At 33.4% G+C, this 69,628-nt stretch overlaps 9 protein-coding genes and 1 long non-coding RNA gene across 12 annotated transcripts; 7 read left to right on the plus strand and 3 right to left on the minus strand.

Annotated features, from left to right (window-relative positions):
- The first annotated feature begins 1,744 nt into the window (after positions 1–1,744).
- On the plus strand, positions 1,745–4,504 carry LOC144543576 (glutathione S-transferase T1-like). The gene is made up of 7 exons (XM_078291879.1): positions 1,745–1,848; positions 2,247–2,320; positions 2,878–2,938; positions 3,027–3,080; positions 3,406–3,485; positions 3,890–4,095; positions 4,289–4,504. The coding sequence occupies exons 1-7, from the start codon at positions 1,784–1,786 to the stop codon at positions 4,460–4,462; spliced, it is 714 nt and encodes a 237-aa protein (XP_078148005.1). The 5' UTR covers positions 1,745–1,783; the 3' UTR covers positions 4,463–4,504.
- A 2,019-nt stretch (positions 4,505–6,523) lies between these two features.
- On the plus strand, positions 6,524–9,493 carry LOC144543574 (glutathione S-transferase T1-like). The gene is made up of 7 exons (XM_078291878.1): positions 6,524–6,753; positions 7,129–7,202; positions 7,402–7,462; positions 7,707–7,760; positions 8,082–8,161; positions 8,598–8,803; positions 9,144–9,493. The coding sequence occupies exons 1-7, from the start codon at positions 6,689–6,691 to the stop codon at positions 9,315–9,317; spliced, it is 714 nt and encodes a 237-aa protein (XP_078148004.1). The 5' UTR covers positions 6,524–6,688; the 3' UTR covers positions 9,318–9,493.
- Positions 9,494–21,339: 11,846 nt separating this feature from the next.
- On the plus strand, positions 21,340–26,263 carry LOC144543944 (FT-interacting protein 3-like). Of its 2 annotated transcripts, none has more exons than XM_078292389.1 (4): positions 21,340–21,619; positions 22,187–22,529; positions 22,962–24,932; positions 25,259–26,263. In XM_078292389.1, exons 2-4 carry the CDS (start codon positions 22,260–22,262, stop codon positions 26,108–26,110), a joined length of 3,093 nt encoding a protein of 1,030 aa, XP_078148515.1. In that variant the 5' UTR covers positions 21,340–21,619; positions 22,187–22,259; the 3' UTR covers positions 26,111–26,263. The 2 variants fall into 2 exon arrangements, with proteins under 2 accessions (XP_078148515.1, XP_078148516.1); XM_078292390.1 differs by having other exon boundaries at positions 21,347–21,619; positions 22,717–24,932.
- LOC144543949 (uncharacterized) lies at positions 24,442–25,264 on the minus strand. The gene is made up of 2 exons (XR_013508109.1): positions 25,103–25,264; positions 24,442–25,032 (listed from the first exon to the last, which is right to left on the minus strand). It is a non-coding gene; the product is annotated as an uncharacterized LOC144543949 (long non-coding RNA).
- Positions 26,264–26,415: 152 nt separating the features above from the next.
- On the minus strand, positions 26,416–28,393 carry LOC144543947 (uncharacterized). Its single transcript, XM_078292394.1, has 5 exons — positions 28,079–28,393; positions 27,760–27,826; positions 27,158–27,206; positions 26,900–26,944; positions 26,416–26,586 (listed from the first exon to the last, which is right to left on the minus strand). The coding sequence occupies exons 1-5, from the start codon at positions 28,331–28,333 to the stop codon at positions 26,520–26,522; spliced, it is 483 nt and encodes a 160-aa protein (XP_078148520.1). The 5' UTR covers positions 28,334–28,393; the 3' UTR covers positions 26,416–26,519.
- Positions 28,394–29,192: 799 nt separating this feature from the next.
- Positions 29,193–32,361, plus strand: LOC144543946 (uncharacterized). The gene is made up of 6 exons (XM_078292393.1): positions 29,193–29,951; positions 30,210–30,713; positions 30,793–30,851; positions 31,160–31,288; positions 31,419–31,554; positions 31,866–32,361. The coding sequence occupies exons 1-6, from the start codon at positions 29,751–29,753 to the stop codon at positions 32,130–32,132; spliced, it is 1,296 nt and encodes a 431-aa protein (XP_078148519.1). The 5' UTR covers positions 29,193–29,750; the 3' UTR covers positions 32,133–32,361.
- A 766-nt stretch (positions 32,362–33,127) lies between these two features.
- On the plus strand, positions 33,128–37,567 carry LOC144543945 (rop guanine nucleotide exchange factor 3-like). Of its 2 annotated transcripts, none has more exons than XM_078292391.1 (8): positions 33,128–33,434; positions 33,745–33,861; positions 34,370–34,509; positions 34,842–34,916; positions 35,201–35,473; positions 36,162–36,497; positions 37,187–37,330; positions 37,473–37,567. In XM_078292391.1, exons 1-7 carry the CDS (start codon positions 33,152–33,154, stop codon positions 37,322–37,324), a joined length of 1,362 nt encoding a protein of 453 aa, XP_078148517.1. In that variant the 5' UTR covers positions 33,128–33,151; the 3' UTR covers positions 37,325–37,330; positions 37,473–37,567. The 2 variants fall into 2 exon arrangements, with proteins under 2 accessions (XP_078148517.1, XP_078148518.1); XM_078292392.1 differs by having other exon boundaries at positions 33,292–33,447.
- A 2,671-nt stretch (positions 37,568–40,238) lies between these two features.
- LOC144543924 (rop guanine nucleotide exchange factor 2-like) lies at positions 40,239–43,646 on the plus strand. Its single transcript, XM_078292374.1, has 7 exons — positions 40,239–40,509; positions 40,620–40,736; positions 41,226–41,380; positions 41,679–41,753; positions 41,884–42,153; positions 42,541–42,882; positions 43,527–43,646. Exons 1-7 carry the CDS (start codon positions 40,239–40,241, stop codon positions 43,644–43,646), a joined length of 1,350 nt encoding a protein of 449 aa, XP_078148500.1.
- Positions 43,647–46,634: 2,988 nt separating this feature from the next.
- LOC144576232 (putative cysteine protease RD19D) lies at positions 46,635–53,301 on the plus strand. Its single transcript, XM_078326538.1, has 5 exons — positions 46,635–46,859; positions 47,954–48,254; positions 52,405–52,524; positions 52,609–52,852; positions 52,941–53,301. Exons 1-5 carry the CDS (start codon positions 46,711–46,713, stop codon positions 53,207–53,209), a joined length of 1,083 nt encoding a protein of 360 aa, XP_078182664.1. The 5' UTR covers positions 46,635–46,710; the 3' UTR covers positions 53,210–53,301.
- An 899-nt stretch (positions 53,302–54,200) lies between these two features.
- LOC144576233 (putative xyloglucan endotransglucosylase/hydrolase protein 32) lies at positions 54,201–56,960 on the minus strand. The gene is made up of 4 exons (XM_078326539.1): positions 56,684–56,960; positions 56,264–56,364; positions 55,846–56,063; positions 54,201–54,897 (listed from the first exon to the last, which is right to left on the minus strand). Exons 1-4 carry the CDS (start codon positions 56,910–56,912, stop codon positions 54,540–54,542), a joined length of 906 nt encoding a protein of 301 aa, XP_078182665.1. The 5' UTR covers positions 56,913–56,960; the 3' UTR covers positions 54,201–54,539.
- Between the last annotated feature and the right edge of the window lie 12,668 nt (positions 56,961–69,628).

Genomic DNA, 69,628 nt, shown 5'->3' on the forward strand with positions numbered 1-69,628 from the left:
AAAGGAAAAATGAATGAGAGATGGCAAATACAAAAAAGGAACAATTACAACATAACATTTCAATATGCGATATCCTATAAAATTTGACATGTATCTTGTAATTCAGATATATATATATACTATAAAAAACGAAGAATACAAAATCAAACGAAATTATAATATACGAATAATATTCAAATAAAATTTCTATTAAAATGCTAGATCTGTTACTGTATACAATGAAAACAACAAATTTAGCAGAAAAACTTACTAGATTTGAATTTCGCTGTGCTTTTCAACAAAAACTTCTATCCGATCGACATTGGGGATGTCGACAAAAACTTACTAGATTTTAATTTAGCAGAAAAACTTTTATTGTTTAGAGTGTATGCCAAAAAATAAGACATTTGGTATATTTATGCAGTGATGTCGTAACTCTTTATAACTTTGATTTGATTTGTCAGTTGGATATTACAAGTCTAAAAATAACATTAATTAAGGAATTGACATTGATTCTTAATAATTTATTTTATTCAAATATACAAAAGAAAATATAGTTAGATTGCCTTAATGATGTCAACTTTTTTTTAGAGAATAATTGAATTATTTGATTATTGTCAACATATACCATTTGCTCGGAGATAGGCAAACAAACACTATAAATAGTAAATACATTTTAAAATAATTATATGAATCATTCTTGAATAATCCCTTAGGCTATTGACTAAACAAAATACCGATCGTTGTATGCCTACCGTTGAACGAAAACTTAAACTGAATTTCTAAGGCACTAAACAACATTTTTTTGAAATTCTGATGCTTCGGATTTAGGGTTTAGGGTTTAGGGTTTAGGGTTTAGGGGAAGTCAAATATAATATCATTGGGTTTAGGGTTTAGCTACAAGTCCGGAGAAAAATGTAATATCATTGGGGAAGTCCCCACAAATGAAAACAATCGATATGAAACACTCAACATGATATTCATATAAAAATGTGCTCATAAATCAAATTTTTATATTTTTTTAGATAGATTCAAAATCACTTTTTTTCATAAATTATGGACCATCCAAACACAATAATTTTGCACCTATCTAAATAAATAGGAAAAAAAGGAAAAAAAAAATAATAATTATGCGTATAGGAATTTAATTGAATTTTAATTTTTTTTTTAATTCTTTATATAATTTAGTCACTCTCAATAAATGACAAATGTTTAGTTTAGCATAGTTGTTAAATATATAATGTGTAAAAAAAAATATTAGTCATCTAATTGGTTAGTTTTCGAAGGAAAATGGTTCATTTTTTTTTTACTTATTATGTATCGGGGCATTTATGCATACGCTTGTATGCATGTCACAAATTTGAAAATGAACCATTTGCCCGTACAATATGTCAATTATAAGACTAAATCTTTCTCTTAAACATGATACATATTTGTTTATTTTTATAATAAATGGTCAAATGTGTACTTCATAAATTTAAAATTAGTTTTAATAGAAAAGATAATAAATTAGGTAAATTTTTGAATTTTTGAATTTTTGAATTTTTGAAATTTTGAAATTTAGAGAGAGAAATATGATATTATGAATTTAGAGGGAAATATTTGTAATTTCGATGTTTATGGGGGGCATATATGAATTACAGTGATGTTTGGACTACTTCGTAAATTTGTTACAGTGATCTCCATTGTTTAGTTTTGCAGCGAGCGAGCGAAAGAGAAACCTGGCAGCATTGGCAAGCATCTGCCAAGGTCTTTCTATAGAGAGAGAGAGAGAGAGAGAGGACGTGGGAGCTTAGAAAAAAAAATGGGTTTGAAGGTGTACGCGGATCGGAGATCTTCGCCTTCCAGGGCTATCATCATCTTCTGCAAGTAATTTTCCGATGGCCCCTTGAATCTCTTTTAATTTACAGTGTCTTTCTAATCAACCGATTATTATTCATTTTTAACTATTAATTTTAAAACAAAATAGTGAATGAATGTTTTTCATTCATTTAAAATTGAGAAGTTCCAATTAATTATTCACTTATTATAACACATTAGTTTGTTCTAAATCGGTAAATCCCTCTAATGCTTATGTCATTTTTATCATTTTACAAATTTGAAAATAATAATATTCCTTTTGATAATACGGCTGAAGATACAATCACTTGGCTGCATTTTCATTTCCCTTTTAGACTTTCCAAGTGAATGCTTGAAGCATCACTTTGTAAAAATGTACATGGAAATATGGAATCTTATTTAATGTGTGTGATTTATTGTATTTCTAGGATGAACCAGATTAATTTTGAGGAGGTGAGGATAGATATCTACAAGGGCCAACACAGAACTGCTGAATTTGCAAGTAAGCTTAGAGAGTTACTTTATTTCTCTCTGATCTCCATATGTTTCCTCTGCAATTAATTAGAAGAACTTCAGATAAATTTAATGCAATTTGCTTAAATGCTAACTAAAATGTGGAAAGTTAGCATTCTGATAAAGTTGGGTTAAAATGACCCAATCATGAAACGGGCCTTGTAGCCTTTTGTAATTTACAAACATATGGAGATCAGAGAGAAACATATGGAGAAATGTTCCTTTTGTAATTTACAAACAGTTTCTATATGAAACAGACCTTGTACCTTGTAGCCTTATTTCCAAAAAAAAAAAAATTGCCCCAATCATGCCTCACATCCTTAATTTTATGAACGTATTTTAGCCGTCTGGATTGACTTTGAAAATGGAGATAAGGATGTGAGGCATGATTGAGGCACGAAAACAATGGGGCATTTTAACCCTACTCGGTACTCATTCTGATAAATGTTTAAAACAACACTATGCATGTTATATTTTATTTACCCTCATAACAACATTTTCCTGGTACCCTACTATTATTAACACTACTTATCTTTGTGCATTCAGAAATAAATCCAATGAACAAAGTGCCAGCAATTGTTGATGGTACATTTAAGCTGTTTGAAAGGTACTTAAGCTTTGGTCCAAGTTTTACATTCCATTTTAGTGTTTTTTATGTTAATTTAATTATCTTACCTTCTTTACTGGTTTTACAGTCATGCCATCTTGCGGTATCTTGTTGGTTCTTTTCCTTCGGTATCTGATCACTGGTATGTTTTGTACACAGTATGTGTTTCCTTTTCCTTTAGTTTCCGTTTTTTATCGTTTGAATTAGTTATTTCTCTGATAACAGTGCAGAACTGTGGGGAACTTCCTTCTTGTCCCGATACAAAATCAAAATTTTTCTGCACATATTTCAGTGTATTAAGAATGAGAAGATTGCCCAAATTGCCTTCTTGCTTTGTTCATTTAATTAAGGGAAAAAGCCATGAAGAGGGCATGTTTAACGTGTTTTAAAATAAATTACAACTTTGCAAGTTATACGTATGTGTACTTCAATACTAAGTTAGTGACACCAGTTTTCCCCTGTGTTAGGTATCCTAATGATCCGAAGAGTAGAGCAAAAGTTGATTCCATATTGGATTGGCACCATGCCAACTTGCATCACAGCATCTGTATGCTGTTTTTACTTGTTAACTCTAAAAAACAGAGCATTTGCATATAACCATTCTGAAATTCCAAATTTCTTAAAATATCCCAGAAATGTACAGGTCCAGTTATAATACTGCCAGTATGGTAGGTTGTTTTAGTTTTGACTGAGTCTTGTATGAGAGAAATAGTCCTAAATTAGGACAGAAATATACACAATTGTTTAATTCTGATACCATTTTGTATCAATAGGGTGAATTAAATGGTACCAAGACAAACAGGCAGAACTGAAGTATTTGCTAAAGCACAAAATAGACAAACTCTGAAATATTATATGTTCACCTGATAACGATATTTGCTAATCATAAACTATATTATAAATTTTTGTGATAATTGAAGACCCTAATTATGAATTGTCATGCTTGTTCAGTGACCTATCTGTTTAACAGTGAGGTGGGCCCAGTATTTGGTGCACTGTCAAATGCACAAGCTGCAGAAAAAGGAAAGAAGCTCCTGATTTCATCTATATTGAAAATAGAATCACTGTGGCTAAAAGGGGATTCACGATTTTTATTAGGCAACTCTCAGCCATCCATTGCTGATCTCAGTCTTGTTTGTGATCTTATGCAGTTGGAGGTACCTATGAAAATATAACAACATTTTTTATAGTTTTGCGATTAACTAAAGACCCTTGCAGCCATCCATTTTTTGAAGTAATTGTTTTGCCCTTTTGGCAAGGAAGAACCTCAGCATTTTATTTGTAATTAATTACTCTATGATGAAATTTATGTATGAAATCTTAGTATCTTTTATTTTAACAATTTAACAGGTTGTGGATAATAAGGAGCTGGAGAGCATTTTTGAGCAGCACCAAAAAATCAGAGACTGGATGGAAAATGTTAAGAGAGCAACTCATCCCCATTTTGTAGAAGTACATAGGGTTTTATATAAACTGAAGGCTTTTTTGGAAAGCAGGAGAAACAAAGCTTTACCCAAACTTTAAATTTGAAGATAAATCCAACTGTTTTGAAGCTTAAAACTAATTATTCTGCTAATCCGAAATTTTTAAATATACCATTTTATAAAAAATGTTAAACCAAAACACCAGTTCTGGCTGTTTTTTACAAAAATCGCATGGCCGCTTGCCCTGGAAGCGGCCACATGGAGCTTGGCCGCTTTGGAGGGAAGCGGGCACCTATTATGGGCCGCTTTGGGGGCCAGCGGGCACTGTTCATTTTTTTTTTTTTTTTTTTTTTAACAGAATTTTTTTTTTTAACAGAATTTTTTTTTTTAACAGAATTTTTTTTTATTGTTTGTATTAAAATATTAGAAATGTTGAACATATTTCTTTGAAAATAGATGAAATACAATATAATTTGATTTATTAGAAAGACTGCAACAAATAACCGGATCAATATTTTTCAGGCCGGATTTTTCGCGGCTGTAAGAAAAATTAATATATTTCTTTATGTGTTATTGGAAAATAATAAAAATACTTAGATTTTGAGTTATTGATCCCGGTTCAAAAGTCACTTTTAGGTAATCCAGAAAATATTGTGATTTTCTAATACATTTAATTTATAAAAAGTTATATCTATTTTTAAAAATATTATGATCCTTCTAGTGCATTATGATCCTTAATAGAAAAACCAAAACTAGTTCATTTCGAACTAGAAGGATCATAATATTAATCGAACCAATTAATAGAAAAACCGAAATAGATTAAAAATTGAACCAAACTAGTTCATTTCAAAAAAAAAAAAAAAAAAAAAAAAAAAAAAAAAAAAAAAAACTGAAACAATTAGTTCAAAGTTTTCTAATTCGGTTAAAAGCTGAATAGACTAGAAACCAATTAAGCAACCACCAGTGAGTGCAAATTGGCACGCTCGTATAAAGTTGATGTAAACCTGTCTATTTCTGTTTTTGTCATCAAAGGTTCCGAACTTCCAAGTGTTACACATTAAGAGGAAAGTAAATACACTTTAGATGGTTCAATTGCATGGGCGTGCAAACCTTTTTTTGCATATGTTATGATGCGTCACAATTTAGATGGTCCAATTTATCATAATTATGATGTGTCACAACCTGATTTGTCCATACTAAATTACTTTCATATTAAAAATAATTCTAAAAATAGATACAACTTTTTAAAAATTAAATGTACTAGAAGGATCATAATATTTTTTGTATTACCTAGAAGTGAATTTTGAACCGGGATCAATAACTCAGAATCTAAGTATTTTTATTATTTTCCAATAACACATAAAGAAATATATTAATTTTTCTTACAACCGCGAAAAATCCGGCCTGAAAAATATTGATCCGCGTTATTTGTTGCAGTCTTTCTAATAAATCAAATTATATTGTATTTCATCTATTTTCAAAGAAATATGTTCAACATTTCTAATATTTTAATACAAACAATAAAAAAAAATTCTGTTAAAAAAATAAAAAAAGAAAAGAAATGAACAGTGGCCGCTGGCCCCCAAAGCGGCCCATAATAGGTGCCCGCTTCCCTCCAAAGCGGCCAAGCTCCATGTGGCCGCTTCCAGGGCAAGCGGCCATGCGATTTTTGTAAAAAACAGCCAGAACTGGTGTTTTGGTTTAACATTTTTTATAAAATGGTAATTTTAAAAATTTCGGTCTGCTAATGGAGGAAAAGCAAAATGTTTCAACAAAGAAAGTTCCACCGAAAATACAAGAGCGCATGAACATTTTTCAAATAGATATCTCAAATAAATAATTAGTTGGTTTAATTTAGTCAAGCAAACTTTGAACTTTGAAGCATGCCATAAAACAGATAGTTGTATTAATTTAACTTGGGCGTGGGACATTCTATATTTCTATAACAGTTATTTGCTCTTCGAGAAAGAGTATCTTTTTTTTAATTAAAGAGCCTCGGTCCATAATTAATGAAGAATATATTAAATGTTTCTAGGCCTTTTGCCTAGATGGGCCGGGCCGGGCCTATAAAATAGAAATGTAATTGTCTGCATTCGGTATCTGAAAAGACAAATCCCGGCCCATTTCATGTAGTCAACGAATCAAATCTTATCCCGTGGTATCTATAGCAAAAATCATAGCGAGTCCTTGAGCAAAGGTTTGCTACCCACCGGTAACTCGTTACACTATATTATAATGATATTTTATTTCTTCGCAGTGATCTCTATCCTTTAGTTTTGTAAAGAGCGAGCGAGCAAGAGAGAGAGGGGACGAGGGAGCTTCGAAAATGGGTTTAAAGGTGTATGCGGATCGGCTGTCTCAGCCTTCCAGGGCTGTCATCATCTTTTGCAAGTAATTTTCTGATTGCCTTCTTGAATCTATTTTAATTTACTGTATCTTTCTAATCAGCCGTTTATCCTCCTTTTCTGGGAACTGATATATTTTCATTTTTAAGTATGAATTTTTAATTAAATCAGTCAATGAATTGTATTTGAGAGCTGAATAAACGAAAACTTAAAAATATTTTATAGCAATGGAATTTGATGTCTCAATTGGATGGATTGAAGAAAGTTTTTCTCACCTTTAATATTGAGAAGTTCCAATTATCCACTTAATATAATGCATTAGTTTGTTTTAATCCCTCTTTCCAAGTGAATGCTTGAAGCATCACTTTGAACGATAAATATTGAATCTTAGTTTATGTGTTGTGATTTATTGTATTTCTAGGATGAATCGGATTGATTTCGAGGAGGTGAAGATAGATCTCTCTAAGGGCCAACACAAAACTCCAGAATTTGCAAGTAAGCCTAAAGAGTTACTTAATTTTAATGCTTCATTTGCAATTAATCAGAAGAACTATAGATAACTTTGATTCCAGTGGCTAAATGCTAAATAAAATATGGAAAGTTAGTATTCTGATAAATGTTTAAACTTCAATACTGATAGCATTTTTTCCTGGTACCCTACTATTATTAACACAAGTTATCTTTGTGCATTCAGAAATAAATCCATTGAAACAAGTGCCGGCAATTGTTGATGGTAGATTTAAGCTGTTTGAAAGGTACCTGTTATTTTATCCGTCTAGAATTTATATTGGTTTATTTATTTAATACTGAAATAATTTATCTAAGAAGGTACTTGTGTTATCACTCTGGTAGCCTCACGTTACTGATCTATTGACATGTTTGTCTTTTGCAGTTTAGTCTCGTAATTAGATTTAGGCTCTAGCCTTAAGTTTCACATTCCATTTTATTTTATTTTTTTATGTTAATTTAATCATCTTACCTTCTTTACTGGTTTTACAGTCATGCCATCTTGCGGTATATTGCTTGCTCTTTTCCTTCAGTATCTGACCACTGGTATGTTTTGTACATGATATATGTCTTTTTTAAAATTCACTTTTATCTTTTTTATTAGTTATTTCTTTGATAACAGTGCAGAAGAACTGTAGGGAAGTTACTTCTTGTCCCGATACAAAATCAAAATCTTTATACACATATTTCACTGTATAAAAATGAGAAGATTGCCACAGTTGTCTTCTTGGGAAGGAAATTTTTAAAGAGCAAAACTCATGAAAAGGGGCATTTTGCATATGCTTTAATATAAAATATTAACATGCAAGTTAGTAAGTTATGTGTACTTCAATAATAAGTTAGTGAACCAGTTTGCCCCCATGATAGGTACCCGAATGATCTGACAACCAGAGCAAAAGTTGACTCCATATTGGATTGGCACCATTTGAACTTGCGTCGTGGCTCCAGTATGTTGTTTTTACTTATTCAACTCTGAAAAAACAGAGCATTTGCAAATAACCCTTCTGAATTCTTAAAATATCCCAGAGAACCTTTTTTAAATTAATGCCCTTTTCTGATTACCATATATGTCAGATGCAGAGAGATGTCAGTTGTCTCCTACCTGTATGGTAGATTGTTTCAGTTTTGACTGAGTCATATATCAGAGAAAATAATTTTAATTTAGGACTGAAATATACCCAACTGTTTAATTCTGGTACCAAGCAATTTGTCTCATTAGGGTGAATTAAATGGTACCAAGATGAACAGGCAGAACTGGAGTCTTTGCTAAATCACAAAGTAGACAAATCTCTGAAATATAATATGTTCATCTAATAAAGATTACATAGCAAATTTTGTGTGACATTGGAAGGACCTAACTATTAATTTTTCATGCTTGTTCAGTGACCTATGTCTTCAACAGTGCCCTGGCCCCAGCATTTGGTTTACCGTTAAACAAACAAGCAGCAGAAGAAGGAAAGAAACTTTTGATTTCATCTCTTTCAAAAATAGAGTCACTGTGGCTAAAAGGGGATTCGTGGTTTTTATTGGGCAACTCTCAGCCATCCATTGCTGATCTCAGTCTTGTCTGTGAACTCATGCAGTTGGAGGTACCTAAGAAAATATAACAACATTTTTTTAGTTTTGCAAGAGACTAAAGACACTTCTCCCCTCACATCCCCAGAAAATATATAACACCAAAAGGGGAAGGGAAAAGGAAATTAGAAGAAAACTGTGCTTTAGATAATTAGGCCTTTTGTGTTATAGCCCAAACTTTTGGTTGGTATTGGGCTGGTTTGTACAAGTCCCATTCCAGAAACAATAATTTGTTTTATTTTTAGTCAAGTTTTTTTTTTGCCCTTTTGGTAAGGAAGAACCTCAGCATTTTAATTACAAGTACTCTATAAGAAATTTATGTAAGAATTTATATTTTTATTAATAATTTAACAGCTTGTGGATAATAATGAGCGGGAGGAGATTTTTGAGCAGCACCAAAAAATCAGAAACTGGATGGAAAATGTGAAGAGAGCAACTCACCCGCATTTTCTAGAAGTACATGGGATTATATTTAAACTGAAGGCTCTTTTTGAAAGCAGGAGAAACAAAGCTTCACCTAAGCTTTAAAATTAAGGTAGATAATGAAATATCTTTAGTTAAAGTGAAATAAATTATGTATTTTGTTTCAACTTGCAAACATTATACTGTCATCTCTCTTCAAATGCCAATTTCTCCAGTTGTAATGTATTCTAAACCATAGTTGTTTCCATATAAATAAAGCTGCTTAAACTAGTTTCTATTTATTTCGTTTCTCAGCCTAAGCTTGTCAGTACCTGTGGGTTTTGTTATGGTGTTTTCTTTTTAATAAATATAGAAAATAGTGTATTAAATACAGCATTAATTATTGAAGAAATGTTCAGATTTTCAGATTAACGACTATAATAATAGAGAATATCATAACAAAATTTAAAGGGAACACTACAGAAATGTCGTTCGTTTTTTTTTTTTTTTTTTTTTTTGCTTGCATTTATTAAATTATATTAACCTGATCTCTTACGAATAAAACATCACATTGGGTGGGTGGGTGAGATAGCGTGGCGGTTGTTATAGTGTTAAAAATGTACAATGTGGAACACAAGCCATATAGTGCCAAAAATTGAAGACAGTTTATTGATGCACACCTTTCATTTTTTTTCTTTTAAGCATGATGTAACTTTCTAAATCATTATTTGCTCAAGAAATATATCAACTTTATTTGCTGGATTATTAAATTATGTGGTCGTAATTGACTCCTGTATTGAACAAGATTACAAGACCGCTGATATTTTTAGATTATTAAATCATTTGCTCGAGCTAAAAAAATTAATAAATTCCCTTCAAATGGGCAACATTTTTACTACAAATGCAATATTGCAAATTCAACTGCAACACTCAAAGTAAGACCAAAAAAAAAAATCAAACCGAGTAAATAGTTTCTGGCTATATTGAAAGTGGAAAATTGAGCCCTTTTGTTAAAACCAAAATTAATTAAGAAAATAAAAACCCTCACCCAATTAAACCTCTCTTCTAATCAAGAGAAGAAAAAAAAAAATTGGAAAGCCCAAATTAAACAAAGAAAAAAAATTCTCTCTCAATTAAACCTTTCTCTACTAACAAAAAAAAAAGAATTGGAAAGCCAAAATAAATAAAGAAAGAAAAGTCGTCTCTCTCGATTAACCTTTCTGTACTAAATAAGTGAAAGAAAAAGGAGGAGGGTTCAAATGCATCCAAATGCACTCTATTTTTCAAATCATTTTTCTCCGTTTTCAAAGTCCGAATAGCCAATCCGAACCGTTAGATGCGATCTATATATTAAGATGTGCTTGGAGACCAAATTTTACATTTTTTGGAATTTGTTTACTATTTATTAAGCCACTTTGAAAATCGCTGATTTTACATTTTCTGGACCATTGGATCAGCAATTTTTCAAAGTGGCTTAATAAATAGTAAACAAATTCCAAAAAATATAAAATTTGGTCTCCAAGCACATCTTAATATATAGATCGCATCTAACGGTTCAGATTGACTATTCGGACTCTGAAAACGGAGAAAAAAGATAGGATACATTTGGATGCACAAAAATTTGAGTGCATTTGAACCCTCCTCAAGAAAAAGAGTTGAAAACGAAATGCGAGAAAGAGAAAAGATAAGGAAGCATCTTCTATCCAATGGTATTGTGATGTGTACGCGACTAAACCTAACACCTCTGACTAATAGTTTTAAATTTGAACATGGAAAAAATATTTCAAATTAAATAGTAGATAGTTGTTCATTTGCGCTTAGGTTAACATGAGTACAAGTCTAAAATTCATTCAATCGGCTTCAAATGAAGAATCCGAACCGTTGAAACCCGCCTATCTTCAGAGTGATGCGTCTACCTGTGAAAATTTTAAAAATTCGAATTAATTTAGTATAAAGTCAAGCGGTCAAAATTAGAAAGTTAATAAATTAATTTTAATACATTCATTTTTTGAATTTTTTTTTACCACTTGACTCATGCAAAATTATTATTTTTTACATATAAACGCATCACTCGTAAGATAGGCGGGTTTCAACGGTTCAGATTTGTCGTTCAAAACCGATTCGATGAATTTTAGACTTGAGTTCACCAAAAGGCTTGGTGAACTTAAGAACACCTTAGTTTTACTCGGTTAACAGAGTTGATAATGTACTTTGCCTAATTTGCAAGGGATGGACCATAAAAAATGTTAGGTTTTAGACCAGAATCAATACATATTTTTAATGCATGATTTGTTCTACATTACTATATAATAATATATTATGTGGTATTTATTTGTTTTATATAATTATTATTTTTAATTTAATAGAGCACCTGTCAACAAGTTTTTGTCACTAATTAATTTTTGTTTAAAATGAATGTTGTGCAAATGAATCAATTTTTTTAAATTTTATCTCAAAATCGAGCCATATGTAATTTGGAGTATATCTATATTGTACAGGATAATATTAATTTAATTGAAAATTGATAGGTTTAAGATTCATACTTTAAATTTTTTAATTTGAGATATCTTAGAGTGTGAATTTGAGATTCAAATTTGCTGCTGCTCTAATAAAAGTAAGACTACTTTCCTCTTTTTTCCTCTTTTTCTTTTTTCTTTTCTTTCTCTAAAAGCAGAGTCTTACTAAAAAGGATTCAAATCCATTTAATTTCTCAAAAAAAAAAAAAAAGGAACACCCTGCTTTTAGAGAGAGAAAGAGATAAATAGAGGGAAAATAGCGGATTTTAATTCCACTAAAAATAAGGTTATATTTTATTAGACACGTATTTCTATCTGTGAATTTGACAAGCAGCGGATTTGAATCAGTAAATTTCTAATTTTATTTTGAAAAAAAAGCAGCAAATTTGAATCCGTAAATTTGAATGAACTTGGCAGCAATTTGTATTTATTTTACACAGTCAAATAGACACGTATTAAAGCCAACTAATCAGTACATCACTCTTTTGCATTGCTCTTCATTACGCACGCTTAAGTAAACAATTTCGTTTGGTTATGTATTTATTGATTAAAATAAATAGTTGGTAACATCTGGGGTTATTAAATACTTATATCTATTTTTTTTTTTTTATTTCAGGTGCACCAAATTTAATTTTTTATTCGGAGTTTGGTATTTCGCTCGACCCGAACCCAATTATCATATTGTACTTTTGGACTATCCGAAACTGCACATTATTTGTTTCAGACAAAAAAAAAATGCTGTCAAATTTGTTTAAAGACAAACACGGCCAATTATAAACGGCTCATATTTTATATATATAAAGGACCAATCATCCTCTCTCTCTCTCTCTCTCTCTCTCTATATATATATATAGAGTACGGCTAACGCGCTTACTCTAGCATATGGGCCGAAATGCTTCCGGTGGAAATTTAAAATTTCAAAATCCAAAAAGTCGGTCTGAACCGTTCATCTTCTTCTCCATATTAATATCTGCTTGGAGACCAAATTTTACATTTTTCTGAAATTTTTTACTATTTATTAAGCCACTTTGAAAATTGCTGATCCAACGGTGGCTTACCAAACAGTAAAAATCAGAAGCTACCGTTGGATCAGCGATTTTCAAAATGGCTTAATAAATAGTAAAAAAATTCAGAAAAATGTAAAATTTGGTCTCCAAGCAGATATTAATATGGAGAAGAAGATGAACGGTTCAGATCGACTTTTTGGATTTTGAAATTTCAAATTTCCACCGGAAGCATTTCGGCCCATATGCTAGAGGAAGCGCGTTAGCCGTACTCTATATATATATATATATATATAGAGAGAGAGAATGGCTAAGCTCAAATCGTTTGTTCCTGGGCTCAGGAACAAACGATTAGGTTCTCCAATTTCCGAAGTTCAAACGGCCGATCCAAACCGTTAGATGTTTAATCTATATTAAAATGTGCTTGGAGACAAAATTTCATATTTTTTGGAATTTTTTTACTATTTATTAAGAGGGTTTGAAAGTTGCTGTTTTTATTAAAATTCTGCACCATAAAAAAACAGCGACTTTCAAACCCTCTTAATAAATAGTAAAAAAATTCCAAAAAATATGAAATTTTGTCTCCAAGCACATTTTAATATAGATTAAACATCTAACGGTTTGGATTGGCCGTTTGAACTTCGGAAATTGGAGAACCCAATCGTTTGTTCCTGAGCCCAGGAACAAACGATTTGAGCTTAGCCACTCTCTCTCTCTATATATATATATATATATATATTAATATATATATAGAGTAAGGCTTGGGTGCTATGGATAGCATAGAGGGCTACGGTGCTACGGCTCAATATTCGAGTTTTCAAAATTCTAACGGTCGATCCGAACCGTTCATCTTGTTCTCCATATTAATATGTATTTGGAGACCAAATTTTACATTTTTTGGAAATTTTTTACTATTTTTTTAGATATGTAGAAAATCAAATATCTGAATGATGCAGAATTTTTTAGATAAAGTGATTTTCTACCTAGCTAAACAAATAGTAAAAAATTTTCAAAAAATATAAAATTTGGTCTTCAAACACATATTAATATGGAGAACAAGATAAACGGTTCGGATCGACTGTTAGGATTCTGAAAACTCAAATATTGAGCCGTAGCCCGTAGCCTTTTATGCTATTCATAGCACCCAAGCCTTACTCTATATATATATATATATATATATATATATATATATTGCGTTTCTTTTGTCTCGATGGACTGAAGAAACTGGTCCTGATGTTACAAATTTTGTCCTTGTCAAGGTGTCAATTACCTCGTTTTGTTCGATTTGAAATGCTCGATTTTGACTTGCTCTTTGAAATCATTTGTTCGTTCTTGAAATTTGAGCTGGTTTTCGGGTTTGAATTCGAAACAATTCAAGTTGTTTTGTTTGGGCTCCATTAAATCATAATTCGATATTTATTAAGTAATAATATTAATATAGGGTATCAAGCTATAAGTGGAACAAAGAGATCACTTTTTAAATCTTAATATGAATTTCTAAACTTTAAAATTAATTTAAAATAAAGCAAGCATTTCCTACTTGCGTTTATTTGATTAGATGGTCAAAATTAATTACTGAATTTTGTCTCGTAAAATGTAATGTACTGGAGCATTGAATTTTAATTATTGATTTTAATTTAAATCATACCACATGCCTTAATTTTAAATTTTTAAATTTCAGCTTATATGATAGAGGTGAGAATTATTGAAAATAAACGAAAATAACTTCTTAGTCTTCATTTGTTAAATTCTAGGCGCACAACTTGTGAAGTAAATAAAATTAAACAATTAGAATTCATTGTTTTAAACATTTTTTTTTTGTAAAGATAATCACACCAATTCTTTCGTAAATTTGAACACAACTAGTTTATTCTAGCTTTTTTTCAGATTTTATTTATTTGTATGGAGATAGGGGTGTCAATGGTACCTTTTTAGCTGTTTATCTGACCCGTATCGTATTCGATAAGGCGCGTATGGGTAAGGTTTTTTTTTCGTTAGTTTATTGGGTATGGGTATGGATAAGAATTTTTTTTTGTTAAATAAATGGGTAATGACTATTTCGTACCCGTTACCCTATAGGGTAATTATAAAATCCAAATATATATTCAATTCAATTTCCAACCCACTTAAATGTATATTTAATTCAATTTCCAATCCACTTAAATGTATATTCATGTTTTTGAATTTTTATTCTTTATAAAAAATAATTTAGTTGGAATTGATTGCACATTTATTTTATTTTTTTATTAGAAATGCAATTATATATGTGTTAAAATGAATGAGTTTTTGATGTTTAATTTGTAAAATATAATAAAACTAATTATTATACTAGTATTATCCGTTATTCACCCGCTACCGTTTCGTTACCCGATAATATTAACAAGTAAGGGTAGAGTAGGGTAAGATCAATTTTTAATGGGTATGAGTAGGGTATGGATAAGACCAATTTTAATGGGTATGGGTATGAAAATATCTCCACCCGACCCGTACCATACCCATTGACACCCCTATATGGAGATTCCTCAATACCTCGAACAAAAAGGGAAATTTTTTTGTGTGTAGAAATTCAGAAAAAAAGAAAAGAAAGAGAAACATAAAGAGTGCATCATATTTTTGATTGGTAGAAAGATCGGTATGATTTCTATCAATCCTAAAAATGAAAAAGTTTGAATCGGTAGGAATAATACCGATCTAAACCACCTTGTATTTTTTTTACCTTAATTTTTTTTTCTAATAAAGTATAAAAAGATTTTACAAAAATAGATAAAGTATCTAAAAATCAATATATAATAGAAATATTTCATCTATCTTTTGAAAAAAATTTACATTTTACCAGAAATATAATATAAGAACTATCCCTATCTATGTATCAGATTTAAAAAAGAAAAAAAAAAACTAAGTTTAGATTGGTAGACCAATCTTTCTACCAATCTAAAATATAATATACTCATTTTGTTTATCTCAATTCTTTTTTATTAGTTTCTACAGATAAAAACTTTCCATCAGAAAGAAGCTTTAATCTTATCTTTAAAAGTTCCCACATAATACAATTTCCACCAGCTAGGCTAATAAAAAGGAAAAACGACATTCATAAGAAACAGAAAACGAAAAGCAGTAATAAATAAAAGATCTGGTACGTAGACTGGTACCAGCAAACTAACTAAAACATCTGAACAATCTTGAAAAGGAAATAATCAGAACTGTGTGCTCGATCTCTAGTTGTGGCTTTGTTCTACTTGGTACTGCAAAGGCCCACAAATAGCAAATAGAAATTACCTTATTACCCATCTGTTGTTCATTTGTGAAGTATAATTTTCTAGTTGTTTAATTTGGTCTTGGAGCAAAGTTAGGTTCTAATTTGCTCATCAAGAGGATTTGGTAAACACAACTCAAAAAGTATATCGAATCGGCTTCAAACGATAAATTCAAACTGTGAAAATCCATGTACTTCATGAGTGATGCATGTACATGCAAAATTTTGAAAGTTTTGAATTTATTTGCTATGAGGACAAGCAATCAAAAAAATAAATTCATTTTCTCATCATTTCTTTGACCGCTTGACCTTGTAACAAATGAATTCGAAACTTTCAAAATTTTACTTATACATGCATCACTCATGAAGTACATAGATTTCAACGGTTTAAATTTATCGTTTGAAGCCGATCCGATATATTTTTGGACTTGTGCTCACCAAACTCTCTTGGTGAGCACATTACACCATAGCTTTGCTCTTGGTCTTGTAGGGTCAAATGTGTAAAAGTAACATATTTACTACCTTGGACCTTATATTTTCAGATTAATAAATCAACCACAAGATAGTTCTTTAGTTAATTATTTACCATATTTGACTGGTAGGGATTTTGTGCAATTCAAGCTAGAAATGAAGTACAAGTTTATAATTGATCAAATATTATTCAAAAGTGAATAAAATATGATATGATGTATGATAACAGAGGTTAAAAATAGAGGGTTATTCTCACAAAATTATTTAACTTTAGAAACTAAAAAGAAAACAAGATGGATTGTTTTTTTTCTTCTTTTTATCAAATAAATGGATGAACATGACAATGGGACACAAGTCTTCGAACCAATAGTGTGGTACAGTACACTGATTTTCACAGCAACGGTCATATAGTGGAGAAAGATTTCGAATTCTCTCTCTCTGGTGCAGGAATTTTCTGCTTTCTCAGTCACTGCGTGTAGGGCCGGTCACTTTTAATTTTTTAACTGGAGAGCCCATCTCGGACCCACACACAGTGACTCTGAGGGCAGACGATTCGGTTCTGTGGAGAAATTAATTGATTCGATCAATGAGACCGAACCAATTGATTGATTTCTAACTCAAATGTAAGTTAATTTAAACACTAAATTTGCAGCTTCTATTGAGACCAAATTAATGGTTATGTTTCAGCATTTTCCAATTTTTTTTTGGTCAGCAAAAGACCTGTAGGTCGTGACATTTCATTATAATAAAAAACAAAACAAACAATCTTCCACACACACACACACACAAAACCTGCTAAATTGAACTCTTTTTTTTGCACACTTTGTAAATCTAAACCTAAATCTATCTATAGAGCTTTGTCTATGAGCATGTCAATCCCTGTAGCAAGGAAAAGTATACCCCAAATAATCCTAACCATTTATTAATCTCCCTTTAGTTTTTGCTAAATAATCAGCCAAATCGTTTTGGCTTCTTTTGCACATGTAAACAAACAAAGACCTATTTTCTTGAGACAATCTCCAAATCGCCAGGATCTTGGCACGAGCAAATATTCACCAAAGTGATGCTGTCAATATAAAATGAACATGAAGCCATACCTAATTCCAGCATCAGAGATACAGTTCGATAGATTACTGTTTACGTGGGAAAAAAAATGCATTCAGACTGATTTTTTTTTTTTTCCCCCCACGATAGTAAAAATTAGTTAAAATTTTTTGATTCCTATTCTCATTCTTATTTCTTAGCAGGCCACCGAACAAAACTATAGATTCTTTTAACACCATAACTTCCACCTGTAAAGGACGACCTTACTGGGAAACATATCTGTTGTTATTCCATTGGAATAACACAGAACCTGTTATATCAATCCCAATCATTCAAATTTTTTCATGTACGAATCTCAATAAATTTATTTTTTCGTGAACGAAACTTAACTAAAATGAATGGTTGGGATATGAATAACAGCTTCCTAGGTTCCTGTTATTCCTTTGAAATAATAGTAGATTTATTTCGCCTACGGGCTTTTTTAAAAAAAAAAAAACAGATTTATTTTCCCCCACCGCACAATTCGTATCCTTTGCATTAACTCAGAAAGGAATCTTCTGACTTAATGAATATCAACCGTCTGATTCTTAACGGAGCCAATCCGGTGTCTACCTATAATATAGGATATATTTCAATATTAATGCAAATGTAGTCTGCACGAATCTTAAAATAAATCGGATAATTGAGATTCATCAACTCAAAAGATTCCCTTTTGAGTTAATGCAGAGGGTACGGATTCCTTACTGCAGCAGATTTGTAAGTGGTCAATTCTTATTTATGCCTAAGAACAATTCCTATAGCAAGGCTGCAAGGCACGTTGCAACTTTCAGTCCTGGACTCCTGGTAGATATCCATCTATTTATTTGATTAAAAAAAAAGTAATTTATCTCTTTGTCAATAATTTAATATATGTACTTTCTAGAAATAAAAACTTTTGATATTCTCAAGGGCAAGACGGTAATATTGACCTGAGGTCAACGTCGTTGGTGGAACAGAGCTTTCCACGTGGGCCGCACAGAATCGTCGTATTTGCCTCTGATGGGGCCCACTAACTTTCCCGTCCCGTCAAAAATTTATGGTATCTCAAATAAGAAAAAAATAACAGGGAAAACAAAAGAAACAGACAGCAAAAAGCAACAGCATGATTCACAGTATATCTTTCTTATACAAAATTGAAAAAATAATAACGACTGCGGGACAATCTGTTTAAAAGCATTTCTGATCAAGGTGGTTTTTATTTGAACTGCTTTGGACAAAGGTTTATTAAAAGTCAGATTAAATCTTTTAATCTGTGTTAAAATTTTGTACCCATGATTGGAATTATTAAAATTTATAAAGTTCTAAAATTCATTCGCAAAAAATTTCTAAGAGGGTTTAGATCCGAATTTGAAAATGTTTATTTTATTATCTATCCTGTTCATAATGCCGACTTTATTTTGAATTGCTGTCATCCAAATAACAATTACGACGAGCAATAGTTGTCTTTTATATATAATGCATTATGACATGGGTCATCATTACTATAATACTATTCATTGATATGATGATATACTTTGACAATTTTTTTAAAGATGTACTTATTTTCCCTCTAAAAAAGAATCATAAATGATCCAATGTGGCAATGCATCTCCGTAGAAGTTGGTGCCTTAAAACAGAGAATCCAATCGTAATTTTTTATTTATTAATTTTAAAAAAATAATATAGAAATTGAATGGAGTACAGGCAAATTTCGATCAATCAAAGTGATTTGATTTCCTTAGATATTTTTAAATAAACTAAATTATTGATTTGGTACCTCAAACTAGAGTATTAATTATACCCGACAAGGGTATACCCTACCCTACCCGTCCGTGCCCGAGCCCGGGTATGGGTCGGGTACTCGGGTACGCGGGTACGGGTAAAAAAAGGACCGGACCGGTTTTTTTGGACAAATACCCGACCATACCCTACCCGACCATACCCGTACCCGACCTTACCCGTACCCGACTTTACCCTACCCGGGTACCCGTCTACCCTTACCCTTACCCGTACCCTTATATCCGACCCAATAATTCAAACCCCAAATTCAAATTTTCCCCCCCAAATTCAATTTAATTTCTGTTTTTAAAATTCTGTTTTTTAATTTCTGTTTTTAAAATTCTGTTTTTATTTCTGTTTTTATTTCTGTTTTTTAATTTCTATTTTTAAAATTCTGTTTTTAAAATTCTGTTTTATTTCTGTTTTTTAAATTATGTTTTTAATTTCTGTTTTGTAATTTCTGTTTTTAAAATTCTGTTTTAATTTCTGTTTTTTTATTTATATTTATATTTTATTGTTTTAAAGTAAAATAAAAAACATAACAAAAACAGAAAAAAAAATAAAAGGAAAAAAAAACAGAAAAAAAAAACGAAAACAAAAAAACCAGAAAAAAACAGCAAAAAAAAAAAAATACCCGTACCCGCCCTACCCGTCAAGGGTACACGAGTACGGGTATAGGACGGGTAGGGTATGGTTTTTGAAAAAAAAATATCCGACATACCCGTACCCGTATATCCTAGTACCCGTCATACCCGTACCCGAGACGTACCCGTACACGGGTATACCCGGGGTACCCGTACCCGCCCGACCATTAATACACTACCTCAAACTACTTAGATTTTTCGTGACAGACTGACAGTAGTTCAAAGATCAGCCTGAAATTAAATGGTTATCAGATATCAGAATAGGAGTGCAAACGGATCGGATACGAATCATATAGTGTTAAAACTATATCTGTATCCGCTTTTATTTTTCGGATACGGCTCCATGTCATATATTAGATAGATACGGAGTGAATATCGGATATTCATAGATATAAACATTAATATTTTCATAATATATATTAAACTATATGGTATATATCTACTATTCGGATACAGACATATATTATCCGATCTGTTTGCACCTCTAGTTCAGAAGCTAAAGTTATTGTGTGGCTTTTTATATAGTTATGTGACATATGATAACCACTAAAATAATCAAATTATTAATTTAATTCCTTCAAAATTGTCTATGGAATAAATTTTTTCATACAATCCATCTACCTTTTATGTTAATGTTAAATAATTTCTACAAAATAAAAATTCTGGATACTTTTAGTTTTGTCTGTGTGCTAGTCTCAATCTTTGCAACATTTATTGCATCATAATTCAACTTAAAATTAAATACGACTATAATTTGTTGATGCTATCGTTCGGAATTGTCAAGACGAGCGATTATATATAACTTGTTAATGCAATCCTTTCGGAATTTTCAAAGACGAATGTCGCTTTTAAATTAGGTATTCACCGAGCAACAAGTTAACACTATAATGCAACCGGATTGTTTAAGACCCCAATTCTACTTTTTGGGGTACTTAATTAATAATTAATACATCTGACATGCATGAGCGTAATATTTACCTTTAATTAATGGTTTAACAACCAGTCTTTAATGTTTGGTTTTTAGTACTTTGCATGTAATCTTTATAATTTGTATATTTTATGTAGCACTTAAGACCGTGCTTCAGAAATCTCTCATTAAAGCAACGAAAAATTATTTCAAATGCAAATTATGTTGTATATGTTTACGTACACTTATTTGAACAAAATTTACTTAATTGTATGAATAAATGATATGCATAGAAATTGGTCGAAAACGGTCGTAAACCATGGTACATAAAAATTGATAATACATGATTCTATACATGAGAAAATACAATCATGGCAACAAAAGTGCCACACAGGTATTGTCAACAAAAGATCTGAAGACACGTGCTTGAACAAAGGCAAGGGAGAAGATTTTTCTTGGCAAATTCCTGGTAATACAAATATCATTCTTACCTCTTTAGACTGTAGAGCTCTCTTTCTTTCTTTAAACTTGTCTAGTCTGCTCCTCTCTCTCTCTCTTAACTTGTTCTGCTCCTGTCTTTTTTAAACTTGTTCTGCTCCTCTTTTTCTCTCTCTAACTGAACTTGCTCTGCAGCCTCTGCTCCTCTCCCTTTCTCTAATTAGCGTGCAAATTGTTCTCTATATAGTGAGTGGTCTCACAGTCTTCTTCTTCCTCGTCTCTTTTATTTGGTTTTTTTCCATATATCAACAGAAGAGATGGCGCCATGGATTAACTAAAAGAGACTTTATCTTGGTAAGCTTCCTTTTCAATTTCTTTAGACTTGTTCTTCTTTTATTAAAAGATTTGTCAAAAGTGTTCTTCTCTGTTTGTTTCTGTTGCGCACTTATTAATGTTGAAAAATATTCATTAAATTATTATTGAGGATAAAGATATTGTCATATTACTTTTTATTGAAAGAATGTATCTTCCAGCGTGGCAGCGTGTGAACGTGGTTTTTTTTTTAATATTTTTTGCAGATAATATATTTGTGCTTAGAAAATTAAAGACAAGTGTTATGGAAGACGAACCAGCTTTTAAAAAAAATTAAATTTGGGTAATGATCATTACAAATTTTAACACCTCAAAAAAGAAATCTTGCTTCTATATTAGATTTCTACTGAGGATATGTTTGAATAGTAGTGGGTTAAAATTGCAGAACTGTCCAATTGAACTGATGTTTCTAAAGATTACAAGTTCTTCACTGATATAAAAAATCTAAAAAGGTATATAAAGCCATCTTTTTCAAAATTAATAATTTTCTAGCTTTTTTTTTTTTTCTCATTTTCATCCTGTTTTTGACATATACTAAAACTAATCCAGGAGCAAGACCTCATCCAAAAAAAAGAGAACAACCTTTTTCCATTGCAATTGCCACAAAAAAAGAAGGTAAAAAATGATGAACAATTTAAAGCTCGGCGTGGAGGTTGTCAGCGCCAATGACCTGATGCCGAAAGACAGTAATGGTGCTGCCAATGCCTTTGTTGAGCTCCACTTTGATCACCAGAGATTTCGCACGACCATTAAAAATAGGGACCTAAACCCTTATTGGAATGAGTCGTTCTATTTCAACGTGTCTGATCCGGCCTCTCTGTCCGAAATGGAGCTTGAGGCACTGGTGTACCATCACAACCCCACCAATAACTCCAAGTCATGTCTCGGCAAGGTACTCTAATGCTATTTTTAAACCTCAATTTTTAAGTTGTCAGTCCTCATATTTACCTGTTGACTACCTAAATTATTTTTCACTAGTCATTTAAAGTTTTTTTTTTCTTGGTTAAATAGTTTTCTCTGCAACGATTTTTTTTTTTTTTTTTGGCCACAAATCAAAATTGATGTACCAACTGATTCAGCCCCCAACTATTCTATTCTCCCACCAACCCAAAAGGAAGAAAAAAAGACCGGAAAGGTACCGAATTTTAGCTACTGGAATCTTTTTGGAAATCATCACATCTTTTGTTCAAGTATATTCAATTTCAGTGCAGTTGAATTGACATTCATTGTGTGTAAGTGGCTCTGCCACGCAAATCTGGTGAGCCTTGCCATGCAATAAAAATTCCTATCATATTCAATTTGACTAAACCAGTGTGTTTAACAGGTCAAAATCTCTGGCACATCATTTGTGAACATGCAAGATGCAACGGTGCTTCACTACCCTTTGGAGAAGCGCGGGATTTTCTCCCGCGTAAGAGGAGAATTAGGTCTAAAGGTTTTCCTAACTGATGACCCCACTGTTCGCATCTCCAACCCAATAGCTGAATTTGACAACATGATGGGCACTCCATCTGAAGCCTCAAATGCTATTCGCGAAAACCAACAATACACAACAAATAATCAAGCAAGAAATTTCCAGCATTTACCGAGGAATAATCAAACCATGCCACAACAGTATCAACAACAAATGAACCAAACACAACAAACACAACAACAGCAACAGTATTATACATCTATCGGGTCCATGCCACCACCTCCCCTAGAGGTGCCGGGACGTAACATGTATGCAACTGGTGATATGAGGCAGGAGAACCCGCAACCTCAACCCCGTATTGTTCGCATGTTCTCTTCATCTAGTCAACAGCCTATTGACCACCAACTGAAGGAGACCAGCCCGTCCTTGGGTGGTGGCCGGGTTGTTGGAGGTCGGGTTATATCAAATAAAAAACCCGGTACATATGATTTAGTTGAACAGATGCAGTATCTTTTCATTCAGGTTGTTAAGGCCAGAGACCTACCAAACATGGATCTGACGGGTAGCCTTGACCCGTATGCCGAGATACGACTCGGTAATTACAGGATGAGAACTCGGACCTTTAATAAGAACAGCCGGCCAGAGTGGGATGAGGTGTTTGCGTTTCCAAAGGAGACAGTGCAAGCATCCATGGTAGAGGTTTTTGTCAAAGACAAGGACTTATTAGTGGATGATTTCGTTGGTCTGGTGCGCTTCGATTTGAATGAGATCCCAACACGCGTCCCACCTGATAGCCCATTAGCCCCCGAGTGGTACCGGCTTCAGAGTAAGGACGGGGACAGAACAAAAGGTGAAATCATGCTGGCAGTGTGGATTGGAACTCAAGCTGATGAGGCATTCCCTAGTGCGTATCATGCTGACTCTGTCCCCCTTGATCCATCCATTGCTAGCACACACATACGTGGCAAGATTTATCCAGCCCCACGACTTTGGTATGTTCGGGTAGCTGTCATAGAGGCACAAGACGTGTTTGCACATGAGAGGACCAGGCTCCCCGAAGTGTTTGTCAGAATACGGCTCGGTCATCAAATGATTCGGACAAAAGGAGTTCAATCAAGGAATGCAAATTTCCAATGGAACGAAGAGCACATGTTGGTAGCGGCCGAGCCTTTTGAGGATGCCTTGATCATAACCACTGAAGACCGTCATGGTGCGAACAAGGATGAGGTTCTAGGGGAAATAAGCATAAACTTGAGTCAAGTGCCGAAGAGAGGTGATAGCAGATTGGTTCGACCACAATGGTTTAGTCTAAGAAGGAATGTATTGGTCGACCTCGAGCAATTGAAAGAAGATCCACACTCAAGCAAGATACACCTTATGGTTGTACTAGATGGTGGTTACCATGTGCTGGATGAGTCAACTCAATATTCCAGTGATCTTCGCCCGACAATGAAACAACTTTGGAAGAACCCAGTAGGTGTACTTGAGCTTGGTATTCTGAACATAGATGGGCTCCACCCGATGAAGACGCGTGACGGACATGGTGTTTGTGATGCATATTGTGTGGCCAAGTACAGCCAAAAATGGGTCAGGACACGAACCATGGTGAACAGTTTAGCTCCACGGTTTCATGAGCAATACACATGGGAGGTGTATGACCATGCAACTGTCTTAACAATTGGTGTGTTTGATAATTGTCAACTGGGTGATGAGAGGAGCACAGCACATTTAGATGGCAATAGTCACCAGAGAGATCATGTCATAGGGAAGGTTCGGATCCGGCTGTCCACACTTGAAGCCGGCCGGGTCTACACACACAATTACCCGCTACTTGTTCTCCAAGGATCGGGTGTTAAAAAGATGGGAGAGCTTCACCTTGCGGTAATAACTGATATTAATTTTAGAAGTTACAAATAATGCCTGACATTACTTCGTATAATACCACTCAGTTTAGGTGTCCAACTGGTCCAGTGTCAATTAGCTTTTTATTTCTTCCTTTGGTTTCTTCTTCTTTTGATTTTTTTTAAAAAGTATTTTGGGACTTTACAAACTTCAATGAATACCCTGGTAATTTAAAGGAAGCAAATACAGGTAGTAGAAACCAATATTTCCACTATTGCTGCTCTGATAATAATTATTCAAGTTGACCCTCTAACCCTTAACCAAATTAACTACACTAACTTTACATGCAACTAAAATTCCTGCAGATACGTTTCACAGTAACATCGCTCTTCAATTCTCTCTATGTGTACACACGTCCTCTCCTGCCCAAAATGCACTACATCCAACCCCTATCCATGCAGCAACAAGAGTATCTTCGGCATCAAGCCGTTACAATTGTAGCAACACGGCTCAGCCGTGCAGAACCACCTCTCCGAAGGGAAGTAGTTGACTACATGTTAGATGCACATGCACACCTATTCAGTATGCGAAGAAGCAAGGCCAATTTCTTCAGACTCATGTCTGTCCTGTCGGGCCCGCTTGCAGTCGGCCGGTGGCTCTCAGAAGTTTGCGCATGGAAGAATCCTGTGACTACTGTCCTGGTGCACGTGTTACATATCATGCTTGTATGCTACCCTGAACTAATACTACCGACAATATTTCTCTACATGTTTTTGATAGGGTTGTGGAATTACCGGTACAGACCACGGTACCCACCACATATGAACACGCGGCTGTCACATGCAGATGGGGCTCACCCTGACGAGCTAGATGAAGAGTTTGATACATTTCCTACAAGTAGGGGTATGGAGTTAGTACGTATGCGGTATGATAGACTAAGGAGTGTGGCTGGTAGAGTACAGACTGTGGTGGGTGATGTGGCGACACAGGGAGAGAGGATCCAGTCCTTGCTAAGCTGGAGAGACCCACGTGCAACAGCAGTGTTCTTGCTGTTTTGTATAATTGCAGCTATTATTTTGTATGTGACCCCGACTCAGGTTCTTGCTGTGTTGTTAGGGTTTTATCTTATGAGGCACCCAAGGTTTAGGCGCAAGCTTCCATCCGCACCGGCAAATTTCTTCAGGCGGCTGCCAGCAAAGACAGATAGTTTACTTTGAGGTCTGTTCAGTGGGTGTTTTAGGGTTTTTTGTTCCAAAAGTTGTAATATGTGCTGTGTATGTTTAATATTTTTATTGAACCCATGTGATGGGAAGTTACTGATTTGTAAACACAAAATGTGGAATTTTGAAATGTTGTTGTTATGATTTTTTGGAAGGTGCCAGATGGATGTTAGTGTACCAGAGTACTAGTACTTATAATGAACCAATATTGTATATATCTAGTGGTATGCTCATTTTTAATCAACTCAACTTGAACACATGCAAATTTCACCTTTATGTAAAGTGTAATACAGATAGCCAAAAGCTACGAAAAAAATAGTATTATTTCCACTGTCAAATATACAGCTAACAATATATGGCAAGGGAAATTTTCCAAAAAGAAACAAAAGTTGTATAAACAAAAGCTTCAAGGGAGACGAAGCAGCCGAGTAACAGCCAGGTCCAGTGTATCCACATTCTTCCGCACAAGTTTTCTTTTGTTAATTAAATTAAGTTTGAACAAGAAAAAAAAAAGATACTGAAAAATTAAATAGTAAACCGGAGTCTTACCTAGTCCAGTATTTAAAGATATAAACTCCCTCAATGACTTTCTTTTACTAGTATAAGACCACTGGTATAGATGGGTAATGCCAAAATGGTTGTTTCAAGATTTAGTCCAACACAATTGAAATTGAACTAATTAAACTCAAATTTCCTTGATATTATAATACTAACAGGAAAATCAAACGAAACAATGCTCATTTACCAGTAACACTAACCAGCCTAGATTTCCCAGAAAAAGGATACAATTGCATAGCCAAAGTCTCCAAACCTCTCATTTCTTCATTCAGTCTGAATTTGAATTTAAAAATAACACAGATTTTTAGCACATTCAATCTAAGTTGTTTTCAAGAGAGAGTTTCATAAATGCCCTCTTAGAGTCTTGAAATAGAACAATTGCATTGAAACAAATCATATTTAAGCCCAAGTAGAGTGACAACTGACAACATAGTTTAAACTAGATAATTGTTTACACAAAAAAAGAAGAGGAGAGCTTAAGCGTACCTCAAGCATGAATTGATGTACTTGTTTCCCTTTGAAGCTGCATCAAGCGCTGCAACATAAAGCAATGGGAACTCAAAAGCTTGTTCATTTATAACAAGAACACTTCAGTGAAAAACATACTGGTCATAATTAAAGTACGCATAATTAAAATTTGCTTGAGACTATGATAATATGCATATTATGGATCGACCCCGTGCTATGAATCCACATTTCTATTGTCAAAGTTCAAACAGTTGATCCAGATAATCAAACATGATCTCCATTTGAAAATGTACTTGGTGAACAAATTTTACATTTCTTAGAATTTTTTTAAAATTTTTTTAGATAGGTAGAAAATCACTACTTTCAGATGGTCCACAATTTTTAGATTAAGTGATTTTCTACCTATCTAAAAAAACAGTAAAAAATTAAAATTTGGTCTCTAAGTACATTTTCATACAGAGATCATGTTTAGTGGTTTGGATCGACTGTTTGAACTTTGAAATATAGATATGGATCCATAGAACGGGTCAATCCGTAATATGCATATTAACATAGCCTCACTCTTATAACTTAAGGAAATACGTTCAGCACAATATACTTCAATGAACTGACAGGCTTACCAGATTCTTGCAATCTGCCAATGACTTCATTGAAACATTCCATATTCTCTATTGAAGTTGAGGTGGCCTGAAAAATGATTGAAAAAAACATCAAGGTAAACAAATATTATTTCATAGGATTCATAAATTCTGAGCTTAAATAATTTCTTTCCTTTAAGTTTTGTTTTACAAACTTGTTTTTCCACTCTTTTGAGTTCAGGTCATGATGACTGGGTTTATTCTATAATCTTTGCTTTCAACAAATTGGCCTATGCTCTTACAAAGAAACACATGGAGGAAAAATAAATTGAAACTGGATATATAAGAAAATGCGTAATACATCAGAGAGACTCAATTGGAGGGAGGAGAACAGTGAGGTGAAAGATTCGGCGATCGCCACTGAGTCTCGCTCCACAGTCTCCAGCGCCTTCATGATCTCTCTCTGGTCTCCCATGGTGTACGTACTGCTCAAGGTGCTCGCCGGGTCTTGCGATACAGCGCCAGAGACTTCGACTAAATCGGCTTGAGGTGGGTCCCGTATTTCAGTCGTCTCCGGCTGGGAATCCCCGGAGCTTCCCGCCTGGTCGGCCTGCATTTTTACAGATTAACACTTGGAAATAAACAATTTTGTCAAAGAGGTTCAGGACTAAGAGTGCCCTCTGAGATATCTCATATTTTGCGTGACCGACGTGTCCGGTGCCTATTCGGGGGTGACGTAGGGGGCCAGTATATTCGTGCTTTGAGATTCGCGTAGAACGTATTGCAACGGTTGAGATTTTCCAAAAAGTCACGCAAACTATGAGATATCTCGGAGGAACGAATTCCAGGACTAATAGGTAAACAACAGAACAGTGCAATTTAATACCCACCTGAATTGTTTGGATCGACTTCTCCCAAATTGAATGGATTCGGTTTACTCATCCGTAATAATCCAAGGCTCTTGGGCCTCCAGTGAATTATTGTCCACAAATTAACGAGAGAGCGCTATGGGCCTATGGCATTGTCATATATGTTCATTTCATTGAAACGACCACCCATAGAAATTAGAAACTACGAATTATAATCACCTAAGGTACCTCAAATTTTGAAAATTGGATCCGCACAGTTCGATCTGTTTCCGCATGAAGCGATTCCATGCATTTCACATTTCCACGTCAGATTGGATTGGCCCGCATTCTGATCGAACGGTCTTTATAAAAACTCAAATTTGAGTTACTTCAGGGATCCGAACTCACTAGAACTACACTTTTTTTTTCGAGGAAACTGGAACTACACTAAATACTTATCACGAGAATTGTTCCCTTAACTGGAGAGCCCGGTATAGGAACATAAGAACCCTCATGGAACAGTGATATGGTGTATATAGACCGCGTCTAGTCAATCTTTATATACATTTTATATACATTGAGTTCTTGCTGTTGACTAGTAGTTCCAGTAGTTCGGTTTGTTTCTTACTTCGGCTTCATGCCTACTCTTCTTCTTTCTACCCCTCTCACTCGCTTAATTTTTATCTTCTCTTCTTGGTTTTGTCATTGCTGAACTCAGCTTAACTGTTTAAGTGCTTCGTGTATTGTTTTCGTCTTTGCTTTGGGGATAAAGTCGGTGTTTTCCTTGTTCCCAGTCGCTTTCCCCTTCCAACAATTTTTCTCCTAATATATTCTCGCTTTGGTTCCGAACTTCAAATTAACCTGGGCCTGTTTCTTGAACTGTTGGAGTTGTATTTAACTTAAAAAAAAATGTTCCACCATATTACAGGCTTTGTTTTGGGATTCTTTTAGAACTCCTAATTCCCCCCAAATGAATTTAAGTAAAAGCTCCAATCATTTCATGCGCCAAATTGGTCACAATCAAATTCCAATTTCCATCCTGGAACGATTTAACAAATCATTACCATGTCAATTTCTTTTCCTGCCGGAGAGCTAGTGTGATTTTAGTTTCACCTGTAATCAATTCATCTTAGTCCTGTAAATACCCATGAATGCAACCTCCATAGGATTCATGCCAAATCAATAATGTCACTAGCATGTTGTCTGCCAATACTGGAGTGTGTGTATTGTCTAGCGTGCGTCAGGTGGGCATGGAAACGTTGCCTCCACTCAGGCAGTCATGACAGCGAGACCTGGGGCCTAGCAACAGCTGACAAGTTCAGGCCGGTCCCGCATTTCTGCCGCCTCATACTTTCAATTTATGAGGATGATTTAAACCACCCCCAGGTGATCCTTATGACCTAATGATCTAGGTCTCTTGTTCTGGTACCACACTGATACTGTTGCCTACATACTGGTACAGTATTACAGTCATAATACTGACAGTAAATGGTATCGTACCTTGTAAAATGACCTGACTGTACCAATTAAACAGTCTATGCATGCTGTCACTTGGCAAAAACTGTATGAGAAAGCTGCAACCCTTTCTAGTTTTCTCCCTATTTTTTTTCTTCAAAACCTAATACCACTTCTATTTTCATGAAGTGGGCTCCACCAGGTGGGTACGGCATAAACCCGGAGTGGATCCACCACAGGCGATCGTATGAGCATGACCAAGGCGATGCACCGACATACCTTGTGTATATAGACCATGAAAACCATGATGTGGCTCTTGCCATTAGAGGCATGAATATGGTAAACGAGAGCGATTATGCAGTTTTACTCGACAACCGATTAGGAGAGAGACAATTTGATGGTGGTTATGTGCATAATGGTTTGTTAAAAGTCGCCGAACAGGTGTTTGAATCAGAGTGTGAAACCTTGAAGGACATTTTGGAGAGGCATAGTAATTATAGTTTGACTTTTGCGGGGCACTCGCTCGGATCCGGTGTGGCAGCCTTGCTTGCAATGGTGGCTGTGCAGAACAGAGCTAGACTGGGAAATTTGGAACGACAGAGGATAAGGTGCTTTTCTATTGCACCGGCTCGTTGCGTGTCTCTTAATCTGGCAGTGAGGTATGCTGATGTCATCAACTCGGTGGTTCTCCAGGTAGTTTTTCTTTTCATTTTTTATCATGTGTCAGTTTCATTTTCGCTTCTACCATATTAAAATTTAAATATTTAAACAGGATGATTTTTTGCCCCGCACTGCCACTCCTTTGGAGGACATATTCAAATCCTTTTTCTGGTAATAATTTTTTTTATGAAATTAATAATCGGTCCTATTCTTTCAACAATAATTGAAGATCACAAAAAGGGTAAAATGAATACAAGGAGAAATGCAAGTAAATGTTTTACAGACTGATATGGAACTAGTGGGGGTATATTTGTACCCCAAAAAAAATGTATTTATGGGAACAAATGCTTTGTAAAGAAATGTATACTGACTGCTGTTTAGCAATGCCTAAATGTCAGTACCAAACAAGTCCAGTTCAGTAATCCGGCTTGAAAGATGGTATGATATCTGATATGTTAAGATATCATTATTTTCTACAGTTTGCCATGCATATTATGTGTAAGATGCATGATCGACACTTGCATACCCGAAAATGCTATGCTTAGAGATCCAAGAAGGCTTTATGCGCCGGGCCGATTATATCACATTGTAGAGAGAAGGCCGTTCAGGTATTTCTTGCAACTAGGGTTTCATGAAATAGTCTTAGTCCTTTTTCTGCAAAAAATTTAACTGAGAATTTAAGTGGTTTACTGCCTTTTATTTTGCTTAGTTGTACCAGAATGTTAAATTGTATTGCAGATGCGGCAGATTTCCCCCTGTGGTCAAAACAGCTGTGCCAGTAGATGGGAGGTTTGAACGAATTGTTTTATCATGCAATGCCACATCGGACCATGGTATTATTTGGATTGAGAGAGAAGCTAAAAGAGCATTAGATGTAAGTGCACAAGGATCCATTTCTCTATCTCATTTGTTTAAATATATTTTGAAATTGTAAGTCCTATTATTCAGTAAAAAGTCAAAACAGCATATATCCTTTAGAGGAATGATAATCCTCCCCAATTCCATCCCTTATTTTCTTTAATATCTCAAAATTATCGTCATTCAAAGAAACATTCTATTTTAAAAGTAAAAAAAAATCCTTTTTGAAATGTGGTACACAATAAATTGCTAAAATTTTAATACAAGTTTTCTTATGCTTATGCTATGTAAAAGTGACAAGCTAAAACAAAATGTTCACCCAATCAGATAATGCTTGAGAAGGAGAAGACAATGGAGATACCGCCTAGTCAAAGAATGGATCAAGAGAGAAGAGCCCATGCCGAAGAGCAACAGGTTGCAATACAGAGAGTAGCTGACTTATCCATGCCGGATACCTACTCCACATCTAGATACGGTACTTTCGAGGACCACTCTATAAGCGTGGAGAGAGAGGGAACCTCTACAACATGGGACAAATTTATTACAAAAGCTTTCGAGACCGATGAATCTGGAAAATTGGTGCCTAGGAAATGAGCTTAGAGATAATTTTTCGTGTGTAAATCTATTAAATTTTGGTTCCTATGTATTTGTGGGTGTTTATGTTTTGCTTGGTCATTGAAAGTGCTTCTGTGATAGATTTAAGCCAATTTCCTTCTTTATTCTTTCATGTTTTTGCAGGGCATTTGGATTTTCGTTGATCAATTTGGGATAATAGTATCTCCAAATAAACTTTTGTCCTAAGCAATAAAAGAATTAATTAGGGACCCACTCTGTTGAAACAAAATTAATTTGATGTTATCCTTTTTGAAATGTAATAACAAAAATGTTTCTCCTGTTTGATATTAGTTATAGTTTCTCCTGATTGTTGATGCCATGACTCATGATCAATCCATAACCTAAGGATTGACTAACCGGAATCTGATCTAAATCAACCTGACTTCGTTTAATGTACTTGAAAAAAACATAAATTTACTAAATTTAGTGGGTCCCATTTTTTTGGTGGGCTACCTCACTCTCTCACTACGTGCTAACCATATAAAAAATCTAGCACTTGTAGAATCATTCTGTTTATAGTTTTTCATATTTTAAGAATTTCATTGTTGGTAGTTTATCATATTTTAAAGAATTTTTCATTGAGGAATTTTCTTGTTGGTAATGGAAACTGATTAAATTTTGCCATTTTTTAATAAGAGCAAACTACTTGTTATTGGAATATAATATAGATATACACTGATGTTTCCGTTTCTAGATCATGGGAGGCATGATTTGCTCTGAAGAAATTCAAGGACCCATCCTATTAAACCGTTACAGAAACCACAATGGCTTTAATTTTCTTTGTAAATAGAAGATGAAGTAGCACACAAAGAGCGCCGCGCATGTACATGCAAACGCATTGTATCAAGGAGTTTCAAATAGAGAATTTAAAACCGGTAAGAGCAATTTATTGATCAAGGTTTTGAGCTAGAGCACTTTTGTTTTCAATTAGAATAATTAAAAAACCTATTTTTATTTGTAATTTAGAAATTTAAGGTATTTTCTCATAAGAAGCCATTATGGCGAGGATGATGGGTAGCCCAATGAGGAGAGATGACATCTCGATTGCTTATTCTCATCCATCTCCGGGGTATGGCTCGTCCCGCTATTCTCGCACTTATTCAAATCTCTCATCATCTTCCCATGCTGATGAGGAAGAGAGCAGTAATCCCGAATCAACCCCGCCTCCACGTACCGCCTCAAGATTTGCTCCTCGGCCACCTTCTTCACCTTGTCTTAATAAACTTAGTATGAAGAAAAACGTAAACGTGACGGCTGCACATCTCAACCCTGAAGATGAAGGTATGTTGCACAGGTATAGGAATTTTGTTGATGCCAAAGCATTTTGTGGTAACAGTGTCAAGTGCTTCATAACAAATATTATTTTTTCTATTTTTAATATGAACATAATATTAAGGGAGAAATACTTATACCAAAACAATATCAAGCTTTTGATAGGAAAAAAGGAGGCGAAAATCAGCATTTGCATATATCTAAGGTCGAAATTAGGCATAACAAGTTTGGTCCTTTTTCTAGGAAAAAAGATAAGGTTCTGTTAATATTTCCAAAAATTGATAAAATTAATACTATTTGCTTTCCAAATTTTAATCAGAATTGGAGCTAATTAAAGATAAATACACAAAGCTTCTTCTTGGCGAAGATATGTCAGGAGGTGGAAAAGGCGTTTGCAGTGCTGTTGCTATATCAAATGCAATCACTAATCTTTTTGGTAAGCTCCTTTTGTTTTAATTATTTTCAAAAGAAGTTTCATACATTTCAGTGCTAAACTAAAACCTAAACATCAAATATATAGAAGATGAAATGAATATGCTCTGGATGAGATAAGAGGGAGAATCATTGTTGGAGTGATACTTGAAGTAAATTAGTTGTATGTAGTTGTTTCTTTACCATTAAAGAGAAAATTTTACCAATCTAGAAATCACAACAGTTTTACCTATCTAGAATCATTTTTTAAATGATTTTCTTTGCAGTTTTGAATGCAATTCAGTGAGGTCATACAACACTCGTTTTATTACATTTAAAAGGATGGATATTTTGGTAAATAGTTGAAAATGAACTCTTCACAATTCTAGAAAAATTAAAAATTTGGAGCTTTGCATCAGGAAAAAATAATTCAGAGAAAACCATATATATATTTTGCAAATTCATGTGCTGGACTAACATCTCATTTCTCCCGATATTAAAATTGTTTCTATTTTGTTTTGTGTTTTTTATAGCTACAATTTTTGGGACATGCCACAAACTGGAGCCATTGTCACCGGAGAAAAAGTCAATGTGGAGAAGGGAGATGGATAGTTTTCTCTCGATTTGCGATTTCATCACCGATCCTTCGCCTATTGATCAAACAATACCAGAGGTTAAAACATAAACAACTATACTGCAAATTTTGTTATTTGCGTTTTTCATTCTTTAAGATCACGTAAAGACAAAAAAAATGAACTGCAATTTTGTGAACTGATTATGTAATGCATATCATTCTAATGTGCTATAAATACCGATGAAACAGCAATAAGAGAAAAAAAAAGATCCTCCATATATATATTTCTTCTTGTTATTTAAAACAGAAATACACATTATATATTCCATATGAGTTATTGGTGCAGTTTTCCGCTCATCCTTTTTATGATGGCACATTGATAAATATTTGGTTCACATTTTTTTTTTTTTTTGACAATTTTTATTATTCAGGCAGATACAGCACAACCTAGAATGGATATTGTGATGAACCTCCCAGCACTAGAGAAGCTCGAGAACATGCTACTCGTATGATATCTACATCTATTTATCAAATTACTGGTGTGGTCCCTCAAATTTCAAGTTTAACAGTTTGGTCCTACAAGCCTGAGAATTACTAGTATATTCTGGTTATCAATGAATCTTTTATCAATTATCGCAACAGAAATGACCAAATCATACTATATGGTACTAGGAGAATAAACAGAATCTGTTCAATTACCCGATACAATATGTATTTCCTTGGAAATTATCAACATGATGCTATCAATATATACTTAAATATGTTTGATCAAATAAAATACACCTTTCAGGATTTGTTGGACAGTTTTGATGGCACTGATTTCTGGTATGGAGATCCAAGGAACGATTCATTTAAAAGTACCAAGTCATTCAGCCGCTCAGAGGACAAGTGGTGGGTCCCAGTCCCTTGCTTGCCAGATAACGGTCTCTCTATACTTGCAAGCAAGGAGCTACAAAAGAAGCGAGACTGCGCAAATCAAATACATAAGGCAGCCATGGCAATAAATAACGACATTCTGGCAGAAATGGAGGTTCCCGAGTCATACATAACAACTCTTCCCAAGGTATGTTGTAAGCCTTCTAAGCTACAATAATTGGTAGAAACCGTCATTGCTTAATCATTAAAAAAAGAATTTAATACAAATATAGACAATGAGTTACAATATACATGAAAAAACTTTTTTCGATGAAGTGGGTGTGTGTGTGCTGAGACAGTATATTTCTATGGGCTTTTAGCAAGAGGAAATATATAAATGTTAATATGAGTGAGGCTATGGTAGTTTGCATATCACGGATGGGTTTGTATTATGGATCAATATCTTCGCTTTCAAAGTTCAAAAGGTTGATCTGAATTGTTCAACATGATCTCCATATGAAAATGTACTTGTAGATCAAATTTTACATTTTTTTACAATTTTTATACTATTTTTTAGATGGGTAGAAGTTACTTGATCTAAAAATTGTACACCATTCAAAAGTAATGATTTTCTACCTTTCTAAACAAATAGCAAAAAAAATCAAAAAAATATAAAATTTAGTCTGCAAGCACATTTTCATATGGAGATTATATTGAACAGTTAGATCGATTATTTGAACTTTAGAAACAAAGATATTGATCCATAGTAAGAAGCAATCCGCACTATGCATAGTACCATAGCTTCATTTTAATGAAACGGGCCAATAAATAATTTTATAAAAAAAAATACATGAACAAACTAATCAGCACCCTTTTATTTTTATTTTTTGAGTTAGAGCGGCCGTTTGAGTGTAGGAGACGACATATACTATCACATGCAGACTACAGACCAGTTCTCAGCAGAAACAGTGCTGAGTAGCCTCCACATATCGTCAGAGCATGAGGCCTTGGAAATTGCTGACAAGGTGGAGGCAGCACTTTACATTTGGAAGCGCAAGGTAAGCATAAGCCATAACAGGGCGGCATGGGACATGAGATCAGATTTGGCCAATGATGGAGACAAAAACGTGGTTTTATCGAGTAGAGCCAAGAGCTTGCTGTTGTGTTTGAAGGAACAGTACCCAAGTTTGTCTCAGACAACTCTTGATACCAGCAAGTTGCACTATAACAAGGTATAATATAACAGGGTCTTCTGTGCTTCCATTTGGTATGGTATCAAAACCTGTAAAACCGAACAAATTGCATGTGCCCATAAAAGAAAAATATTAAATAATGGAACAGACAAAAAAAAGAGGTTAATTAACAGTAAATTTTTTATTGCAATTGCCCAATTTGGTATGAAAGTTGATCATTCCATTACTGAACCTGATTACTCTCTTTATAAATTATTAGACTATGATACTATGCATAGAACAGATTGGTTCGTACTATGGATCAATATCTTTGTTTTTAAAGTCCAAACAGTCAATCTTAACCGTTTAACATGATCTCCATATGAAAATGTACTTGAAGACTAAAGTTTACAATTTTACAATTTTGTTTACTATTTTTTTATATAGGTAGAAAATCAATGCTTTTGAATGATCTGGAATATTTAGATCAAGTGATTTTCTGCCTATCTAAAAAAATAGAAAAAAATATTCTAAATTTTTAAAATTTTGATCTACAAGTACATTTTTATATGAAGGAAATGTTGAACGGTTCAGATGAACTGTTTAAGCTCCTAAAATGGAGATATTGATCCATAGTACGGACCAATATGTATACGCTATGCATAGTAACATAGCCTCTCTTATTATATGTACAGTTATCTTAATTAAATGATTGCGACTAATCTGTTAATAATTGATTTGTTTTACAGGATGTTGGAAAAGCAATTTTAGAAAGCTATTCAAGAATTCTAGAAAGTTTGGCGTATAACATTGTTTCATGGATTGATGATGTTCTTCGAGCAAATGATTCCATAAGAAACTCAGTCAGCTATTCATATACTATTTAAAGCAATAATCAATGCTAGGCTTTCCTAGAAATTTGGAACTAAAGCTAACTTGCAACCGAGGGGATTGTAATGTCAACTGTTTCAGGGGATTCCATTTGTAATAATCAATGAAGTTTTTAATCCCCTCAATTTTGTGCAAGGTTGTTTAAGGATGTTAAAATGGTTCTATAAACATAAATTGCAACAGTTTTCTTTTCCAAATTGTATTATCTTTCACTTGAATATTTTTTCTAACAAATGCAAAGATCAGAATGCGAGTTAAATATGTAAAATAATTATTTTTGAAATTGGTCTTTTCTGTAAATTTAAAAATTTCTTGTTCTTTCATGCATAAAGAGATTGCATTTCCCTCAGGAAAAGCCTGATTTTAATACTTTCAATATATGAGGACTTAATGTGATCACCACTATTTTAATGCATTACAATAATATTTCAATTTGTCGACTAAATGACTTACAGTGACAATAAATGACTTACGAGTTGTTGATGACATAAAATATATATATTATAAAAATGGAATGTACTAAGAACTATATAAAAATTTAATAGTCTATAATTTGCCTTTTAATTTTAAAAATAAAATATTAGCTGCCGTGACATTTTTTTTGTGAGAATATATACTATAAATTCACACCTTGTGAATTTGCACTAGTATAATAACGATGGTTATCAGCTGATAATTAATTATATACCGAGAAGAAAAAACGTGATGTGACGCGACTAACACGTTATGATTTAATTACATTATGTGATAGAAAAAAATAATGTAACATGAGTAAAATAGTGAAAAGCAATCACGTCACACAAATAAATATGTCACGTGTAGATCAAATGTAATGTGATTGATTATGTTTATTTTTTTTCAGGTTTTAAGTTAATTCATAGAAATTAATATTAAAATACTAAAAAATAAGATACTATTGTAAATAAAATGTAATAAAAAAATATTGATGAAAAATTTAGTCTCATAACATATCATGTAACATAATCAAGTCAATTAATTTGTGTGACATACTGACATGTTTTTACGCATCATTTTTTATCCAAAAAAAAAAAACCATGTGCCACGCGAAAAACGTAACAGCTATGTTGCATGGATTTGGGTACGGATATTGTATCAGATACGATACGGCGATACTGTAATTTTTAAAAATCTAAGATACGATACGTTTATTTATTTATATATATACACACACACATATACATACATATATACTATTTTTTTATTAATTTATATATTGCATTTAAATAATCATAAAAAGTCTAATTAAAAAGATAATATTACAAAAGTATAATTTACTGAATCAGCTATAAAACTTTAAAGGCTTAATATAAGAATAGATTATATACTATAATTACTGGTTAATATCACAAAGAAAACTCTTGTGGAGTGGTTAAAGGTTTTGCACTGGGACTTTCCAGATTCGAATTACGCGCACAGCAGAAAAGGTACTTATTTTGCTGGTGTATACGCAGTTCGCGGGCGTACGGTTCACTGGTGCACGGGCGCTGATGGGTTCGATCCACACGTATCCAGTCGTATCTGTGAGTTTCAACGGAGTATTGGCGACCGTACGTATCGACTGAGTAAAGATATGTCACGTAAGCGGATCCTTATCGGTGCTATATCGAGTGTGTATCGGTATCCAATAAGTGTCCGATACGGATACAAAGGTTAATCTGAAGTATCCGAGTAACATAGAATCACAGTAACTTGTGTCGAGTCTGTGACAGAATCGGTAATACTGACGTGACTAATTTTCTTAACTATCTATACGGCTCCGGATGCTCTTATTCCGCTGTCAATATAATTGCAACAGTACCAGTTTATAAACTAGTCGAGTCAAAGCAAGCTGTGACATGATAAAAAACCAGTAAATTAAAAACCTGGCTTGACTTGTTTATTGTTATTCTCTTTAAGTTTTCTGACTTGGTATATAGGGTCCACATTTGGTGGATCGCCTTAATCTCAAATTGGTTTGCACTATATATATATGTGATGATGCTATTTTATACAACCCGGCCGAAGAAATGGAATATTTAGATATGATGATTTATTTAATTAATGCGCCTCCTTAAATAATTCATTAACTAGATCATGGAAGCCATGATGTGGTCACAACTTAAATTTTTATTATTATTGTTGTTATTGTTGTTGTTTATCTTGAAGTAAAACAACACAAAAAAAAATATTGATACAGATAGAAGCTATCAGTAGCAACTATTTTACATTGCAAAACAAGTATTATATTTATTTTATTTCTCCAGACGACTCCAGAGGGTTCCAAAATTATTTTTTCATATTTCTTCAACTAAAGATACTTAATTAGGTTTCTTAAAAAAAAGATACTTAATTAGGCAATCTAAAATGTTTTGGTAATAACGACTCTATGGATTCTAAATGCTACTTAAACTTTTTTTTTCCAAAGATAAATGTTTATTTAATCTCAGAAACATAATTGTCAATCCATATATATATACTAATTAACAACCTTTCATCCACATTAGAATTTTCACAAAGAACTATATAATTAAATAAAACTTAAAAAGAGTAAAGATTTGTAGTCCCCCACTTCTTTGAAATTTTGAAGCGCTTGGTTTATATTTTAATAATATATCTAAAGACAAATGAGAGAAAAACAAGCCCTGTATTAATCATTTAGCCTTTGCTAGTTTAGAAAATAAGACATTGAGAAAGAGAGAAATAAAAAGGAGGTATCCCAGGAGATAATGGCCTTTGTCAGTTGGATTAAGCAACTCAAATGATCATCAGGTAATACCATGCATGTTGAATTAATTAAAGAAAGTAATAATTTTCTCTGATAGAAAAGATTTGCATCATGCACCCCTCATGTCAATGTTATCAATGCAGTGTATCTAATATATATTGTTACCAACAACCAACAAAATTGCCATGGCAAGGATGATGAATAGCCCCATGAGGAGCAACAACATGTCAGATCACACTTATTCTCATCCGTCACCGGGATACAACTCTCGTTATTCCCGCACTGATTCAAGCCACTCATATTATTCCCATACAGACGAAGAAGAGAGCACTACATCAACTCCGCCACCACGTCACGCCTCAAAAGTTGCGCCTCGTCCGCCTAATTCGCCTCTTCTTAACAGACTCAGCATGAAGAAGCACGTCGATGTGTCATATGCTAAGTCTGAAGAACAAGGTAAGTTAAAATGCATTTTGCACCATTTGGAGAAATTGAACAATTGAAAAGTGAATAACTTCTGCTATTATGGAGAAATTAATACATAATGAATTCCCAAATTTCAATAGAATTGGAATTGATGAAAGAGAAATTTTCAAAGCTTATGCTCGGAGAAGATATGTCAGGGGGAGGGAAAGGTGTTTGTACTGCTGTTGCCATCACAAATGCCATTACAAATCTTTATGGTAATTTTTTTTGTGTGCTTAATTAAGCTTTTATTTATTAATATAACCTGTGATCCATTTTTAAAAAATAATTCACCAAATGTGCATAATTTGTTTGAATTAGCAACAAACATCAATAGTTAACCGATTTCTTTAAATATGTTCAACTGGGCTAAAGAAAGTTAAATTACAATTACAATTTAATGGTGTTTCATTACAATTGCAACCGAGATCAGATTTGATTTGGTAGAAATAAATTAAGAAGAATTGAACATGTTTGTATGTATGGACTTATCATGCAATGCTTTTTTTTTTTTTTTTAATTAGTAGGTGATTGATTACTAATATGTATGTTTACAAAATTAAAATAAAAGCCTCTTATCTTTGGTGAGAAGTCTCAGCTAACATTAGTAGGTGAACAGTCCCTAAATAAAAGTCTTGTTTTCGTGATAAATTATTTTTCTCATTTCTCTCAAGTGAATTATCTTCGTATCTTTTCTATCAATGTAGCTACAATATTTGGAACATGTCATAAGCTGGAACCACTGTCGCCTGAGGCAAAATCAATGTGGCGAAGAGAGATGGATTGTTTTCTCTCAATTTGTGATTTCATACTAGACCCATCTCCTACAGAACAAACTATGCCCGGGGGCCATGCAAATGAGGTAAGGAAATCAGCACCAATCTCAAAGTTCCTCAAATTAACCAAAGATATGGTGCTTTAAAATACTAAGAAAGAAAACATAAATAAAGGTAATAATTTCTAACATGCACAAGATAATCAAGTTGGTTCATTATAATATATAAATCCAGAAAAAATCCTTTGATGTAAAAGATATGAAGCCAGACAATCACTTCAATTTATTTTAAAATATCTAATTTTGCAAGTTTTTTGACATTGCTTTTCTACCTATTGTTAGTCCAAATTAAAATGTTTCTTTACATATTGCCTAATATATGCAGGTAATGGCAGCAAAACCAAGGATGGATATTATGATGAACCTCCCTGCACTTGAGAAACTGGAAAACATGTTACTGGTAAGGCCTCACGCTTCTCCTTATCAATTGCTTAAATATCCTGTATTTTCTATAAAATAGAATTGGAGTATAGAGCTCTCCTGAAGAATGACATATCAAACGTGTCATTAAATTGAATGTATTATTTCAGGATATTTTAGATAGTTTTCATGGCACAGAGTTCTGGTACGCCGACCCGAAAAAGCAGTCTTTTGACACAAACTCATTTCATCGCTCTGAGGACAAGTGGTGGATCCCGGTTCCTTGCATTCCAGAAAACGGTCTCCCAGAGCGTGCACGCAAGGAACTACAACAGAAGAGAGACTGCGCAAATCAGATTCACAAGGCTGCCATGGCGATAAACAATGATATACTGGCTGAGATGGATGTTCCCGATTCATACCTAACTACACTTCCGAAGGTACCCCCACCAGTTTACCAGTGATTTTATCATATGGCAAACCAAATTCCAATCATCTATAAAAGCAAAAGAAAACTGAGAAAAATAAAAAGATCGAATACTGAAATTAATGCGTCATATGTTATGTGATGTATTGAAACAGAACAGTTGCTTTTTTTAAAAAAATAAAATATAGCAAAGCTACCCGTTTCATTAATTACGAAACAAAAAATTACACAAACTACTATTCTGACAACTGAGAAGAACCCAAAAGAATTATAACTACCTGGTATCAGTACAGTAACAGATAATTAGAAAGGGAAGAGTCAAAATTTCAGTTCTTGCTTTAATGTATGATCATAATCTAACTAGTTCATCTGTTTCTCCCTGTTGGTATGTTTTTATCAGAGCGGTCGTCTGAGTGTAGGAGACGCAATATACAAGCACATGCAGACGACAGAGCAATTCTCAGCTGACTATGTGCTTAACTGCCTCGACATTGCCTCAGAGCATGAAGCCTTGGAAATAGCTGACAAGGTTGAGGCCGCGCTTTATATTTGGAAGCGCAAAGTAAATGTGGGCCACGTCAAGTCGTCATGGGACATGAGTTATAAATCAGAACACATGGCAGATGGAGATAAAAACACTATTTTAATGAGCCGTGCGCAGAGTTTGTTACTCGCTTTGAAGCATAAATTTCCTAGTTTGTCCCAGACTACGCTTGATACCAGCAAAATTCACTATAACAAGGTATGTGATATAGGATTTCTGTACCAGTTAGTATATTTCTATATTTCTGTTGATAGATATATGTATACCTCCTCAGAAAAGCAGAGCATCTTTGTTAGTATTAATTGATGAAGAAAAACCCTTCTAGACACCATATCAAGGACATTTGTTAATTTTCTAATAGTGAAGCTATGGTGATATGCATATTATGGATCGTTCCATGCTATTGATCTATATTTTTATTTTCAAAATTCAAATAGTTGACCCAAACTGTTAAACATGATTTTCGTATGAAATACACTTGGAGACCAAATTTTACATTTTTTAGAATTTTTTACTATCTGTTTAGATAGATAGAAAATCACATGGTCTAAAAATTATGAATCATCCGAAAGTAGTGATCTTCTATCTATCTGAAACAATAGTAAAAAGGTCCTAAAAAATGAAAAAAAAAAAAAAATCAGTCTCCAAGTGCAATTTCATATGAAGATCATATTTAGCGATTCAGATCAATTGTTTGAAATTAAAAAATAAAGATATAAATTGATAGCACACATCGATTCATAATACGCATATTACCATAGCCTCACTCTTTTTCCTAACATGAGTTGCTAATATATTTATTTTTCTTTTTCTCTTTTATTTTCTTATTAATTACTTGATAGGATGTGGGACAATCAATTTTAGAAAGCTACTCAAGGGTACTTGAGAGTTTGGCATATAACATTGTGTCATGGATTGATGATGTGCTTCTAGCTGATGATGCAGCAAGAAAAGGCTACTAAATTCCAATCTAAAATTCAATGCTATATATAGCCTTTGAATGACCCTTAAATTTATATAAGCATTTTTAGAATCTAACTAACGTAGGTCAAGTATATATATATATACATTCTAGTTTTCTACTAAACATCATGAATCATGTTTTATTTTATTTGGTTGTTGTTTTCTTATTTTTAAAAACTGAAATGTATATAAATCTGAGGCATCATGCATGCATGGTGCCGCTTGGGGAGTAATTTTGTGCCATTTTCTTGGAAAGAGAATATTAAACCTTGCACGTGGATATTATTTCTTTTCAATTCATTTTGAAAATTTCTTTATGTCAAAAATATATATCATTCTTTATTAGTAATTTTAACGAAATCAGCATATATCATATTAAACCACTTATGTTAAATTTGCTATCTTTAAGTGTGTGTCTTTTTTTTTCCTTAGATCTACATACTAACAACAAACGCAAAAGGTTGTACCAATAGAGTAATTGAATTATACTTTTGAAATCAACATTAAACAGTGACAGGAGAATCATTATGCAGAAAGTAATATCCAATTTTCAAAGGACGCAAGTGATTTTATGTGTAGTAAATTCTACGGACATTGTAATCCCAAGAACTCTTTCAATAAAACAGAGGCATATCAGTATATGTCAATTTGATTTGATTTACGGGCCAAAAGCACAACAGATAGAACCGCCACCGATTTATTGTAAAATATTTATCGTAAATGACTGACAAATAACTTGTATTATTCGATAAGTATATTGATACATGACAGAGCACATCAAAGAGGGATATTATTAGACTAGGATTTAGGAGAAGATAAATGGAGAAAGGTGAGCGAGTTATGGTGATTAATGAACAAGTATGAGCGGCACTCTGTTAATTTAATTATGTATTGAAGTGTTCATCACTTTTTTTTATGTAAACAATCATACAGAAGTGCAAATTAAATACTTTACCGAATTACTAATATATATTTTAGACGTTGATAATAATTCCCGCAGCCTCCACCCCGCATTTATCCCCGTAGATACTGCCAAAAAAAACATGGGGGGACCGCTCAATCATTAATGAGCGTTTAAAAAACTGCGGGTATTTAACTTGAATTTGTCAGGTATTAAACCCTCTGCAATGATCTTTATTTATGAAAGAATAAATCAATCATTAATTGTCCCCGCACAAAATTTCCTCTTTTTTTGAATCGTCCCCGCACAACTGAGGACCATTAAACATGGGGGGACCACTCAATCATTAATGAGCGTTTAAAAAACTGCAGGTATTTAACTTGAATTTGTCAGGTATTAAATCCTATGTAATGATCTCTATTTATGAAATAATAAATCAATTCATTAATTGTCCCCGCACAAATTTTTTTTTTTTTTTAATCGTCCCCGCACAACTGGAGACCATTAAATAAACAATCCCCTCACCCAATGATAAATACTCTGAGACATAATGATAAATATTTTATGTTACATAGGTAAATACTTTACATTATATAGATAAATATTTTATGTTACATGGATAAATACTTCTCAGGCATACTTGCAACTTTCAGTAAAACATCAATGATAAATACTCTCATGCATAATGATAAATATTTTATGTTACATAGATAAATACTTCTCAGACATAATTGCAACTTACAGTAAAACATCAATGATAAATACTCTCAGACATAATGATAAATATTTTATGTTACATGGATAAATACTCTATGTTACAAGAGTAAATACTTCTAAAAAATAATAATAAATATTTTTTTGAACATCAATTAACAGATAAACATTTATTAACGGGGATTGTTATTAGATAACAGTATAATTAATGCGGAGATTATTTTTAAAGGAATAATTAATGCGGGAATTGTTATTAGAGAAAGGCATAATTAATGCGGGGATTGATATTAAATGACAGTCTAATTTAATGCGAGGAAAAAAAGAAACTTTTAACGAAATTAGTGGGGGAATATATGACAGTTAAGGAAGAGAGAGAGTGCGGGAAAAATGGGAGATGAGAGTGGGGATTTCATATAATTATTCATATATTTTTTAGAATTTTTATTTTTTAATAACATAAGATATAATTTTTATAATAACGATGTAAGATATAAACAGCGCAGCACGTGCTCCACTAAATATTAAGCCACATATGATATCTGCTTCATCACACTTTTGGTCAACATTTAGACACTGACACGTGTTATACCGTCTGCCACGCGTCACGATAGTGAGAGCCGTTATCCTGTGTGCTTGGGAAGAAAATCGAATGAACATGGTTCACAGAATGAAGGGAAAAACTGTCATCGGATGGGACCCAGATTCTGTTCCATAGTACACCGACATGTCCCTTGCGCTTTTTACACCAGGTGTAAATTGATCTCACTTTGCACCATAGCACGCAGCGGCAGGGCACGCTACCAAATTACCATTAAGCCCATCGTCCATTACCCCTTGTAAGTTAACTCTATGGCAAAATGTAAAGTTGTGCAAGATCTTTTTTTTTGAGTAAGTGTGTAAATCGCCTAATTCAATTATTCAAACACTCGCTCAGAGTTCGCACCGCATGATACTTAAAAATTTACCATTCAACCCCTCCCCCTCACTAACATTGTTTTTCCAATGGCATAATCGTGAATAAATGGAAATCCACGACTTAAATATTTAGTCACTTGCCCACCCGGCCCGGGTTCAGTTACTAACGCCTTTTCTTTTCTATATTTCCTTTAATTCCATAATTACCCTCGTCCAAATCGATAAGCCAGTGGTAGACTAAGTAAATTTCTGGAAGAAGGCATCTAAATTAGAACCCGATTAAACAAACCACCGCCCGCAATATTTCAGTTCAGTTACTCACGCTTTTTCTTTTTCCATATTTCTTTAATTCCATAATTACCCTCGTCCAAAACGATAAGCCACAGTGGTAAACTAAGTAATTTAATTGAAGAACGCATCTCAATTGCAACCGATTAAACCACTTCACAGTATTTCCTTCCATTCCATTAGATTCTCCTCTCTCTCTCTCTCTATCTGCTCTGCTTCTCTCTCAAAATCTGATCACCGGAAAAATGGCATTGGGGGCGCATGTTATCCCACTGGTTCTCTTCTTGCTATCTTGTGCCGCCGTTGCACTCGGTCGTCAAACAGTGGATCAAACAATCCTTCAGGTGACTGCACCGCATCATCTCGAAAGCGAGTTCCAATCCTTTATAACAAGGTACTGCATGCAACTGTTCAATTTCCGAAAATAAACAATTCTTTAGGTTTTAACTTTTAATTAATGGAAAATGTAAATATTATTATAGTAAAGGTAATTCTAATGGACATCTATTTGATACTTTCGAAAAAATTGTTCAAATAAAAAAATAGAATTGTAGATATGTTTTTTATTTTTTTTATCATTTAAATAGGGCACGTATCGATTTTTTCTGCAATTTAGATGTTACTTAATTATCGGTCAAAACCATTGAATCAGTGGTTTAAGAAATTTCCGTTGAAATTTTTCATATAGCTTGATGAATGACCAAACAAGTTATCAAATTGCACAAAATTTGGTATACAGCCTATTCTATTCTATTCTAGAAAAAAAAAAATTAAAATATCAACATTTCCATTTTAATGAAATCTAAAAAGATGTTACTGGAAACTGGATGCATCATATCGTGATGTAAAATAGAATTACATAAAATAAAATAAAGAAACGTAAATATGGTCAGATGCCCAAAAATTTGAGGAAAAATATACATCTAAATTGTCATGAAAGAAATAAGAAAATTTACGATGGGCACAACTCCTCTCGAGCCCGCTACATTTTTTTCTCTCTTTCGGGAACAAACAATTTTTTAAGTCAGTTTGTTGAACTTTAATTTGAACTATCCACTGTATTTTCAAGAAAAGAACTATCCACTGTATTAATTATTCCCTTTTTTATTTGTAAATAATACTCTGTACCTTTTTTTTAGTTTAACAAAAAAACTGTTAGGCTATTTGCCTACTGATTTAAAAAAATATATATATCTTGTCAAAAAGCCAGACCATTTACAAAATACTCTCAATTCTACTTCATGCTGACTCAGGCTATTTTCCTACTGATTTTTTTTGGTTCGGTTTGATTTTTGAAAACCGATTAAAACTTTGGTTTGCCTATTTTAATTGGGTTTGGACCGAACCGAACCGAACCAATGAACACCCCTAATGCTGAGGGAATTAAACACATTAATAACATGCATACCATTTCTCCTGATCCTAGCTATAAAAATAGAAAATAATATAAAATAATTGAGATAAAGATTTTAATCCATCAAATGACAGGTATGGGAAGCAATATGCTCACCCAGTCGAGTACGCGTACCGGTTACGTGTATTTGCACGCAACGTTGCACGTGCTGCGGAGCACCAGCTACTTGACCCCACAGCAAAGCATGGCATCACGCCATTCTCAGACCTGACTGAGGAGGAATTTGAGACCCAATTGTTGGGCTTGAAAACAGGAGAGGAAAATATGAGAGAGTTTGCTAACCAGATCCCAACTGTGCCGCGAGAGGAGGTGCAGAGGTTGCCGAAGAGTTTTGATTGGAGAGAGAAGGGCGCTGTTACAGAGGTCAAGATGCAGGTATGTGCAGTGCTTGCTTCGCTTCTTGATTTAACTGGTAATAGTAGGTTGTCCACGCTTTCCAGACTGTAGGTCATCCGATTTAAAGAGTACTTATTATTAAGTTTTTATGTTGACTGAATTAGGGAGGTTCTGGTAAAATTGATGTAAATGAGTTCAATTTTTTTCTGACTCCAAGAGACACCAGAATTGGGACTTTTAAGTGTGTTTTGCATCTGCAGCATGTTTGCTTGTAATACTTGTTTGAATTGAACAACTGCGATGTGTTATTGAATTTTGAGGAGGGTTCAAATGCCTCCATCATGCCTCTTATCTTTTAATTTTCTAATAAAAAGAATTCTAAAATTTATATGCCAATATAAACCGTTAGATGTGAATCACTAAGTTGAAATAACAACATCAAGAAATTATGTGCAAATTATTCACATTAGTGTATTTTTTTTTTTTTTTTTTTTTTTTTTTTCGAGCTCTTGATAACAAAATAAAGTTGAAATGTCATAATCTTTTTACATGTGCATAGAGAAATTGGTGTATATTATATCTAAATGTTTATTTTAACATTTAAGTTTCAAATTCCGAGATGAGGAGAAGGTGGCTTTTATCACTGAACTAAGATCCTTGTCTACTCACATATCTAATCCTTGGATATTGGTGGGAGATTTTAACCTTGTGCGTTGGTTGGTGGACCGATCAGGAGACATGCGAAATTTTAGATTATTGAATGAGTTCAATGATTTTATTAGGGACTTTGAGCTGCTGGATGTTCCTTTGAGAAATAGAACCTTCACTTGGTCTAATAAAAGACCTGTACCAACCTTCTCAAAACTCGACAGAGCCTTCATCAGTCAGGACTGGTCGAGTCAATTCCCCTCGATCATTTTGTCAGCCTTAGAAGTAGTCGTCTCTGATCATGCCCCTCTTTTGCTTACGTGCAAGCAGCCGCAAACAGCCCCAAAACAATTCAGGTTTGAAAAAATCTGGTTTTCTTCTCATCAGGTCAGAGATATGGTGCGACGAGTGTGGCAGCAACCACCTGCAGCAGTGATATCGGGTGTAATTTCAACCCAAATTAGTGAAAAGATACAACTCATGCACCAACAGTTAAGGCAATGGCACTTGCGGTCTCAAACCCATCTGGAGAAGGAGCTGAATTCGTCTAAAGAAGCCATCCTGACATTAGATCGAATTGAGGAAAACAGACCACTCAGTCAAGATGAATTTTCACAAAGGCAAATGTGGAGAGAAAAGGCGTATTATTTGTCAACTATCATAGAGGTTAGATGGCAGCAACGAGCAAGATGCCGATGGCTAGCTGAAGGAGACAATAATACCAGATTTTTTCACTCTTTTGCATCCTCCAGGCTTCGAATAAAAACAGTACAAACAATTTTGTTTCAAGAGGAATTGGTTACTGATGGCAATCGGATTCGGGTCCTCTTTCACAACCACATGAAATCAGTATTGGGCATGCAAAATCGGGTAGAACCGTTTGATCCCTCATTACTGTATGCAAATGGGCCTGATCTATCGACCTTACAGGATCCATTCACATATCAGGAGATAGAGGGTACTGTTTTTAGTTTGGCAAATAACCGAGCTTCGGGTCCGGATGGATTGCCTAGTGAGTTTGCTAAAATTTACTGGACTGAGATTAAGGAGGATGTGTTTAGGATGGTCAATGAATTTTATTATGAAGGGATTGATTTGAGGCCGTTAAACACTGCCAACATAGTCATGATACCAAAAAAACCGGATGCAATTGAACTTAAAGACTTTCGGCCTATAAGCATTATTAGCCTAATACCGAAAATAATCTCAAAATTATTGGCTACAAGGTTATCCCATTTCTTGCCTCAACTCATCTCTATCAACCAAACAGCTTTTGTAAAGGGGCGCCAAATCTCAGAAAATTTTGTGGTGGTCAGAGAAATCTTGCAACATGTATCACAGGTTCGGCAACCTGCGGTTTTCTTTAAAATCGATTTTGCAAAGGCATTTGACACTGTTAATTGGGAATTCTTAATAAGTGTGATGCGCGCTAGAGGTTTCCCTTTAAAGTGGATCAAATGGATAGAGATGTTACTTCACACAGCCAGTTCTCGAGTTATTATTAATGGAGAGGCATCAGCCTACTTCACTCATAAACGGGGCCTCCGACAAGGGGATCCGTTATCGCCCATGCTATTTCTAATAGCAGTGGATGTTATGCAACGGATGATATATAGTGCAAATGAGACTTTAAATTTGCCAATCTCGACCAAACTTCCTAGCCCAATTCTTGCATTTCAATATGCCGATGATACGGCGGTAATTGCACATGCGGATCTGCCAACAATCATCACTCTTAAACTGGTTCTGAAATTATTTTCGAAAATTTCAGGTTTGCACATCAATTTTGAGAAGAGTTCTTTTTGCCCTATCAACCTTAGTCAATACAAGACATGGATGGTGGCTACCGTTATGGGGTGTACACAAACTGAAATGCCAATTTCATATTTAGGCATGCCTCTTTCGATCAAAAGACCTCGCAAACATGATTTCCTTCCTTTAATTGAGAAGATTGAAAATAGAGTAGAAAGCTGGCTTGGTAAGATGCTGTCAAAAGGGGGACGGATTCAGCTAATCAACTCAGTCTTAAGCAGTGTACCTATCTATCTCATGACGTGTTTTGCATTGCCTAAGTGGGTACTAAAAAGAATTGGAAAAATCTGTAGAAATTTCTTGTGGGGCAAAACAGTGGGTGAGAAGAAGGGTATTCCTTTAATTAGTTGGGAGATTATTTGTCATCCAAAGAGATATGGTGGGCTAGGGGTACCGAATCTAGAATTAAGGAATAACTCTCTTCTACTCAGATGGTGGTGGAAGGCTACGAATCAACCGGGTAGTCTCTGGTATGAACTAATTAATTCTCTTCGAAAGCATAGGCCGAGTAGAGATGGTCCTAAAGTGTGGTTAGTAACTGGGTCATTTTTTTGGAATCAATTAATCAAGCTCTACCCATTGTTTCAATGGTGTATCAAATGGACAATAGGTGATGGCAGCTGCATCTCTTACTGGTTCGATAACTGGATGGGTGATAGGCCACTAAGACACTTGAGAGATGGTCAACCGAGACCTCCCTCACAGCTAATCTCTCTACAAGAGGCAGTTTCAGCAGAACTACCACTTACTGGTACGGTACCGGTTCCGGTACCTGTTCTGACAGGTGGTGAAGATCATGCGCATTGGCGCTGGTCAACAAATGGAATTTATTCGGCATCTTCTCTTTATAATACAATCATTTCAGCTGGTAAAATTGGTTGGCATTATATGGAACTTTGGACAGCAGCTGCGCCATCTAAGGTGAAGTTTTTCACCTATTTGCTGCTACATAACAGAATACTTACACATGAAGTAATGTGGAGGAGGGGTATGCAATGTGATATGCAGTGTGTTATGTGTGATGACTGTCCTATTGAGTCTTCTCAACATCTGTTTTTCGAATGTCCTAATGCGATGGAGGTATGGGGAAGGTGTCGTAATCTCTACCAACACGCACCAACTGTCACAGATACTTGGGAGGCATCAATTCGAATCGGTGGTCAGACACAGGGGCAAAATAGGCAGCAATGGGCCACTGCATTCATGGCAGTTTTATGGTCGTTGTGGAGACAAAGAAATGAATTCATATTTCGAGGAGTCAAGTTACCAACAGTGGTAGTTGTGAACCGAGCAAGAGAGGATGCGGTACTGTGGAGTACGTATTGTGGTAATAGAGTTGGAAGCATGAGAAATCGGGCCTTGGGAAGGGGTTCACAAGCGGGTCATGTTGATGTAATAGCATAAAAAATCTTGTAATACATTAGGGACGGATGTTGTAAACACATTTATTAACACAATCTTGGTAGCATCTACCAAGTTCTCAAAAAAAAAAAAAAGTTTCAAATTTTGAGTTAGAAAAAGTTTAAAAAATGGAGGCATATGAACCCTCTTGAATTTTTGCATAATTCCAATATAAAGGAAGTGAAATTAATTGGAACTCTATCAAGTTGCATCTACTTCCGCACAATTCCAAGATCAAGAAAATGAAATTGGAACTCTGTTAAGCTCTATAATTATTAGTAGATAGAATAATTAATTAATTAATTCTTTCTTTTTGTTTAATATGTAGGGTTCGTGTGGATCATGTTGGTCTTTTAGCACAACAGGAGCGATTGAAGGTGCAAACTACATAGCAACTGGAAAGCTGTTAAATCTCAGTGAGCAACAATTGATAGACTGTGATCATGAGGTATTTTTTGTTTCACATTCTCTAAAATTAATTGCAGGGACCAACTGTTGACAAATTATTAATTATACTATGTATTATACGAAGTGTGATGCAATGGATAAAACTGAGTGTGACAACGGTTGCAATGGCGGTCTGATGACGAACGCATACAAATATTTGATCAAATCTGGGGGGTTGATGGAGGAGAAAGACTATCCTTACGCAGGGAAACAAGGACAGTGCAAGTTTGACAAGAACAAGGTCGCAGTTAAGGTTTCCAATTTTACCAATATACCCCTCGATGAAGATCAGATTATGGCCGCACTAGTAAACCGCGGACCCCTCGCAGGTATGTACAAAAGATTATCATGTCGCTTCTTTTTTCTTTGCCCGGTTTATATACAAGCTAATGTTGATTTTAATTTAAATTGATGTAGTTGGATTAAACGCGGTCTTTATGCAAACATACATGCGGGGTGTATCGTGCCCTTTAATCTGCCCAAAGAAGTGGTTGAACCATGGTGTCCTTCTAGTCGGGTACGGTTCGCATGGTTTTTCTATTTTAAGGTTGGGATATAAACCCTATTGGCAAATCAAGAACTCCTGGGGTGCAAAATGGGGAGAGAGTGGTTATTACAAGCTGTGTAGGGGTCACAATATATGTGGCATTGATAGTATGGTCTCTGCTGTGGCTGCCACCCCATAAAGTAGTTTAAGGAAAATGTTTGTATTTTAAACTTATGGACTAGAATATAGCTTCTTTAAATAAATAAAAGATATGCAAAGATTGTGGCGAACTGTGGACGAGTGTTTGTACTTGTTTTCTGCCTTTATTTTTTATTTTTTATTTTTTTTTTTTAACGATGATCTATTTGGTCCAATGTTCAGTCAGAGCTGTTTGATCTACAATAATAAGATTTGTGCGCACTTAATCTGTCCGAATGTTGATGCTATCCGTATGAATCGCGAATTGAACGGTTTTGAATGGATATCAGACTGAATTTGGTCGGTCCGTCCGGTGTCCATCGGGACAGTTCCCCATCCCAACAAAATACAAACCATGAATTTAATTTTCTTCCCATTTATTTCAATTGGAAAGTAGCATTAGGAATTGTTGGGTAAACCTTTTGGTAATATTTGCTAGTTACAGAAATTTCAAACTATAACCTTTGTGTTAGCCCCATTTGTTTCTTTCTCTGTATTATGAATCAGAACGAATTTTATTTCTCACTCAAATACAAATCGTCCCATCAAAATTAATCCACGGAGCCCTTTTAATATTAGCACGGATTTTGATTGGATGGTGCGGATTTAATTCTGTTGCATTATGTGATGGAAATAGATCTGCTGTGGTTCTTCAGGAATCACAGAATCCTGCTATTCCAAATCCATCCCTTTATTTATTTGGAAATTCGTGCACAAAGAAAACTACTAATTTTGAGATTTGTACATTTCATTAAGTAAAGGGTTGGATTTGGAATAGCAGGGTCCTGTGACTCACAGCAGATTTATTTCCATTAGGTGATATGAGTTCATGGCGTCTCTCAGCACCCAGAACACAAAAAAGCGCCTGTTATTTGCACTTAATTGTACATAACTGAAAGAAAGGCAAATACTTCTGTGAAACAAACAACAGAGAAATACAAACCGGACCCAAATTGCATGCATTGCATCTCAGCATGACAGCATCTGCTATATTTATTTCCAAATACGTAATATTTATATATAGTTCATTGATTACAAAAAAGAAGAAGAAAGAATACAACAGAATTCACTTTTGAATTCTTTTACATTTGGTGTCTTTAATTGGTGCTCTACCCTTCCTTTCAAGCGAGAACCCAAAAAAACACATGTTACACATTCACACTTTAATCTTAAATACAACATGTTTTAAAACAAAAAATAAATAAAAAACGCCTCTACCACCGTTAACAACACAGTATAGTAGGGCAGCAAATAAAAATTCTCACCAGACCACACAAAATGTACCTCACAAACCAACAATGGCAGTTTTGTAAATACCATCAAGGTTTTAATTAACACTCAGGGGTGAGAGAATGGTCTCTCTTGTAATCTTGGCAGTAGTAGTACACCATGTGGTTGGTCTGGGCCCACCGCATAGCGGTCCATTGTTGCGGGCTCAGACCCGACCCAGAAGGCGACGCTGCCACTGGACGACAACTACCCTGAGCAAATGCTGAACAACCTCCGATACCGAAGTGCGAGTAGTGCGCCACAAATGGCTGGTACCGGTAATCGGCACGGTACCGACCGTCATCTGTGGCCCAGTCAGAGGCATCCCAGATGGATCCATATACCCACATGGGCCTCTCTGGAAATGTGGCCTCTAGCTTTCTCTCATACCGCCTTATTGGAATATCATCAACAAAGAAACTGTACAAAAATATTTTAAAGCCCAAAAAGTTAACTATGACCCAATATATCTCAAATTTAGGATATGGATGAATCCATACTTTAGATCTATATATTTCTTTTTAAAGTGCAAACAATTAATTCAAATCATTAAACAAGAAGTTCATGTGAAAATGTACTTGGAGAATAAATTATATATATATTTTTAGAATTTTCACTATTTCATAGATAGGCAGAAAATTACTCAATGTGAAAATTTTGAATCATTAATTTGAAAGTGATGATTTTCAATCTATATAAAAAAAATAGTAAAAGGTTTCTCAAAAATGTAAAAGTCGGTCTCTAACTATATTTTTATATGGATATCACGTTTAAGGTTCGGATCGAAAATTCGAAATATGCACTGATAAATCCGTAATATGCAATGTGTGTGAACATGCGCCGCCACCGTTTGAAAATTTAAATCAGCACTGTTTGAAAATTATTTTTTTGCAAGTGTGAATATGCGCCGCCACTGTGTACAATAGTAGTTAAAGCGTTGTACATTTGGGACCAATCCATACCATGCCAAGAGAATTAAGAGATGCTTCACGTGGATAAAAGGAATATTAATTTAGAGGTGTAGATAAAATCCAACAGATACTCCATGTGGGTTTTCATAGAAGGAACCTTTTTTAATTTGGCGAGAACATTCCTCATATATATATAGTAAGGTACCAAATGTGGCCAAATGACAGCGGTGAGAGATCTCCGGAACATATAAAACGAGTTCACTATTTTGTTTTTAATTTATATAGGCTCGCACATGTATCCACTATAATATGAGCCAAGTAGTGTTGTTTTTTGTTGGTATGTAAGAGACCGGTACAGGTTATGCGCTTACTCATAATGAAGCATTGATTTATTTTTTTTTAAATGTTACAGATTAAAATATCAGTGGAAGAAATGAGAGATGCAAGTAGAACTCACGTGATTGCATCAGGATTCCAGAGGATGGCATAGTGGTGAAAAGCAACCGTTGGATCAAACCAAAGGTGAAACCTCATCTCCCTGCCTATAATCCTGCCATCTCCACTGCCTCTCACATACACATTTGTTTGTAAAGTATAAGGCTCTCCAGGTATTGTCCCCAGAAATTCGATGTCCACCTCATCATGATAACCTGGATGCGCCTCATTGTTTGATAGCTACAATTTTTTTTTTAAAAAAAATGTGGTTCCAATGTCAAATATTTTTCAAAATTGTTTTTGATTGTTGTATATATAAACATAACAACAATGATATATTTAGTGAGAGCAAACTATAAAAGATTGATACATGTTGTTTTTTATCTAGCAAGTGAAGGAAAACAAAAATAAAAAATATAGAAAAGTTGATAAATCCTTACATAAAAAGCAGTGTTAGTACCAGCAGTATATCCAGCTTGTAGTTTGATTGAGGCTCCAAAGTATCCATTTCTGTACGGTCTTTTTGACTTGAATCCACTTCCTAAATATTTTATGTCAAAAAGTTATATAAGAAGATAACAGCACTAATTTCTGTTTTTCAATTATGAATTATACAAGTCTTTCATAAAGAAAGCAAGTTTAAAAAAAAAAATGCAAAATCAGACTTCATTGATGAAATATTATTGCAGAAGGAAACTATCTCCTACAATGTGGATTAAATCAAAATATGCATGCATGGCAATCAAATGTCATTATCAAGCACAAATGCAATAATATTATTTTGATTTGTAATCATTGAATTCCTTTAGAACATACATGTTAATTAAGAAAAATTAGGAAAGTAAAAACAGTTATTGTACCTGAGTTCTTGTCTAGCCAGATTGTGAGAGAACTCTGGTCTTGGGACAGAGACTGGTGTTGTGGGCCCCACAAAGTGTTGTACCCTTGGTAAAACTGCATTTGCCTGATTTTGGTGCTAGGATAATAGCCAGGTGAAGGTTGTGCATTTGTGTATTGTACAATGAGCAAGAAAAGCAAAGGAAGAAGATGCCCCATTTTTCTTTTTTGTCCAAATAATTCAGACAACATAGAATGTAAAGAGAGGGGGGGCGCTAATACTTTGGAATGACACAAAGCTGTGGAGAGTGTGCATGTGATGTATGATATATATAGAGAGGGAACTAGGCGTCTCTGATTGGAACAATCAGTTCTCTGGCTCTGGTTGATATCGGGTCGGGTACAGATTTGTACTACCTGAAATGTAATTAAGAAATTTTTTTTTTTTTTTTTGAGTCTGTTGAATATTAGTCTTATGATAACATTTGCTTTTGCTTAGTTCTAATTAACTATATGTTAAACAAACTATAAGTTTGATTAACTAATCTTTAATTCTCTATATAATTTGTGAATTGATAAATGCCACTTTATTTTTTAAAAGAAAATATGGGTAATTTGTCTAATGTTAAACTAAATGTTAAGTCAAAATAAGTCAAAAATTTATTTATATATGTTCACAATAACACTGCAAGAATAATATACACATACTTCCTAAGGATGGACAAAATCATACCAAATGTGAATTTAATCCTACATTGCTAATTAATGGGTCGGATAGTATTGGTTCTAATTAAGGTTTTATTTAGTTAGATCCAATAGCAAGAAAAGCATGATGGTCCCAAATGTAAAGCCGATTTAGAGAAATGGACAAATAAGCCTATAGGTGGACTTCTCTGGGGCATGAAATTTTGGTTAAGTGGGCTCAAAATAATGGCGCATGAATTATTCTTGGAGAACATGGAACATTACAACCAAGCACCTAACATCAAAATAAATTAATTAGCATTTGAAACGATATAGTTGTGTGAACAGTAAAGGAATGTACTAAATGTAAAGAATTTCATCACACTTTTTTTGTGGAGAAGCACATTTCTGGTCAAATTTTGGTTTAGAAATAACATATAATTAAGAGGATAGTTAAAATACCTCGTGTCTTTTATATTTTCCCGTATCTCACATCATTTATCTCTATTTTTTATATTTAAACAGTCAATTTGAATCACGCAACATGATTTTTATATTAAAATGTGCTTGGAGATCAAATTTTTTATATATATTTTTTAAAATATTACTTTTTTTTAGATAGGTACAAAACCTCTATTGTACATTTGTTATTAGTGAAGTGTGTAATACAAATGTGTGAAGGCTCACTTACAAAATGATGTACTTTTCGATCCAATTTCAGAAACAAGAATGAAAAGATATAAAACTTAAAAATAAGGAGGGTGCATTTGTAATTACTCCATGCTAATAGTTAAGCAGTAGTTGGAACAGTTGAAAGAAGTTAGTTACCGGTCAAATAGACTTAGTGTTTTGAGCCACAAAATGGGCAACCATAAAATACATTGCAGCCAGGATATATTATTGTATTAAAAATTGGGGCCCATGATTTGATTTCTCTTTGTTATATTTGTAGACAAAAAGATGTATAGCCAAGAACACAAATCCAAATTTCCAAGGCAAGTGTTCAAATATAATTAAGGCAAAAGATTTTATTGCTTTATTTTCATGAAACAGTGTAATTTGTTGCAAGTAGCACCAACCATTCCCTTCAATTATGACTCTCTTTTCATTTCTTTAATTCACATTGCATCTTTAACTTCCCTATATTGCAAACAACCTAGCTATGACTTAGTTTCAAAAGACAATAATGGAAAGTTTATTCCATACTAAATCAGTGCTTGTCAAAATCAACTTTATTATAAAAAAGTAAAGTAAAAAAGATATTGACCGAGTTATTTTGCCTTCACGCAGCGCACAATCAATAGAAAGAAAATGATTAAGTATATAACTAGTACGTTGCATGAAGTCAAACCAACTCCTGACGATATCTTTGCACTAAAGTGATGGCAGAACAAATAAAAAATCGGAGAAATTGTTTAATTAATTCATGTCTAATGCGCCAAAATAAGTTCTTCACCACAATTTCTGTATATTATGCAGAGAATCTATTGATTATATTGCAAACATTAGATAGTGATATAATAGCTAATTACTCTATATATTGACACTAATTTATTCGAAAATGGTGAAAACTAATATAAAAAATAATAATTGGAAAAGACAAAATTATAAATATATTTCCCACAATTAAATAGATGGCGTACAAAGTTTGTTGAAATTGACCATCATTGTACTATTTAACAGTCTAAGATAATGCATGAAATGGTGATCAAGACTTCAACTTATTTTCTATTGAATATTCCATTATTTAAATTGGTTTGTAATTAATGCAATCAAATTTTCTATTGAATGTTCAAGTCTTTTGCAAAACAATAAAAAAAAAAAAAAAAACTACTTCAACTATCCCTTAAAAGTCATTAATATAACTAATTTCACTCACAAAAATAAACTAGTCATTTTAACGTACTTATTCTCTCTAGCCAATAATATGCCGCAATGCATAAAAAACTGAATTAACAACATATTTTTGGACCATTTAATACCAGTTTATTGAATTTAACATTCTACGTACTCGAATGATGCAATTTCAGATCAATATGGATCGTCTAAGTTTAGCGAAATCTGCTCTCTTTAGCGGAAGGCTTCAATATACTTGTTTAAAATTTGTTAAGTTCATGTCATGATGAGTAAAATAAATGAGTGAGGCTACTATATTACATGCACAGCGTAAATTGATTCATGATATATGTCATAGATTAATTTTTTCGTTTTCAAATTTCAAACAATTAATTCGAAGTACTTCTCTTAGTCCGTCGCTGTAGAATATCTTCCTACTTTTCGAAAGCATACACTCACCTCCCTTTACATTTTTTGAAATTTTTTTACTATTTTTTTAGATTTATTGAAAATCACTGTTTTTTTATGGTCCAGATTTGCTAAAAATAGCGATTTTCAATAAATCTAAAAAAATAGTAAAAATAATATGGAATATGCTAGCATGCTATGCGTAGCATAGCTCCCCTCCGTGCAACGGCTCAATATTTGACTTTTCAAAATCCTAACGGTCGATCCGAACCGTTCATCTTGTTCTCCATATTAATATGTGTTTGGAGACCAAATTTTACATTTTTTGAAATATTTTTACTATTTTTTTAGATTTATTGAAAATCGCTGTTTTTAGCAAATCTGGACCATAAAAAAATAGCTAAAAAATTTCAAAAAAAATGTAAAATTTGGTCGATTCGGATCCTAATTTTGGTGGTTGCTTGCACGCAGTCATGCATTCACATCATCACATGCAGCTTGATAGTGTGAGCATGTTCAAGGGCTTGCCACTTGACTGTTGAGCAGTCTTTCTCATTTACTAGTAGGGTATGACAAAATTTTAGGGTGCAACCTAATTTTTCAATTATTTTTAATGCTATGTAATTTTTTATAGTTTTTCCTGAGAATAGTATAGAAATGAATGTATGTTTCCAGAAAATATTTCCAGAAGCAGTCATGCATGCATGCACATGCAGCTTGATAGTGTGAGCATGTTCAAGGGCAATTGCTAGCTAGTTGACTGTTGAGCAATCTTTCTCATGTACTATTTTCAACAAATGCAATTCCATCTAAACTGTCCCTCAGTAGGGTATGCCAAAATTTTAGGGCCGGTGCAACATAATTTTACAATTATTTTTAATGTTAAGTAATTTTTTATAATTTTTTTTTCTGAGAATAGTATAGAAATGAATGTATATGTTTTGAGAAAATATTTCCAGAAACAGTATAAGTCGAATTCGTATCAACTAATTAAGGTAACTCATTCTTTGAATAGAATCTGATCCGTTTAATTGATATATTGGCACAATCTTAAAAAGTCTGGTTTGAACCGGATTATTGGTTCAAATTCTAATCTAGACCGTCTGGATTCAAACTCAAATGATGAAGTAATGCAGAGGATAATCTAGACTCACATAGGTTAGAGGTCTCTCTATTAATTAAACAAAAGATTAAAAGAATTAATATTTGATTTAATGACAAAATGTAACTCTTTTTATGAAACGTCGTTAGTTCAAAATTTAAATAAAAAATTCTTTATATAAAAATTAATAGGCCAGACCTACACCTTATTACTGTATAAAAGTACAAAAAAATATGAGAAAACGTATTATTTTATTCTTGCATTTAATGTTAATAATTGGGTTTGTGTTTTTTTTCAATTCACTTGTTGTGCCATGCTCCGTTCATAACGAAATTTGAATTTCTGCCCAAATTTTTATCTCTGCTCATTATATTTTATTTCCCTTCTCTTAAAATTAGAAAGATTGGAATCGAGGTCTCCGAACTTTTAATTATGACAATCATCATTCCTTCCTCCCTTTTCCCAGCTATGAAATCAATGACAATCATGAGCTCCCTAACAATTAATTTAATTGTTGGATGTTCATTTTGAAGTATGAAATTTTCAGAGAATACCCTTTATATAAATTTATTTTTATTTATTACGAATTATAATACTTTGCAATTTCCTATATAAATTTTAAAAATAATAATGCTTCTTACGTAATGCTTGTTATTTTCATGTATTAAATAATACTTTGATCAATTTAATTACTTATGAAAATATATCTTTCTTACAAAAAAAATAATGGATATAAATAACAATTAAAAAAAATAAAATAGCCAACATTTCATGTACTATGAATATTGAATCAAGTGCTTCAAAATATGCTATAACATCTGAGAATATTTTTTTTTTTTCATATTTAAAATTGAACATTAAATATGAAATAGGAAGGATATTTTGGTGCATCGATCCATATATAAACTTATAAAGTGAAATAACAAACTTAGGAGGGAAATTAATATCGAGTAATATAAAAATAGGTTATATGAAGGTTGTAAAGGCTAAAACCTAAAGAACTTTAATAATGCATGATTTGGCATAAAATCGTTGAATAATTAAATTATGATGAAAAGCAACAGCTTAACGGCTGTTAGGTACCATTTTCAATGAAAGTGATTTATTTTATACCAACCATGTGACTAGGTTTTGGATGTATTTGAAATTTCTATTCTTTCATCAGAGAATCTTATCTTCATAAAAAAATAATGAAAAAAAATTTATGTGATCATTTCCCCTTGTAACAAAAAATAAAAATAATAAATAAGGTCATATCATACATATCAATTCTCAGATAAAATTTTCTCATAATGAGATATAATCCTCGTTCATCTCCAATCCCAATATTTTTTTTGAAATGTGAGCATTTAATTTCCCATCATACAAAAAAAAGTTGGTCATATATATCAATTCTCAGATAAAATTTTCTCATAATGAGATATAATCGTCGTTCATCTCCAAATTAATAAAATTAAAATAGGTTACATCAACCATCAATTAATGTGCATGCATGGCACATGGCAGTTGGTAATCCCAATAATTTTCTTTTTGAAAATATTCAATGTGATATTTTCCAAACCAATTTAAGTGCCAACCACTGTCGGAATTTAAATTAGCCCAATTCAAACTTCAATCCAGAGAGAAGATTTTGTACACTTCATGGGCCCAGAGAAACAACTAAATTAATAGAATGTGCTCTGAGAATTTATGAGGTATTTATTTCATTTTCCATAATTCTTGTTATAGATGAAAATTTTATGTTTCTATCATATCAAAATTAAAATCTTTCCATATCTTTTGGTACAGTTTGCCGACGTTGTCAGATAATTAATTCCAGATATATCTTATCTCAAAAGATATATAACTAAGGCTTTCTTGTAAATTATTAATATAATAAATAAACGAGTATATGTAAGGCTATATTGAAAGAAACAAAAAATAAGTATGGCCCATTAAATCATTGTTACCTATGGTGCCAATGAAAGTGGGGTCATGGTATTCTGTACTGCTAGATTGTCGGTTACGGATTTGCAGATACCTTATTTTGGGTGCTGATATTCACACCACAAAAAATATTATTAACACAATAAGCTTTAAATATTTTAATAAATAGAAAACTTTACTCCTGAACTTGTTTCTCAATCAATAAGTTGTTTATTTCTTCTTTTAATTGACAAGTTTTTTAAATATCAACTTCTAAATTTGATATCCTTCATTCATGTTATCTTCTAATTGTATACTATATATGATGAAAAGAAGAAGAAAAAACATTTAGCATGTTACCCAATCAAATTTTGAAATAACATGCCCCAATTACCACTTTTTTTTTTCTCCTATAGATGTAATTGCTTCCTACTTTTAATTATGTTACTCAATTGATTGAAAATTATGTTGACAATATTGTTTGTTAATTGTAAATTGTATAATTTAATTAAATCTTAGATAATTTTATATTTACATCTGATCATTTCAATTAATAAAATCTACAATTTATTATCTATTAATTTAAGTATAAGTTTTCTTTTTGTTGATTCATAAATTGAATTTTCAGCTTGTTAATTATGAGTTTTAAATTTTAATTATTGTCTTTCCTTCTTTAGGAAAGAAATGCATCTAGAGACAAATATTTTGATTTTGGAAATAAAATGAATCATAATCATTAAAATAAAAAAGTATTGATTGCACAATCAAATAAAGCAAGCTATAGCAATAATAAAACAGGGACAAAATTATCTATACAAATAAAATTTTTGAAATTGTTGTGTTAATAAAAAAAAAATAGTTGTGTTAAAATCAGCACCCCTTATTTTAATTAGCTCACAGTACAAGTATATTAAATGAATTTAGTCTGTTACAAAAATATAAAGTCATATTAGGAGTGTCAAACGGGAACGATAAGAGTCGGCTTGAGAGATTTTTGTATCCGTATCTGTTACAAATTATTCTTATCTATATTTTGTTTTTATCCGTTTCAAATTATCTTATCTGTATTCTATTCTTACCCATTATATTTATCAGGTAATGAAAAGATAGCAGGTAAATAACGGGTAATGTTAATATAATAATAATTTTTATTATTTACCATATAAAATATTAAAACATATCATTTCACACATATATACGTGTTTTAAAGATCTAAATTTTATTAGAATGTTTTTTATTGAAATCCATGAAATCCATAGGAATTTTATTAGAATTTGCTAGAATTTATTTACGTATTCTAATAGTTAATTAAATGTAACACAACAACATAGGATAGTCAATTGTTCAAGTTAAGAAAAAAATAATAAAATGTATTTTCAAAAGGATCAAGAGTAGTTGGAGAATGATTATTCATTGCTAATTAATATATATTGTTGGTCTCAAAGGCACTTAGAGGGGGTGAATAGAGCATTTTTAAACTTTTAATCTAAGTTATAAGTCCTTATTGTATCTTAGAGTTATTCTTGGAGGAAACTCGAATAACTTGGTACTAAACTAAAATATAAAATAATAAAGTAAAGATTAGAGTTTAGAGACACTTGACACAAGAGTTGTTTACGGAGTTCGGCACTAATGCCTACGCCTCCGGAGCCAGCGACCTTCGAGATGGCGGGTCTTTCTTTACCCAATGAGAAAGAAAGTACAAGGTGGAACTGGTGAGCCCTTACAATCTTCTGAGAAGTCACACGGCTCGAGCACGAAATTGGCTCACGAGCACTAAAGGCTCAAGGATAACAAAGCGAGTAATTAAGGCTCAGAAGTAAAAGGTTGATCTCACAGGATCACTTTAAAAGTTTGTGTATTGGTTGAATAAGCTTGAGATTGATTGTGAATATTAAAGTTTAAGTATACAAGCAACAACGACTTTCTCTAGATCTGAAAATTCAAAATATTGATGTTGGGAGTGGCTAGAGTGATTCTCCAAACCTTGTTATTACTTCTATTTATAGAGAGCTATTAAGAATAAGGTAATTCGGCCTTATCGTTATAACGGTTCCTGGACCGTTATAATGGTAGGTCAACTTACGCTGGTTTGGATCACCGGGAATCCTAACGGTATATTTTATGTATAACGGTAGGCGACCGTTATAACGGTTCCCATAACAGAAATCCTCTGAAACTCCGACCGTAGAGGATTTATTTATTCGTCATACGCCGGTAGAGGATTTATTTATTTCGTTACAACAGTACAGTAGGCCTCACTTAGTTCATTCTCAAGCTTATTTAACTAATTTTACAGATTAATTATCCTAAACTTAAGATGATGCTTATGTTGTCCAATGTCTTGTGCTTCATGACTATATCCGATGTTGTATAGCAATTTATTAATTTATCCTTGATGTGTAATTATCAAGGTTTTAAATAGCGTTTATCGCGTCAAAGCGGAAAGCCTACAAAAAAGCTATAACAAATAGCGTCGCTATAGCGAAAGCTATGCTACATAACGCTTTCTTATTTTTATAAAAATTATATCATATATTTGTACTAAATATCAACATTATCTAAGTCACATAGAACAATAAATAATATCAAATTGATGAAAAAATTATAATATTCATATTGAACCAATACAAAGTTTAAATTACGACTCAAAATATCCATAGTACTACTAATATCATAAACTATCAATCTTTTTCTATTCAAAATATTTTCAGCGTCATGACATAATCTATCTTTTTTCTATTTAAATTTCAAAATAACATAGACATCATGACATAATTAACTATCTTAATATATTCAAAATATTCAAACTACTGTATAGTAAGTATCATTTTGTTACTTCAAGAAATATCTTAATATATTCAATCTAAACCTTTATTTAAAACCCATATAAATTGAAAAGAAAAAAAGAAGAAAAAAACAGCTCATGTTGCATAGCGCATTGTAGCTTCCTTATTTTGATTTCGTTTGATGGATCTCTCATTAAATATTTAATAGTTTAATATAAAGTTTAGTATGTCAATTGCAAAAAAAAAATTATGGTTAAAATCCAATCTGAGCCTTTATTTAAAGCTTATATAAACTGAAAAAAAAATCAAATGTTGGATAGCGGGCGCTATTTGCGCTACACGCTATGCACTATAGCGGACCGCTATTACCGCTATAGCGTCCATAGCGCAAATAGCACGTTATTATGCCATAGCTTAGCGTTTAGGGTGCAAAAACGCTATAGCGCAGCTATTTATAACACTGGTAATTATTGAATCTTCTGTTGTCATGAACCTGCATAATGTCTCAAGAAGAAAAACTGTAAAATGCAATTTATATATGTTTTGCAAATCTAGTTAAAAACAGACAAGTAGATTATGGCACAAGCCAACTATATATATATGCAACGGCTTAATATTCGACTTTTCAAAATCCTAACGGTCGATCTGAACCGTTCATGTTGTTCTCCATATTAATATTTGTTTGGAGACCAAATTTTACATTTTTTTTAAATTGTTTTACTATTTTTTTAGATTTATTGAAAATCATTGTTTTCAGCAAATCTGGACTATATATAGATGAGCTACGGTGAGCCATGGAGTAAAACGCATTTGTACTCCACGCCGTATTTTCATTTTGAAAGTCCAAATGACCGATCCGAACCATTAGATGTGATCTCCATATTGAAATGTGCTTGGAGACCAAATTTTATATTTTTTGGAATTTTTTTACTATTTATTAAGCAATTTTGAAAACTGTTATTTTGCTGTGAACAGTAAAAAACAGTAAAAATTTCTGGACCATCGTGACAGCAGTTTTCAAAATTGCTTAATAAATAGTAAAACAAATTCCACAAAATGTAAAATTTAGTCTCCAAGCACATTTCAATATGGAGATCATGTTGAGCGGTTCGGATCGTTCGTTTGGATTTTCAAAATAAAAATATAGTGCCATGGAGCACCAACTCATTTTACTCCATGGCTCACCGTAGCCCATCTCTCTCTCTCTCTCTCTCTCTCTCTATATATATATATATATATATATATATATATAAATATGCTAGCATGCTACGCGTAACATAGAGGCCCTCCGTGCAACGGCTTAATATTCGACTTTTCAAAATCCTAACAGTCGATCCGAACCGTTCATCTTGTTCTCCATATTAATATGTGTTTGGAGACCAAATTTTATATATTTTGGAATTTTTTTACTATTTTTTTAGATTTATTGAAAATCGTTGTTTTCAGCAAGTCTGGACCATAAAAAAACAACGATTTTCAATAAATCTAAAAAAATAGTAAACAAATTCCAAAAAATGTAAAATTTGGTCTCCAAACACATATTAAAATGGAGAACAAGATGAACTATTCGGATCGACCGTTAGGATTTCAAAAAGTCAAATATTGAGCCGTTGCACGGAGGGCCTCTATGTTACGCGTAGCAGGTTCCTATATATATGTAAAATTTGGTCACAAAGCACATTTAATATGGAAAGATAATATAATACTCTAGTAGTGTCTCTATATGGAAATATAATTAGGCATTTACAACCCCAATACAATACTCCAATTAAAAGTATTTAGAGCACTCTAGTAGTGTCTTTATATGGAAAGATAATATAGCATTTACAACCCCAACACAACACTCCAATTGAAGGTGTTTAGGGCACTCTAGTAGTGTCTCTATATAGAAAGATAATAGGGCATTTACAACCCCAATTCAACACTCCAATTGAAGGTGTTTGCGGCACTCTAGTAGTGTCTCTATATGGCAATATAAGAAGATATTTACAACCCTAATACAACACTCCAATTAAAGTTATTTGGAGCACTATAGTAGTGTCTCTATATAGCAAGATCATATGACATTTACTACCCCCAATACAACACTCCAATTGAAGGTGTTTGGAGCAATCTAGTTGTATCTCTATATGGCAATATAGTAGGGCATTTACAAACCCAGTAGTATGCTCCAATTAAAGTTATTTGGAGCATTAGTCTCTATATGGCATGAAAATATGACATTTACAACCCTAATACAACACTCCAACTGAAGGTGTTTCGAGCAGACCAGTAGGGCATTATAATAGGGCATTTACAAACCTAATACAACACTCCAATTGAAGGTTTTTGGAGCACTCTAGTAGTGTATATGTATGGTATTATAATAGGGCATTTACAACCCCAATACAACACTCCAATTGAAGGTATTTGGAGCACTCTAGTAGTGTCTCTATATGGGAAGATAATAGGGCATTTATAATCCTAATACAACACTCCAATTCAAGGTGTTTGGACAACTCTAATGGTGTCTTTATATGGCAAGATAATTGGTCATTTACAACCCTAATACAACACTTCAATTGATGGTGTTCGGAGCACTCTAGTAGTGTCTTATGATTTTTTTTAAAATAGAATTATTGAAAATTATTTTGCTGAAACAAGCCTTGGTTGGTTTGATTTTCGAAAACTAGCCTCCACCGATCCACAGGACCGGTGGAGCAAAAAAAAAACCTTCTACACCGGTCCTAGGGACCGGTGTAGCTCACTTTTCCTCAGCGCAATCACCAGTCACAGAAGATCCCAGTTAGGCCTACACCGATCCTACGGATCGGTGGAGCTTTGTTCTCAAAATCCTGCGCGCAGGCTCGCCCATTTCTCCTTTTCTCCACCCGTCCGAGCCCTTCTCCAAACGGTGAGTTCTTCTTCTTCTTTTTTTATTCTTTCAATATACTCAACCATTTCTCCATCCAATTGTTTCAAAATTTTCATATCGTCGAAGAGAATTAGAAACTCTTCACTAATTTATTTTAGTTTGTTTAGTATTTTTAGATTGTTTTTGTGAAATGTAGTGTGAAATTAGTATTTGGTGTAATTTAGTGTTAATTTGGAGTATATTTAGTAATTTAGTGTTAATGTAGTGTAATTTAGTGCTAATGTAGTATTAATTTAGAGTTTATTTGATTTTAATTTAGTGTAATGTAGTGCTAATGTAGTGTTAATTTATAGTTCATTTAATGTTAATTTAGTGTAATTTAGTATTTATGTAGAATAAATTTGTGTAATTAAGTGTTCATGTAGTATAATGTAACTTTTTAGTAATATGTATTATAATTTGTATAAAATTAGATAAATGTGTGATGACTCTCATGATGTTTAAAATTAGATAAAATTAGAAATGTGTAAAATTAGTAATATGTAGTATAAATAAGTGTAATTAAGTGTTCATGAAGTTTATTATTAAAATCAAAATTAGATGATATGTTGTTTACATATAGTTAAGTTTTGATTATTGTAGCCATATGCTTGAAAAAATGTTTATTTATATAATTATGTATGATGACTCTCATCAGTTGCAAAAATATTTGATTATCAAATTTTCTAACAGAGTCAATGGATAATCCGGATTATCCAGAGTTGTTGAAATTAGCACCATAGAACCATAGGGCATGGCAAGTTCGTGATATGCTAATTTTGAATATATTTATTATTTTTTTTTCAAATAATTATTATATGAAGTATTTGAAGGGTTTATAATGTTTTAATTCTTTTTGGCAGCCTACCTCTTCATTGCAGGTAAATGTACATCAGACTAGTATTGTTTACAACAGGCAGATGGACGATGCTCTGAAGAGGTTAGGGTTGTATCAAATTGCTCGCCTTAATGATTGTAAGATTGATTTGCATTTGATTAGTGCTCTGGTTGAGAGGTGGAGACCGGAGACCAATACATTTCACCTACCTGTCGGCGAGGTGACAGTAACGTTGGAAGACGTTGCATGTCTATGGGGCTTATCGATTAAGGGTAATTAACTAATTGAAGTTGTTTATCGGTTAATTTAATTAACTATTTATAAAAATTGAATTGTTGATTGTATAATTATTTTAATTTGGAGGTGACCCGATTACTGGCACTAGCGATACTGATTGGAACCCATACTTAGAGTATGATCTAGGTGCTGATCCGGCTATTTTTTACAATAACCTCCCTGAGACAATGCCATACAAATATAGGATTTATAATCCTAACACACCGAAAGAACGAT

The sequence above is a fragment of the Carex rostrata genome, chromosome 25 (genome assembly GCF_964058835.1).
Source record: "Carex rostrata chromosome 25, lpCarRost1.2, whole genome shotgun sequence".
NCBI lineage: Eukaryota > Viridiplantae > Streptophyta > Magnoliopsida > Poales > Cyperaceae > Carex > Carex rostrata.

What these genes read in the sequence shown, in the direction of transcription:
- LOC144543576 (XM_078291879.1), top strand. Translation starts at nt 1,784, where the DNA reads ATGGGTTTGAAGGTGTACGCGGATCGGAGATCTTCGCCTTCCAGGGCT. An exon ending in CCTTCGGTATCTGATCACTG is followed by an intron (nt 3,081 to 3,405) that starts GTATGTTTTGTA and finishes CCCCTGTGTTAG; the next exon opens with GTATCCTAATGATCCGAAGA. An exon ending in CAACTTGCATCACAGCATCT is followed by an intron (nt 3,486 to 3,889) that starts GTATGCTGTTTT and finishes ATGCTTGTTCAG; the next exon opens with TGACCTATCTGTTTAACAGT.
- LOC144543574 (XM_078291878.1), top strand. Translation starts at nt 6,689, where the DNA reads ATGGGTTTAAAGGTGTATGCGGATCGGCTGTCTCAGCCTTCCAGGGCT. An exon ending in CAAAACTCCAGAATTTGCAA is followed by an intron (nt 7,203 to 7,401) that starts GTAAGCCTAAAG and finishes TTGTGCATTCAG; the next exon opens with AAATAAATCCATTGAAACAA. An exon ending in GAACTTGCGTCGTGGCTCCA is followed by an intron (nt 8,162 to 8,597) that starts GTATGTTGTTTT and finishes ATGCTTGTTCAG; the next exon opens with TGACCTATGTCTTCAACAGT.
- LOC144543944 (XM_078292389.1), top strand. Translation starts at nt 22,260, where the DNA reads ATGATGAACAATTTAAAGCTCGGCGTGGAGGTTGTCAGCGCCAATGAC. An exon ending in CCAAGTCATGTCTCGGCAAG is followed by an intron (nt 22,530 to 22,961) that starts GTACTCTAATGC and finishes TGTGTTTAACAG; the next exon opens with GTCAAAATCTCTGGCACATC. An exon ending in TGGGAGAGCTTCACCTTGCG is followed by an intron (nt 24,933 to 25,258) that starts GTAATAACTGAT and finishes AAATTCCTGCAG; the next exon opens with ATACGTTTCACAGTAACATC.
- LOC144543947 (XM_078292394.1), bottom strand. Translation starts at nt 28,333, where the DNA reads ATGCAGGCCGACCAGGCGGGAAGCTCCGGGGATTCCCAGCCGGAGACG. An exon ending in TCCAATTGAGTCTCTCTGAT is followed by an intron (nt 27,827 to 28,078) that starts GTATTACGCATT and finishes ATCATTTTTCAG; the next exon opens with GCCACCTCAACTTCAATAGA. An exon ending in GAGACTTTGGCTATGCAATT is followed by an intron (nt 26,587 to 26,899) that starts GTATCCTTTTTC and finishes AATTAACAAAAG; the next exon opens with AAAACTTGTGCGGAAGAATG.
- LOC144543946 (XM_078292393.1), top strand. Translation starts at nt 29,751, where the DNA reads ATGTCACTAGCATGTTGTCTGCCAATACTGGAGTGTGTGTATTGTCTA. An exon ending in TCAACTCGGTGGTTCTCCAG is followed by an intron (nt 30,714 to 30,792) that starts GTAGTTTTTCTT and finishes ATATTTAAACAG; the next exon opens with GATGATTTTTTGCCCCGCAC. An exon ending in ATATTCAAATCCTTTTTCTG is followed by an intron (nt 30,852 to 31,159) that starts GTAATAATTTTT and finishes TATTTTCTACAG; the next exon opens with TTTGCCATGCATATTATGTG.
- LOC144543945 (XM_078292391.1), top strand. Translation starts at nt 33,152, where the DNA reads ATGGCGAGGATGATGGGTAGCCCAATGAGGAGAGATGACATCTCGATT. An exon ending in TTGATCAAACAATACCAGAG is followed by an intron (nt 34,510 to 34,841) that starts GTTAAAACATAA and finishes TTTATTATTCAG; the next exon opens with GCAGATACAGCACAACCTAG. An exon ending in AGCTCGAGAACATGCTACTC is followed by an intron (nt 34,917 to 35,200) that starts GTATGATATCTA and finishes TACACCTTTCAG; the next exon opens with GATTTGTTGGACAGTTTTGA.
- LOC144543924 (XM_078292374.1), top strand. Translation starts at nt 40,239, where the DNA reads ATGGCAAGGATGATGAATAGCCCCATGAGGAGCAACAACATGTCAGAT. An exon ending in TGCTAAGTCTGAAGAACAAG is followed by an intron (nt 40,510 to 40,619) that starts GTAAGTTAAAAT and finishes AAATTTCAATAG; the next exon opens with AATTGGAATTGATGAAAGAG. An exon ending in AACTGGAAAACATGTTACTG is followed by an intron (nt 41,754 to 41,883) that starts GTAAGGCCTCAC and finishes GTATTATTTCAG; the next exon opens with GATATTTTAGATAGTTTTCA.
- LOC144576232 (XM_078326538.1), top strand. Translation starts at nt 46,711, where the DNA reads ATGGCATTGGGGGCGCATGTTATCCCACTGGTTCTCTTCTTGCTATCT. An exon ending in TGATAGACTGTGATCATGAG is followed by an intron (nt 52,525 to 52,608) that starts GTATTTTTTGTT and finishes TATTATACGAAG; the next exon opens with TGTGATGCAATGGATAAAAC. An exon ending in AAACCGCGGACCCCTCGCAG is followed by an intron (nt 52,853 to 52,940) that starts GTATGTACAAAA and finishes AAATTGATGTAG; the next exon opens with TTGGATTAAACGCGGTCTTT.
- LOC144576233 (XM_078326539.1), bottom strand. Translation starts at nt 56,912, where the DNA reads ATGTTGTCTGAATTATTTGGACAAAAAAGAAAAATGGGGCATCTTCTT. An exon ending in GTACTAACACTGCTTTTTAT is followed by an intron (nt 56,064 to 56,263) that starts GTAAGGATTTAT and finishes AAAAAATTGTAG; the next exon opens with CTATCAAACAATGAGGCGCA. An exon ending in TGGAATCCTGATGCAATCAC is followed by an intron (nt 54,898 to 55,845) that starts GTGAGTTCTACT and finishes ATTTTTGTACAG; the next exon opens with TTTCTTTGTTGATGATATTC.